This window comes from Quercus robur, chromosome 11 (genome assembly GCF_932294415.1).
Source record: "Quercus robur chromosome 11, dhQueRobu3.1, whole genome shotgun sequence".
Taxonomy (NCBI): domain Eukaryota; kingdom Viridiplantae; phylum Streptophyta; class Magnoliopsida; order Fagales; family Fagaceae; genus Quercus; species Quercus robur.
In genome coordinates, this window is record NC_065544.1 from 24175278 (window position 1) to 24242284 (window position 67007).

A 67007-nucleotide genomic window follows, 5' to 3' on the forward strand; every position below is an offset into this window, starting at 1 on the left:
CCGCGTTCATCCAACCCGTTGATAAAACATTTCTTTTTTTTTTTCTTTTTTTTTCCGCGTTCATCCAACCGTTAATAAATTTTTTCCCTATTTATGTTTTTCTTAACACTTATTTCAATAGTAATGCAGAATGTGGCCGGAAATAAGTATGTGAATTTCCCTCCTTTACTCAATGGTTGAGTATAACTGTAGATAATTAAAGCTTTTATCAACACTTTTTAGTGACCGCAGATAAAAACGTGTTGAAAAAACTCAAGTTTGTTGTAGTGTGTGATAGCTATCGTGTTAGGTAGCTGGCTCTTTTTTGGATCAAATGGGTGATACAATCTCTTTTGTGTTCTTCTAAATAAATTATTAAAAAAAATAAATAAAAATAATAATAAAACCTCTTTCGTGAGGTTCAGGACCTTTTTTAATTATTTATTTATTTATTGAATATCATGAATTTTAACAATATTTTTTAAGTTCTCGTTTATGGTGACTTTAATGGTAGACTTTGACTACAGTTTTTGAAATGTAATTTGAATTTACACCACGATAAGGTTGAGTTATTTGTTTATTTAATTATATATGCATCTTCTGAGTTCAGAGTTTTAGCCAGCCTAATGAGAGAAGGATACATAATTACATTATAACTAAACACTTCCATTTCATTATTTATCATGCGAGAGACATGCTTTATAATTTTTATTTTTTTATTTTGAGGAAGTACATGGTTTATAATTGATCATACTAACCATCAAGTTTTGTTAGGAATGGGACTTTGAATCTTAAGAAATATTATTAATTGGCATAAAATATTGCATTGAATGGAAGCAATTCTGATGAAGTTGGTATTGTTTTAAGAGTAATGTTACAACTACAAACTATTTTATAATATTTTTACAAATTGTTGACATGGCCAACTTCTTACTGATTGTCATCTAGGCCCACGACTAACATCATTTTTTCATTTACCAATAATTATTCATCACATCAGCAGTTTGTAAAAAAATTAGTATCTTTAACATTACTTTTGTTTTAATTGATACTATAAAATATTTTAATTTATGACATTTGCTCTATAATAATTGTTATTTATTGTTATACCCAATAAATTAAGTCTTTTTTTTTTGTGTGTAGGTATGTCATTTTTTTTTTTTTTTTTTGGTAGGTATGGATCAAACCCTAAATAACATATATAAGTGGTATTGCTAAATTATAAGAAATATTGGTTTATTTTTTTATTTTTGAGAAGGAAATATTGGTTTAATTGGACAGTGCAATGAAACGTTTTATAAAATATGCTGAAGTGCAATACTTAGAATAATGGAAGAACATAATCCAACCATCAACGTATGTAGAAGAGTGAATAATCATTAATCAAGAAAATAAAAATAATTTTTATATCAGGATTCAGGATTGCCCTTGGACTAGAGCAATTTTGGGTTCATCTACCTGGAATCTTACAATTAAACCTCTTTCATCTTTCTTTGCAAGACTGGTTTTAAATCAATTCTACAAATGAAACTGAAGTGATTTTGGCCACAAGTTCCCCTGGAACATGTTTTTGCTCTAACGGTTTGGCAAATATGGTTTTAGCTAGAAACGAAAGGATTTTTTTGCAATATATACATCCATATCTCAATCCCAATAATATATAAGTCTCTGCATTTAGCTCTTGAATATTTCTAGCTATCTCGCCTACCCTACTAAAATTATAAAAATAAAAAAAAAATAAAATAAAAAAAATAAATCATTTCAAGAAAGTTGAGGGCGGATAAAATATGATATTGACACTCAGTTTTGGGGCATATATCCCATGATTTAAAACATGCAACAAGACTGATATATAAGTATGGTTTTGATTTAGAGGGGTGAAAAAAAACCAAACAAAACAATTTTTATTTGAAAACCGTGATAAGTCATGGGGCTACCAAAAAGGCTTGATATCAAGATAGATTTGGAAACTCAACATTAGCCATTGTAACAATGTTTTACGCGGTGGTCCTGTCCATTATCAAGATCTTATCGTTCTTTTGTAAATGACGATTTGAACTAAATGGTATTACACCAAGGGAAACATCCCTCGTGCTGTCATTTTCCAAATCAATTGTGCTTTAAAAAGAGGTTTTTAATACGTAAAAACCACAAAAGCATAGATTCATATACTAGTTTAACAGAGAAATTAAAAAAAGGAATATATATAGGTTCTTCTAGGTCGTAGTATTTATTTCAACATCCTCCATGGCCCTTTTAACAAATTTCTTGAATTAAATATTTTCTTTTTTCGCATTTTTTTCTCTTTTTCCCCTTTATATTTGTAAGAGGACAAAAGTTTGGTCCGTACCAAGCCCAAGCGGAGTATGTTTAAGTTTGGGCTCTGCCCAAACTTAATGAACATCGAGCTACTACGTAGACGGATGTGTCCCCGATGGGCATATCTGAACAAACCTCTCTATTCCCGTAGATGGAAAGTAGTGCTTTTAGGGAGTCCGCTAGCCGAACATAAGATTCAACATCTGACACAAGTTACTAGAAAATCATCCCTGTCCTTGTCCTGCGATTTGATAGGATTAAACAATGGCTTAGACCCAATAAGCCACCCAGATCCCGCAAGTAGGGGGACCCACAGGCACATGGAAGATTCGCCCATCATGACATAGCCACTCATGGGAGGGTATATAAATGGAAGAGGGGTTCAAGATGAGGGGTTGGAACCTAATTGAGGAGAGAGAAACACGAGAGAGAAGAGTGAGAATAGAATGCAGTCTTGGGGGTAAGGAAGTCCAGCTTAGACTGGGTACCTTGGCTAGCTACCTGACAGTCTCCTCAGCTAGCCAGGTTTCTAAGCAAGTGATTATCAAAACACTATTTAAACACAGCCTACTATTAGATAAACTACTTCTGAGATCTCTTATTGTGAGCTAAACCTAATTCAAAATGTTCATGCCCAATCAGCCTAAGGTTGTCAGGAAAGCACCACCACAATATTGATTTTTATCTTTTCTGCAATGCATGTTCCTTTAAGACCAAGTAAAGCTCCATATTGATATCTTTCATGCTTCTCGCCATAAAATCTGGAGGTTATTGACAAAGTTATATAACTCATGGTTGATTTCTTAAATTCTGTATGAATCTGATCCAAGGCCAAATAAGGCACGTATAAAACTTTCTTAAGAATTCCTGCATGACAAGTTTCATGTTTCTATTTTAATAATCCACTTCATGTTCATGGAATTTATTAGGTACTTACGTAAGAACGAAGCACTTACTTTTCTTCCTTTTCTTGATTTTATTAAACTATTTTGATATATATGCTGCTCGTAGAATATGTTGTGAAGAGTGTATTTATATATATATATATATATATATATAAATATATTTATATATATGTATGTGTGTGTTTCCCTTCTTGTTTTTAACAAGCGATGGAATTTTGCATTCACGATGTATTAATCTTGGAGGTAGTTCTCCTTAAAAGAGACTGGCACCAGACTAGATTATACTTTATAAGGCTATTGATAACCAATATATATCAGAATAAAGATTGTGGTTTTGCCATATTATTTAAAGAAAAATATATTAATTAAGGTATTACAAATATATTAATTGATACTCTTTTAGAAACGCCACACAAGATTTCACTCCAGCAACTTACGAAGCCATTGTGAAATCTTGATTGTCAATAGACAGAGCCTCTAACAGTACTGTTAGAGGCTCTGTCTATTGACAATCAAGATCTATCTCCAATTCCAAGGTTACATTTCTATGATATTAAAAACAAATGAGTTTTTAGGTTATGGATTACAGGCAAGTTTTAATTTGTTAAATTTAATATAAATGTAGAATTTTATGTGGCATTAAATTTTTTATTTATTTATTTTTTGGGTCAAATGTGGCAGAATTATGGAAGATTCAAATTTACGGCAGTCATTGATCAAGAAGAGTATTGTTTTGAAAATTGATGGGCTGTACTAAGCCCCATAAACTACGTACATGACTCACTTTTAACGTTAAAGTAAGTTTTCTAATATTCTTTTGCGTCAAATCTACTTTATGCAGCCGTATTATAAACATTTTATTTATATATATATATATATATATATATATTATAAACTTATAACAATAAGTTTCTTTGTTTGTAAAAGTATATAAAATCTATGTGATTTATCCGTTGACACGAAGTTTCTTTAAAGTTTTATCTCATAATATATATATATATATATATATATATTTATGAACGTTTAAATATTTGTTGAAATTAATAAAAGGTGAGTTACTTTTGTAATGACATATGTTCGTATTAAAAAAAATATTTCCATATAAAATAATTTGTGCTTTGTGTTACACTTAAAAAGTTTTGGAAGGTGAATGTCACACAATTAACAATTTACACATAAAATACACATGACTCTTAAGCGCGAAAGAGTTTCATGTTTTTTTTACAAAAAAAAGAATCATTCATTGTCATGTAAAATACAAAATTGGTTACAATTTTTTTATTAGTTTTTACATAATTTATCATAATTATTACATAATAAATAGTGTCAATAAGGAGTTTATATAAAAGTCACACACTTCATATCACAAATTATATATTGTACTTCCTTCGAAATTCCTAAATATTTATTATATATTATATATTTCCATTGGAAGAAGGGAAAAAAAAAAGTCTTCTAATTTATATATTTTTGGAAGAAAAATAGTATTTGCTTGTTAAGAGCTAGTAGCTCAATTGATTGATATTTTTTTAGTATTTTTAACTTAAACATCTAGATTTGAATTCTCCTTTCTCTTAACTATCAAATTATTTATAAAAATAAATAAATAAATAAATAATTGCTTGCGCCTTAAAGATGTAACGTATACTAAAAGTGGAAATATCATCACATGGAGTCTCTTATCCTCCACATGAAGAGTGAGAGGTGTTGAAGGAAACCCTCCGAGAACAGAGAATTCAACTCATATAACCATTAACTCATCTCCACCAAGCTTCAACTACACTAATACCATTCTCCACCTATTTTCAGAGCCATGAGCAAAGCACCTCCAGAGATGGATAGAACTACAAGTCCCATCTCTAGCAAAGCTCATCATCACCATCTCAAACACCACCACCATCGCACTCTCTCACCATTCTCTTTCTACTCTCCCAAACTCTCTATCTACATCCTAGCCACCTGTGTCATTCTCTTCATTCTCTTCAATATTCAATATTCCCTCCAAACCCCACCATCTAATTCCCCATTATCAACCTCATCATGGTCTCTCATGCATCAATGGCAGAGAGTCATCAACACCACCACAACCACCCTAGCGTCTTCCTCCACCAACTGTACCAACGAGCTCATATCCTTGGCCGACAAGCTCCGCCACTCGGTAACATTTCTCCCACTCAAAGATCTACGATACACACAAACCGCTCTTCAAGGCCACACCTGGTTCATGAGCTCTATGTATGACACTCATGAGGAATATGAGGTACAATACCAACAATTCCCTTCAGAAAACTCACATGGCAGGCTTCTGTGCCTGAAAGGACGAGACAAGCATGATGGGTCTTGGAACTCCTACGCACTCGCATGGCCAGACACTTTACCCTTTAATGCCACCCTCATGAAAGGCCTAACATTTGTGTCATACAATCATTACAACTATGACAATATCTGGCATGGTTTGTCAGCTATGGTACCCTTTGTGGCATGGCATAACAAAAACAAATGTGAAATGCCCAATAGGTGGGTTTTATACCACTGGGGTGAGCTTAGGCTCAACATGGGGTTGTGGTTAAAGACCTTAATGGAGGCCACTTTTAATGGGCCACCATACATTGAAGGATTTGAAGGAGTACTTGGTGATGATGAGCCAGTTTGCTTTGAGAAAGCTGTGGTGATGAGGCACAATGAAGGAGGGATGTCAAGGGAGAGAAGGATGGAGGTGTATGATTTGATGAGGTGCAAGGCTAGAATGCACTGTAATGTGAGCCTGGAGGGTAGGATTAATGCTGAGGTCAATGATAAAGGAGTGCCTGTGATTGGGATCACCATGTTCATGAGGACTGGTCCTAGATCCTTCAGGAATCAGACTGAAGTGATTGGGATCTTTGAGAGGGAGTGTGCTAAGGTGGACAGTTGCCGAGTTATGGTGGCTTACTCCAACAATCTCAGCTTCTGTGAGCAGGTTAGTGTATAGTTAAAATCTTTTTTTGGGTAAAGCTTAGGCACGCAAAACTCAGGTACAATTGCAGTATATTAATTGAAGCGCACAAACAGTAAATTCAAACCCATGATTGTGATGAAGCACAAACAGTATTATCTTTCTCTATAACAATTAAATTGAATACAGCTAATTACGTATTTACATTTAATTGAAAAAATCTAATGCATTCCACTTAAGAAATAGTCCCTAGATTTTACTCTCTTTTTTCATTAAAAAATATCATCTAAAAGTTTATAGTTTTTTTTTTTATACATATATGTAAGAATTCAATGCTAATGTTTTGTTAGATATGCAGATACACGTACATATATATATTATAAGGACTGAAATTGGATTGGTCCCAAAACAGGATTGGGCTCAAATCCAAGCAGCCCAAACAATAAATTTGTAGAACGTGGATGAAAGAACTAGATTTATCCTAGAAGAAAAACGATTAGATTTAATGGTTTCAGACTATAAGACACAGGTCAGATTATAAAATCTATCCTCGGAATAGCCCAAGTAGTTTGGATCATATGATTTTGTTTAATAATCAAATTGTACCAGATCCCCTTTGGCGCATCTTTCCATGTTATATATTCCAGCCTTGGTGTCGTCCCTACCACACACGTGTAGGTTAGATTCGGAGAATTTCTTCTTGTCCCATCTAGCACTTCCCAGAACCATTAACTAGTAGCTGTAAGGCTGTTCGATCACTGTTCAGGCGTCACTTCCACATTAATGCGTCTAGAGAGTTGATTGAGAGTCATTTAATGCGAAGGTAGCAGCTTTTTGGAGATATTTGTTGTCTTTCTCCTTTCTTATCCCTTATCCGACGTCTAACTCTTAGTGATGATATAACTCCGAAGTAAGTCCGTGATGATATGGCACTCAGATCGACCTCGGAAACATGCTGCCAAGAGGGCTTTTATCCTCGGACGTTTGTTGGACCTATCTCATATTGTCTCTACTCCTCTCTTCATTCCATTCTCCTTATAATCTTATCTAGACCTCCTCGGATGGTCTAATGTCCTCAGATCAGGCCATAGGCCCAGTTAACACTGTCTTAACAATACTCCCTAATTAATTGGCCCCCACATATATATATATATATATATGAAAATTTTAAAATAAGGTAGCAAGTGGAATTGATATGAAGAAAATAAGTTTAGCTAGTGGAATTAGCGTCACTGCCACCATAACACGAATGAAACCCACTCATATTAAAGTAACCACAAACAAACGGAAAACAGACTTTAATTAATCAGAGCACTCAATATTATATATTCTGAAGATCTCTGCCCATGAATTGAAAGCACCCAAATTGGCTATGAACTGCTTAATTTAAGTGTTTTTTGTTACTTGAAATCCCAAATTGTTAGATGCATGTCCAGGATGAAGTAAGATAGACAAAGGCAATCAGGTTTTTTTTTTTTTTTTTTTTTTCCTCAGAAAGCTAAAGTATCAAGTATGATAGTCTCTGCAAATTCTAGGAAAGAGGGAGACATTTATGAAAATTTTATATAGGATAAGAGAATTATTCAATTATTATTAATTAATACCCATGGCCACATGGGGTGGAAGTCATTTGCTTTGTCCAATGGCGCATATATAAATTATGTATATAACTCTAAATTTTCTTGTGCTATCATGGTTCCAGCAAAGCGTTGCACTATATCCAAAAAAGACTAATAATAATTGAAGATTTTTCATAATCATTTATGTAACTTAACTCAACCTGGTTAGTATATGAATAATATAGAACTTAGCAAACATCCACGCAATGTCTTCACAATTCAAATCCACATACAAATCCATAGTATTAAGATTATTAAATCCATGGAATTTAGAGCTTTAAAATAGATACTTGTGATGAACGAAATATAGGAAATTATAACATAATAATCCCTTTTCCCAAGGAATTATTATGTTGAGTTCATTCCATGGGGATTTTCAAATCATTCCTTCCATCCAACCACCTTAGTTGTATTAAGCCAATCATATGGTGCACAACTGCATTAAGGGTAGTATTCTTTTAGGAAAAATTAATGCTAAAGCCACAAACTAGTTTACAAATCTTTTTACTAATTGTCAATATTGTGATGTGATGAATTCAAATGAGAATTAATAAGAATTTATCACATTAATGATTTGTAAAAATGTTGTAAAATAAATTGTAGTTTGTTACATCAAACTATTTTTTAGTATTACTAATTCAACTTACCTTCTAATTGTGAACTTTTTTTTTTTTTTTTTTTTTTTTTTTTTTTGTATTTTGGTATATATTACAAATGTAGTCGGTGCATCAGTGCACGTAGTGCTACAGACACAGAAAATACACTGAATTTTTCCCATCCTCTCACAAGAATTCACATGATTTGAAAATCTGGTGCATTTTACTGGTGGCCGTGGCAATTTCCTAACTCCTGACAACAACCCTTTCTTCCTATATTAATGGCTCTATATATGAAGACTATTAGTGGCTCTAATGTATTACAATCCATTTTATTGATCCAGGTGAAGCTGATGAGCATGACAGACATTCTAGTATCCCCTCACGGTGCCCAGTTAACCAACATGTTCCTAATGGACAGAAACAGCAGTGTGATGGAGTTTTTCCCTAAAGGCTGGCTAAAACTTGCAGGCGTAGGCCAATATGTGTATCATTGGATAGCTAGCTGGTCTGGGATGAGACATCAAGGTGCATGGCGAGATCCCAATGGGGACAAATGTCCCTACCCGGAAGACGATCGCCGCTGCATGTCCATCTTCAAGAGTGGCAAAATTGGACACAATGAGACGTACTTTGGTGAGTGGGCTAGAAATGTTTTGGCTGAAGTGAAGACTAGGAAGATGGAAGAAGCCTCAAAGAAGATCAGTTCTACTGAGTGTGCTTGTAGCTGAATTGCAATCTCAAGCGCATTTCCTATTCTATATACTTATCTATTTACGTAGATTGTTCTACTTCAGGTTATAATTCCTCTTTTGTGCAGAACTGCATCTAGAATGAGATAACTTTGAAAAAAAAAAAAAAAAAAAACCATTTAACAATAAGGTCAAAATTGAATTGTTCTTTCATCATTCCGGATTTTTGTTCCATGGTCCATAACAAAGGATGTTCATGTGATTCATATTCTGTACGTGCACCTCCACCTTCCTACGAGGCAACTCTTCATTTGTAAAATTAATGAAGCACATACAGAATATGAATCACTTTTACTCCTTCTGTTTCTCTTCTACGCAGTGTTACTTCTCTTTCTATTCTTCACTGCTCACCATGGAAGACCTCACTAAAAATTGGTCTGAATTATCTCTATCTGATAGAGAACATGTTGGTTTTGACCTTCCAAAAATTCACAAATCAGGGGAATACATTATAGTAGCAAAGTTTTTAGCTTAATGCTATCTCATTGTGGAGGCAGTGGTTCGTAAGTTTCAGCAGCGATGGAGGTCAATGAATGGTTATAAAATTCGAAATCTGGGAGATCATAGGGTGCTTTTTGTTTTCGACAACAGTTCAGATGTGGAAAGGATAATCAAAAATCAGCCATGGAGTTTTGACAAACACCTTGTGGTCTTGCAAACATTTGAAGAGTTTTCAAAACTCAAAGATCTAGGTTTTGATAAAGCATTGTCTCGGGTTCAAGTTCATGATATTGCAGAAAGCATTTGGGAAACCATTGGAGAGGTCCGAAGGTCACCTAAATCCATAGATGATGATGGAGGCAACTTCATTCGGGAACGTTTCACAGTGGATATTACTCTTCCTTTATGCCGAGGTAGGGTGTTCAAGCTAGAGAATAGGGAGAAATCATGGGTTTGTTTTCAGTATGAGAGGGATGGTCGTTGGAAACACTATGACAAAAAATGCGAGCTATGGATTCGTAGCAAGAGCTCTCTAAGCACTAATAAACGACAGTTCGGTTCCTATCTCAGAGCGGCACCATATCAGACAGGTGGAAGAAGGGAAATTCTGGTGCCTGGGTACTATGATCAGGTGGCAACGACTGAGAAAGTTCCATCGGAGGAGGGAAGTCCATCGGTTGTTGCAGTGATAGGGAAATCTAATACGGTAACTGAGGATGATAAGGAGAGAATTAAGGCTGTAATTAATTCAAAAGGCTTGGTAACGACAGAAACGAGTACGGAGCAGGCAATGAAAGAAATTAATTCTCATAATATCAAAATTCCGGATTTTTCTCTCCCTAATAAAACGGAATTGATATTAATTGAGAATGAGGCTCTGTCAATGTTAACTGAAATTAATGAGGGCATTAATTCTAGCCTCATTTTAGAGTCTGATTTGGAAAAGATGGTTGATCCAAAGAAAATGGTTGAAATGGCAAGGTCACTTGAAACGGAAACTCCTTATTATCATAAAAGCTCACTTTGGGATTCTACTCTTACTAAAATTCCAAGATTGAGTTTCAAGGTTAATAAATTTCCTTCAAATCCAGCTGGTTCGGTAACGTGCTTGAGAGGAGGTAATGAAGGGAGAAGGTACGGGTCTAATACCAATTATCCTACTTACTCTGATCACATGCAAGGTGTGAAAGGTTTTATGGGTGATCAAGTGCAGGGTCCAACGTGTTTACTAAGTGAAGATGTGAAAGTGTTTCCTAACAATTTTTGTAAAATTGTTGTATTCTCACGTTAAGAGAAACGACAATAGGGTTGCTCATAATCTGGCTAGAAATGCACTATGCATACTAGATGTTCAAGTATGAATGGAAGATGTCCCATCACATATTGTTTCGATTTTACTATTGGATTTAGTTGAATTACATTAATAAAATCCATCAGTTTGCTTCTAAAAAATAATAATAATAATAATAGTTTACATTATTCTATTAACGTAATATTTACATTATAAACTAAACATATACTTATTACATAAAACACGTCCACGCAAATGTGTATAATATTGTACACTGTTTGTTTGTTTAGACCCCTAAACACTCAGATTGTTTAACTTAATTAATTAACCAAGTTAACACTTAAGTTTATTATTCAGAACTAAGTTAAACAGTAATAAATCATATTATGCAGTGCAAAAAAATAAATAAGACAGCGATATGATTACCTAGGAAAACCAATGAAACCAACAGTTTCAAGGTAAAAAACCTAAAAAGGATTTAATCTGATCTATCCTCAAGGCAAACAAATCCACTAATGGAGAATTGAAATTTTTACAAAAGATTTAACCCTAAATCTATTGCTACCTCTAGTAGTAACTTACTAACACGACCACAATGCAAGCTCTGAATCCACAGACTCCTTCTCTCTTGGATTTGCTTTGCACAAACACCCACGTTTGTGACTTTGAGATCTCACTCAAAGGTTTAGCAACACAAACTTTCCAGTTTGTGACTTCAAGACCACCATTGAAGGTTTAGATCATCAGCAGTTGTTGATCTTGTTGCAGCAATTTCAAATCTACTAGTTCTAATGGTATGAGAATGATTTCCGGTAGTGACTTTGAAAGAGGAAGGCACAATACCTTTTTAGATCTTACAAGAGCAGCTCTAAAGTCTACTAAAAACATGTCTTAAGGTTTCCTTTAAATACTATATGAAATAGATCTGAAACCCTAATCACTTAATGGGTTTAACGGGCTGATGGGCTTAATTAAAATTCTACAAACTCATGTTTCGATCGGTTGGACCTGTTCTCTCGATCGGTCGAACCTGGCAAGTTTCTGAATTCTTGTTTCAGCGGCTTCCTTTTTTCTTGTATTCTGACTTGTAGCACCTTGAGCATTGTCTAATAAATCCTGTAGACTCTAAGATCTATATCTAGACAAGTTTGTACTCACAATTTGTCAACTGTTCTAAACTTTTAGAACCTAACAATTTCCCCCTTTGGCAATCCGTGACAAAACTTACATACAATATGAAATGCTCAAATACAAGAATAGCTCTATTACAATAATATGCCTAATTACATCACAAATCTCAATCTAAGACCCCTAACCTAGAAATTGCAAGAAGAGGCAGAAGGTCTTGATCAGAATGTACCTATCTCTCCTAAACACTCAAAAGAGCACATCACCGCATGTGTGGAAATAAAGACAGATAAACAATATGAAACACAATTTAAAATTAAAAGTAAACTAACTTTCCCCCTAAGTTAGATACATATATAAAAAAATAAAAATAAAAATAAAAACACTTTTATTTTCTCCCCCTTTCAAAAACAATTTCATCTCCCCCTAAATAAAAACAGTTGAAAAAAACCTTTCCAAAATTTCATCTATTTCTCCCCCTTTTTGTCACGTATTGATAAAGACAACCCAATCAAAAGGTAGACACAAAAAAACATACACAACAGAGGTTAAGAGAAAATAGAAAACAAGGGAACACAAAACAATTTAGCTCTATAAAAAATAGAGGCAACTCCCCCTATGAACAAAGGTTTTAAAAATAGCTTTCTCCCCCTATAAAAATAGGAGAAACAAAACAAGTTTTGGGAGAAGAGTTTTGGGGAAATTTTAGGAGGTGGGGAAAACTAAAAAGACACACATAAGTTGAGGATACATATGAACACAAATATTCTCTCTTTCAATATATGCAAACTTAACATTATGTGACCCATAGACAAATGCATGCAAACACTTCAAGCACAATCAGTTAAGACCATACAATATAGATCTCAATGATATAAAAATTCAGCATGCAATGTGTTTTATAGAAAATATTTGCACATTTCTTATCCACCATATCTCAAAAAAAAATTCCAATTTTTAGTAGTTCACACATCAAAATAAATAGCATATACTAAAATGTACAGCACTCAAAAATTAATTAATCAATTTTTAAATCAAGTTGAGTACCCAATTTAGTAAAGTGTATGTGTGTTGTATGTGAAAACAATGAGAGAGGTATAATTGTAAAAATGCAAGATGAATAAAGAAAATAATGGAATCCATGTGAATCCTATCACAAATTATGCAAAAAAAAAAAATGATCGGTCAAGAAACTAAAATCTGAAAATTTTCCAGTTTCGATCGATCGAAAGGAATCGAGCATCGATCGAAAAAGCTTCCTAGGAAATTTCAATCAGTCGAGCTTCAATCGGACATCAATCGAATTAGGCAGAGAGTTTTTGCTTTAAAACCTAAATATTTTCGATCGGTCGAGTGTAATCTTCGATCAGTCAAAGCAATGAAAAATTTTAAAACTTAAAAATCTGGAAATTTTATGCAGAAAAACAACTTGAAATCAATTTTTATGACTCAATGCAAAAGCACATGATCCAAAATAGTTTTAAAAACATGATGCCTCTTAAATGCATGTATCAAAACCAATCAAGAAGTTAAAATCACATAATTTAAACTTCCAAAACACATTTTTCTTTAAATTCCCAACCAAAACCAAAAAAAATATATATGTAATATAAAATTTGCATTTCACATCAGTTCATATGCAATTAAAGATGGCCTAATTATTTAACACACAATCATATGTAAAAATTTTAGCAAAGATTTGCATGTAATGTGTGCAACTAGTAAGTGTACAAAGTACAAAAAATGTGATATGTAGATAATAATCAAACAAATTTTCAACATTATCCATCACATTGGTTTGAAAGTGACTATCACCTAAAGAGTTACATCATATAACTCCCACATTTCCTAGAAAACATGCTTGCAATCATATATAAAGCATTTTTTTTATGCTTTTTCTTTTGATGGTTTTTTTTTTTTTTTTTTTTTTGCTTTTCTATTTCATTTTCTTTTGAATTCTCTTTTGATTTTTCTTTTAATTTTCACAATCTTTTCACAATTAACACCTCGTTTAATCTTTCTATGCAAATTCTATACCTTATCGAGCACAGCTTTTATAATTTGCACACAGGTGTTCATGATTGGCGAGTAACAATGGTAAGATTGTTATTTATGCATTTCTCCTAAGATTTTATAGTCCTTACAATCAAAAGAATGTGACTTCAAAATCAAGAGTATGTGTTTAAAAACCATAAACAACTCACACAATTTAAGCACTACACAGCACAAACTAGCTAAGTGAAAAAAAAAAAAAAAAAAAAAAAATAGTTCATTAAAGCTAAACAAGGTACACAGTCATGAAATGCAAATTTCATAAGCCAACCTCTATTACATACTTGAAGATGTGTAATACCAAAAAAAATTATGACCAAAAACAAAAAACACAAAAACAATGTATGAACAGTGCTCAACTAAGCTATAAAGGATACACAAACAAGAAATATAAATTTATTAATTAACTCATAAGTACATGTACAAACTAGTACATACTTATACAAAATCAGAAATTGCTTATGCACTCAATTATGCAACACATACTTTCTATGTTTCTCTACAATGCCAAGTATGTACTAAATCAAGAGAGAGATATCATAATTCATGTAATTCTCAAGAAAAATAAAACAAGACCCAAAATAAATTATTTTTATCTTTTTGAAAATTTTCAATGCTTTTGGATTTTTTTTTTTTTTTTGAATAAACAAAACAAAATAAAAACAAGACAGCCAAAAACAGAAAGTAAACATGTCCACAAATAATTGAAAGAATTAAATTAAGGACAAGTAAACAAAACTCATATTAGCAAATCTTTTCTTACCTATATAGCACGAGTCTTTGGCTTTGTAGGTGAACAACCATGAGAAGCAAAGTGTATTTGAGGGATTACACAATTCTTCTGAGACAGATCGAAATCCTGCAATTTTCTTTCACAAGCCAACAGGCTTAAATTTTTCAAAAGCATATGAAACAATTTATTAGGACTTATGGCAAGAAAAATATCATCACATATCCTAGACTGAAACACAGAATGCTTAAATTTCAATTTATGACAGTTAGGACGAACGTGACCAGACACACCACAAAGGGACAAAAACAGATACAAATCTGTTATCAATAGCAAGTTTGGAACTAGACAAATTTTCAAGTTTAGCTTTAGACACAGCTAACTTTAATTCCAAACTTTTCATCTTTTCATCTTGAGAGGAAAGTTGATTTCTCAAAAATTCATTCTTTCTATTTGATTCATCCAATCTCACAATCAAATCCTCTTTTTCAAGATTACCAATTTTAACTCTTCCTTGAATTTCTTAGCAATTTTCATAGATTTAAATAATTCCTTACAGAAAGTTTCACAGGCATCAATAAAATCAACATAAACAATAGTGTCCTTTTTATTCAAATCATCACAAATATGAGCAAACAGACACTTAAAATTATCCATGATAGCAAGGATCAAGGATCTCACTTAAGACATTAATCCAATCAGAATGAACTCGCTCTGATACCACTTGTTTGTTTGTTTCGAACCTTGAACACTCAGATTGTTTAACCTAATTAATGGACCAAGTTAACACTTAGGTTTATTATTTAGATCTAGGTTAAAAAATAATATATCATATCATGCAGTGCAGAAAAATAAATAAGACAACCATATGATTACTTAGGAAAACCAATGAAACCGATAGTTTCAAGGTAAAAAACTTGGGGATGATTTAACCTGACCTATCCTCAAGGCAAACAAATCCACTAATAGAGAATTGAAGGTTTTACAAAAGATTTAACCCTAAATCTATTGCTACCTCCAGTAGTAACTTATTGACACAACCACATGCAAGCTCCGAATCCACAAACTCTTTCTCTCTTGTATTTGCTTTGCACAAATACCCACACTTGTGACTTTGAAATCCCACTCAAAGGTTTAGCAACACAAACTCTCCAGTTTATGACTCCAAGACCACCCTTGAAAGTTTATATCATCAGCAGTTATTGATCTTGTTATAGCAATTTCAGATCTACCGGTTCTAATAGCATAAGAATGATTTTCAGTAGTGACTTTGAAAAGGAAGGCACAATACATTTTAGATCTCACAAGAGCACCTCTAAAGTCCACTAAAAACGTGTCGTAGGGCTTTCTTTAAATACTATGTGAAATAGATCTGAAACCCTAATCACTTAATGGGCTTAACGGGCTGATGGGCTTAATTAAAATTTTGTAGACCCGTCTTTCGATCAGTCGGACCTGTTCTCTCGATCATCGAACCTAGCAAGTTTCTGAATTCTTGTTTCTGCAGCTTCCTTTTTCTTGTATTCTGACTTGCAGCATCGTGAGCATTGTCTAATAAATCCCACCTTGAGCATTGTCTAATAAATCCTATAGACTCTAAGATCTATATTTAGACAAGTTTGTACTCACGGTTTCCCAATTGTTCAAAACTTTTAAAACCTAACACACTTTTTGTAAATGTGTACAATGCATAATGATAGGTCAAGAATGTATTGACTCCTCGGGTAAATTAGCCAAGTGAATTAATTAAGTCAATTTAACATGCAATAAGCATGGTAGCACAAACAAATCACTAACTAAGTTAAATGCAGCGAAAAAGAAATTTGACACAGGTGATTTGTTTATGAATGGGGAAAACCACCGAGGCAAAACCTCACCGAGTGAATTTAAGGTCACTACTCCCGATAATCCACTATTATCAAAACAAGCAATTACAAGTAAAGGAATTCCAATACCTTATACCAACCTACAGTTGAACCCTTACCCCAATACCTAATTAGACTTGTAATGTAGCGGCAATCTCTCCTTTCAATGCACGGTTCCCAGTATGTGACTAACCAATGATGCACAGATCCCAGTACATGACTAACTCCACAGCAACCCTATGATTGTTGTAGTTGATTTGCAGCAGCTTCACATAGAAATACTAATAAGATCTTCAATGTTGGTGCAAGAGACTTTGCTTGGTTACAAAACCCAAAGGCGTACAAGAAACGTAGCAAGTTCTCCAAAAGAAAGATGAACTAGGGCAGATTGTCTCTGGTCACAATATGCATGTAACAACAAGTGCAACAACCTTATGACGGCCCTTAAAATAATCCTTATATATGTCTTGGGTTGTGAGAAAAAAAAACATAAACACATTACTTGGATATGTGTGAAAAACAGACTTGAAAATCTGAATTTTGTAATTCTCAATAGATATATCTGTCGAGCTTCAAATATTAAATCTCGATAGATACATCTGTCGAGCTTTAATGAACAACACTTCTTTACTTAATTCTTGGACAGATTTGCATGGCTTCAATACTTGGACTTGAACTCTTGTTCCTTGAAGTATTAAATACATTCTAGATCTACCCAGTTACAAGTAAAGTGTGTTTGTCAAAGGATTAGCCAATTCTATATGACTTATGTTCATAACATATTCCACATATGTCCTAACACATAATATAAACCAATAATTGTCTAATAAAAAAAAAAAGACCACTTTAACAGATGTTCTTAAGGCAACTGTTAATAGACCATAATAGGAAAGTTTTGACCCCACTTTTATGAGAAATATAAAAAGCTATCAACAACATTTATTGTTTTATCATTCTCTCAATAAAATTTTTGGTTAACATTTTCCTAAAAGAAATATACTTAGGATTGAATGCTATTGCATATGCAAGTCAAAGCAATCTTAGATACATGGTCAGAGATGATAAATGTGTTATTTACTTGTTCTTCCAAGTTTTATTGTTCCAAATACCAAGACAAAGTAAAAATAAGTACCCAAACCACACGGTGTTACTAGATTGGATTTGAAACATCATGACTAGAGATGGCAATGGGGCAGGGCAGGGCCGAAGGATGGAGTCTTCGTCCCCGCCCCACATGGTTTTGTATTGCCTCATGCCCACCCCACCCTACATGACGGGGAAAACTTTCTCACCCCATCCCCGCCCCACCCTATAAAACTCTACTTTTTGTTAATTTACCCTATAACTAGTACAATTTTTTTAATGAAACCTATTTCATTAATAAAAATATACTTGAAATTACAACTAAATTTATCCTATAAAATCAAATCAATTTTTTGAAAAAATTGAATTATATATCCAAGTGTTTAACAACACACACACACACACAAAATCTTGATATAACACAACAAAATAAGGCAGAGAACCACATTGAGTAGAATAAAATAAGCTAATATTGATATATTTTTTTAAATAGTGGGGTTTTAGGGTATGAAAAATTTACAATTATAACTCTTAGCAACGTGGAGTGGGGTGGGGGCGGGGGCGAGGTCGGGGACAGGGACGGGGAGGGGCAGGGTGGGTCTAAAAAGTCTAAACTCATTCCTGCCTTGCCCCGCCCCATGGTCTGGGCCAAAAAGGAAAAACCCGCACGAGGCGAAGTGGAGAAGGGCGGGTTAAGCAGGGCAGGGCAAAATTTTCATCCCTAAGCATGACCTAAGAATAACACATTAGCACAATTGGTACTACATAGGAGATCTAGTCAGTAACTGTGAAGTAGACAAGACTCTCATCTGGTTGCCTTCACGAAGAGGTTCTCTATCATAGGCATGTATGCTAGTGTTGTATTCTATTGGTATGTCGACTATCTTGTTGTCTGTAATTACAGCTTAGGAGATGAGCTCAAATATATACGTAGCTTGAGTAAGATAGTAATCATCTGATAATGAAAAGACTTTGAACCCAAGAAAGTAGCTAAAACAGCCCAAATCTTTTCATCTTGAAGTGTTGATCAAGGAAGTACTTAAGATCATGGATGCCTTGTGTAGACAGCCCATTTCATTTCAGCCTTTACCCAAGGTCCACAACCCTTATAAATAAGAACCTAACCGCTAGTAACAATCAATAACAACCACTAGCAGCTAGCTGCCTAACTGACTAACAACCCATGCTGATTGAGCATTGCTGACTTGGCTGCTGCAGTGATCCTAAGTTCCTGACACTTCCTCTCAAAACAAGATCTGATTGGAACTTTCATAATAAAATCAGACAATGACGACCTCCAATCTTGTTAATTGTGTTAGGTTCTAAAGTCTTAGATTTTATGTATTTAGAACTCTAATTTGTATTGTTGGCGAACCATGATCAAAACAATGTGTTTGGAAGTGTTTTAGTCTAGCTCAAAGTTGTGCATTTATGTAAAGTTGGAATTGAGTTAAAGCAGGAAAGCATTGTGCCTTTCGGCCTAGCTCGATCAATCGAAGCTCGGGCAGAATGATTTTCTGCAGATTTTTCCAACTCAGCCCTAAGTGTTTTAAAACGTTTTTTAGGGTTTCTTATTTGTCCTAAGTATAAAAGGCAAACCCTAGCCACGTTTTAGTGTTGCTCATAATTGCGGTTTGTGTAAATCTCTTGTGAGATCTAGAGGAGCTTTCCTTTACACAAACTTAGGGTTTTCAAGGAGAAAATTTATCTATGCCTTGATGATCAATTCAGTTGCTGCCATTGAAGTTTAAAGAAAACACAAGCGGGTGTGCTTGTATCTGGTGGTGAATCCAAGAAAGAAGGAATCCGTGGATTCGGAGCTTGCACGTGGTCGTGTCAGTAAGTTCTACTGGTTGGTAGCAATAAGAAGTCGAGCGTAGGGGCTTGTAAGTCTTATTGTATGAACTTCGATTCTTTCAAGATAGTGGATTCAAGTTTACCTTGAGGATAGCTAGGTCAAATCTTCCCCAGGTTTTTACCGGTTTGGTTTCCTAGGTGATCATATCTTGTGTTATTTATTTTCCGTTGCTTTGCATGATTTGATCTTTGTTATTGTGATAACCTAGAATTTTTTGATTGGACTAAGTAACAACTTGGCTAATTACCTAGGTTAAATCAATTGTTTAAAGGGGTTTAAAAACTATCAAGTGGTATCAGAGCGAGTAGCTCTTTTGTTGTTGATCTCTTGATCACTGAGCTGATCCTTGACCCCTGTTGTCATGGAACACGGACACTCTCTAGTTATTCCTCCTCACTTTGATGGGAATAATTATGCTTATTGGAAAGTAAGGATGAAAGTATTCCTGAAATCTATTGATGAGAGAGTGTGGAACTCCGTTGAATACGGATGGAAGAAGCCCACTACTCCTGTTAGTGAGTGGGAAACTTCTCAAAAAGAAGCAGCTGCGTTTAATAGTAAGGTTATGAATGCGATCTTTAACGCTGTTTCTATGGAGGAATTTAAGAGAATCTCTAATGTTGAGGTTGCTCATACTGCTTGGAATATCCTCCAGACTTTGCATGAAGGCACAAAGGCTGTCAATATCAATAAATTGCAGCAATTGACTTCTAAATTTAAAATCATTAGGATGTCTGATGATGAATCTTTTGATGAATTATATGTTAAATTGAATGGCATTGTTAATTCTACTTTTAATTTGGGTGAAATCTATGATCAACCTAAAATTGTTAGGAAGATTCTTAGGTCTTTAACTAAAGACTTTAGACCCAAGGTGACTGCCATTACTGAAAGCAAGGATGTGGACTCCATCCCTGTTGATGAACTTGTAAAATCTCTTCAATCTTATGAGTTGGATCTACCCAAAACTACCAAATCCAAATCAATGGCTCTTAAGTCAGTTGATGATGTTGAAGGTAGTGGATTTGATGATGAACTCTCTGCTACAGAGATTGCCTACCTTGCCAAGAATTTTAGAAACTTTCTCAAGAATAATAATAGAAAAGCAAGAGGCACAAACACTGCTAAACTTAGAAACTTTAGGAAGCATGATCCCACTAAGGTTAACAATAATGATAAACCTAGAAAAAAAGTAGGTCAATCTTCCAATAATTACTTGGGCTCTCAGTGTTTTGGATGTCAAGGGTATGAACACATGAAATCTGAATGTCCTATCTATTTGAAGTCTAAGGGTAAGGCTATGGCTGTAACCCTTAGTGATAGTAAAGTTTCTGATAATGAGTCTGATTGTGATGAGGATGGAAACTTCATTCCTTTCACCGCTACTGCTGTAGTCGATAAAAGCATATCTGTTGAAGAGAACCCTTCTGATGGGGAACTCTTTGAAGATGCAGATCTTCAAGAAGCCTATAATAAACTTTGTAAAGTTGCTGCAAAGGATGTTATGAATGTTGAACTTGGCCTGAAGAAAATGGAATCTCTTGAGCTTGAAAAGAAGAATCTGCTTGTTAAACTGTTTGATGCTAATGAACTTTTGAACAATGTGAAAACTGAAAATATGTTTTTGCTTGATAAAGTTAAATCTTTGGAACTTGATTTATCTATTGCTAGATCTACTAGTTATAAACTTGATCAAATGCTGAGTGTTCAAAAGTCTTCTTCTGACAAAACTGGATTAGGTTATGTTGAAAGCATCTCTGTGTCTGCTCCCCATTCCACAAAGTTTGTTCATTCATCTTCTTCTTCTGAACCTTCCGTGAGTGAGATAGTAAGTGAAACTATCAAACTCCCTGTAAGTGAGGTTGTTAAACCCTTATAAGGTTTATCATCTAGGAAGATTAGGGTTGATCTGAAAGAGTCTAAGTCTAAGAAGCCTACCCTATCTAAGGACAAGACACATGATAAGCCTGCATGGGTTTGTCACTTTTGTAAAAAGTCTGGACACATTCGTCCAAACTGTTACAAGCTGCTAAGAGAGCAAACAAACCAAAAGTATCTGTGCCTCAAGCACAAGATCCTATGGTACTTATTGGTGAATTGGTAAAGGCTTTAAACCTTTATTCCAATCCTGGAGTTGGTAATCATTCCCATGTGAATAAGAACTCCAATGCTCATGGTGCATCTAAAAGGTTTTTGATGCAAAAGACTCGAACTAACTGAGTCTTTCTGACATGGTCCTTGTGTTTCATTGCTCTACCCTTTGTGACCATTGTTCTTTGGTTTTGTTTTTGTTTTTTGTTTTTCTAGGATTTGCATTGCATAACATTCATGAATTTCATTCTAGGTGTTTTTTTTTTATAATAATAATAAAATAAAATAAATAAAATAAAAAAAAGAAAAAGGAAGCAAATTTTGTTTTGTACTATTCTTCTTGGTTTTTGAGAACAAGGTTGGTCAATTTATTTTCACATAACATGTCTTTTGTACCTTATTTAGCTTTGATGAGCTTACTTATTGCACTTTACTAGTTGAAGCTTTGTAGTGCATGTTGTGAGGGAAAGATGTTTATGGTTCTTGATTATTCTGTCTTAATCTTGAAGTTACATGTTTTTGAATGTTTGACTTGATCTTTTAGAGAAAGGCATAATAACCATCTCACCACTGTTCACTAATCAATCATGAAACACCTTAGTGCATATCATAAGATTTTGTGCTCGAGAAAGTGTAGCACATGCACAAAAAGAACATAAAGTGAAGCCTCGGTTTAAATTGCTTAATACTTAAAATTGGTGTGTACTATTAGGCTTGATGCCAAACTCACATGACTTAAAATTGGTATGTATATTATGAGGCATAAATACAAGAAACTTACATGATTGCAAGCTTATGATCTAAGAGATGTGAGAGTTATATGATGTAACTCTTTAGGTGATAATCTCTTTTAAATTCATTGTGATGAATTTTGTAGACTTTGTGATTGATTGCTATTCACATATTACCTCACATGTATCTCAAGTTTTTGCTAATTGCACACACTACACGAGTTACTCTTTGCTAAACTTTGTACATGTTATTGTGTGTGTTTATGGTCTGACCAACCAAGTTTTACAAATACTTTGAATTTTGTGCAAAATTAATTTGTTGCTTGAAAATTTGTGGAGAATGTAAGAAATTTTGTTTTGGGGAATTTGGGCTTAAAATTCTTGTTTTTGAAAATCATATCATCTCAGTCTCATGCATTATTGTTCTTAAATTTTAATGCTTTGAGTTGATTCTAAATGTCTTTTTCAAAAAACTATGTTTTTCCTCAAATTTGGTGAGCCTCTGCCCATTTCAATCGATCCATTCTGTTTTTCGATTGATCGAAAATTTTTAATTTTGTTAAGAGAGAGCCTCTGTCTATTTCGATCGATCGAAACTGTTTTTCGATCGATTGAAACTCATGAAACATGTTTTTAAAAAAGTTAGATTGGACTTTTCAAAGGCACTTTTTCAAAAAGTTTTTCAAACTTTTCTCTCTCTCCGACTTGGCTAAGGCTCCACCATCGATTTTTTGTCGTTTTCCTCCAAGATTTTTGCAAGGTTTTTGTCCTTGAAGGCCGGTAAGTCTCTTTTGCCTTTCCTTTTGCATTTTATTTCTTGTTTTCATGCATTTTTCATGCATTGTTGTGGGTATTTTCGACACTTTCTATATATTGGGGTTTTTGATGATTCAAACCTGTTTTGGTGAAATTGATCAATGGGTTTTTGTTCTAGAATGCTATAATGATGATTCTTGTAGTTTAATTTGATCAATTTTGTGGTTTTTGAAAAATTGAAATTTCTAGGGTTTGAAATTGTTCCAAATTGGGGATTTTGTCTAATTGGGTTAAATTGATGAAATTGGCTTGTCAAATTGATGTATTTGGTCATTAATTTTTGAATTCTATCATGTGTGATGATCAGTTCGTCAATAGTTTTCAAAATTTTGGGGTTTTTGTGTTAATACCTCTATGTTCAAGCCAATTTTGTGAATTTGAACTTTTTGGACTTAATTCACTGCATTAGAACATGCATCATACCATTTAAATTTGACATGCATCATATAGATTTTAATTATTTTTTTGGTGCTAACTTGCAGTCTGCCCTTGGTTTTGTGTTTTGTTCTTTTGCTCTGTGTTTTGGTCCTTATCCTAGCATCATGCCTAAGAAAACTAGAGCCAATAGGACCCCTTCCACTTCCTCTGTGTCTCCCTCTAGGGTTGAGGAGTTTAGGAATGATAAGTGCAGAGAGGCCTTTGAGAATTTGAACCGTAAGCGTAAGATTTGGGCTGAGCGAGCTATAATTTTAGATGAGCTTGATCCGGCCATTAGGGCCAATTTTGAGTCGAGAGGTTGGTTGCCTCTCTTAGAGATAGATCATCCACCCTCGACCGCCCTGATTAGAGAGTTCTTCTCGAACGTCTCTTGCCACATCTATGATTCCAGCACCCTTGTTAGGAGTTAGATACGAGGTGTTGAGTTCACCATTACTCCTCGAGTAGTGGCTGAGGCTCTTAGGGTTCTGGTTGTTCGGGAGCCTGACTATCCTTATGATGAGTCACCCTCATTAGATGTAGTCATGTCATACATCACTGGGTTATCTATCCAGTAGGGTTCTGATCTTTGGATCATGTCCGCTGAGCTTACCGAGACTGCCTATCTTTTCTTTAGGATAGCGTGTCATTCGTTATGGCCTATTTCTCACTTCCACACCATCCCTCTAAAGCGATGTGTGTTTTTGTATGCCTTTGTTTCTGGAGCGTCTATCAGTTTTCCTCACTTGTTCTTTCGTTCTTTGAACGAGGTTCATAGGAGTTCTGTCGTAGGGCATGCGCTTATTCATCCTATTTTCATTCATAGGATTTTGCTCTTTTTAGGTCTAGATGGTTTTCCGTCTGGTGAGCCTGTTCATGTTGTTGCTCCCATAGGTGCCACCTTTCTTCGTCAGAGGGCTGCTCACTTGCGAGTTGCTCCTTCCCGTCCTAGAGGTGCGTCATCTAGTGGTGTTCCCCTTCCTCCCTCTTCTATAGGTGTTGATACTGCTGAGACATCAGGTGCTGCTACTGATGATGATGTTCCTCCACCGACTGTTTCGGATAATTCAGACATTCGTCGCACGTTGAATCATGTCTTGACCGTTCAGGTGGCTCATGGACAGATTTTGGTGGACATGCTCGATGAGATCCGTGCCTTACGTGCGGAGTTGGCGCAGTTTAGACCACCTCCCTTTTGATGATGGATTCTGTTTGCCCTTTGGCATTCCATCACAAAAAGGGGGAGTACTTTGTAGAGTTTTTGCTTTCAAGGGGAGTATATGTTTTTGGTTGGAGCTTGTGGAGTTTAGATTGTATCTAGGTGCTTCACTTTGTACTTTACTTTTTTAGCTCTTGCCATGTTTTTGATGGGATATTCATGTTAGGGGGAGTTTTATGTTTTATTGGTACTTTATATGTTTCTTGTTTCAAACTGCTTATTGATTTATATTTATGAGTTATTCATTGATATATGTCTTTATTTGTGTGTTGTTTGAAATCAAAAAGTTAATTTGTTTACTTGTATTGTTTCCACACATGCAGTTATGCATTTTGTTTAGTGTTTCAGGAAATATACAGGTTGAGTCAATTGAGCTGCTGTCTACACTTACAACTGATGGATAGTAGTTAGGATTGAATTTGTTTTATGAGTATTATTTTGTAAAGGGCTTTTTATTTTGTAAACTTTGAGCTTCTAGTTGTGTTTTATCACGAATTGCCAAAGGGGGAGTTTGTTAGGTTCTAAAGTATTAGGATTTTATGTATTTAGAACTTTAATTTGTATTTTTGGCAAACCATGATCAAAACAATGTGTTTAGAAGTGTTTTAGTCTAGCTCAAAGTTGTGCATTTATGTAAAGTTGGAATCAAGTTAAAGCAGGAAAGCATTGTGCCTTTCGGCCTGGCTCGATCGATCGAAGCTCGGGCAGAATGATTTTCTGCAGATTTTTCCAACTCAGCCCTAAGTGTTTTAAAACGTTTTTTAGGATTTCTTATTTGTCCTAAGTATAAAAGGCAAACCCTAGCCACGTTTTAGTGTTGCTCATAATTTGGGGTTTTGTAAATTTCTTGTGAGATCTAGAGGAGCTTTCCTTTACACAAACTTAGGATTTTTAAGAAGAAGATTTATCTACGCCTTGATGATCAATTCAGTTGCTGTCATTGAAGTTTAAAGAAAACACAAGCGGGTGTGCTTATATCTGGTGGTGAATCCAAGAAAGAAGGAGTCCGTAGATTCGAAGCTTGCACGTGGTCGTGTCAGTAAGTTCTACTGGTTGGTAGCAATAAGAAGTCGAGCGTGGGGGCTTATAAGTCTTATTGTATGAACTTCGATTCTTTCAAGATAGTGGATTCAAGTTTACCTTGAGGATAACTAGGTCAAATCCTCCCCAGGTTTTTACCTGTTTGGTTTCCTAGGTGATCATATCTTGTGTTATTTATTTTCCGCTGTTTTGCATGATTTGATCTTTGTTATTGTGATAACCTAGACTTGTTTAATTGGACTAAGTAACAACTTGGCTAATTAGCTAGGTTAAATCAATTGTTTAAGGGGTCTAAAAACTATCAAATTGGTTCTCTAAAGCTTATTCTAAGTAGAAATATACTAGAGAAACCGAAGAACTAAAATAATAGTAGCATATATGTTTCATGACAATGGGTGTGTTTGTATAAGTTATTGAAAAACTGTGTTTTAAATTTAAAATGAATGTTTGTAAAAAAGCTATGAAAAGTTGTGATTGCAAAACAGAGTTTTGAGTTTTAAAAATATTATTTTAAACTCTCAAAACGCCTAACCAAATGAACGCAATATGTCTATTGTATGGTTAATGAGATCAATATATTAAGGTTGTGAACTGCATCTATATGAGTAGGTGAGTTAAGATGGAAGCATCTGATTATGTAGGTGCTTCATATACCATTCAAGTTTTCTATAATACCAAAGGATGCAATTGGAAATATGATTGAAATTACTTTTGGTAACTTGTCAAAAAAAACCATTCAAGTTTTCTATGCTATCAAGGGTTTTTTTTTTTTTGGTTGAAATTTTCTTACGAACAGTGGGGAAGGTGATTCGAACCCAAGTTCTTTCTAATGGAAGAATCGGAAAATTCCACTGCCCTACGAGGCCTTTGGCCTATGATTTTAATGGATGGTAAGAATGACAATGACAATGACAATTTGTTTGGAAAAACAGTCTAAAGGATGAGAAGTATAAAAACAATCTACAAGATGAAAACTATAGATACAAAGCTGAAAGCATAATTGAATTCAATCCCTCAAAATTCAATTTCTCATATAATATTTTTCCCCTTTTATGGTTTCACCCTTAATTCATACAGGACTTAGTCTAAAACATAGGTGATGCTAATAATATGATTAGCATCATATAAACATCTAATGAATTAATCGCCACGGCTGGTTCAACTAATTCCACAGGACATGCTTATGTGTACAAGGGATAGATAGTAGCATAAGCATATAATATCAGACGTAAGGGACCTAACCAGTAATCAAATGGAGGACTAAAATTTGATCCATGAGATCGATCACATAGCTGCTTATTACCGTTAAGCTAAAGTCCAGAGTACCAATCAAATGTACTACATCCATATATAATTGAAGCTCAAAATACATTTGTTGCAATTGGATTGCATCTCAAAGTCGTTATCATACAAACTAGATGAAATGGAAATAAACTGATTAAACCCCAAAACTCCTGGTCCTAGAGGGTACTATGCATGTTTTTTAATTGCATAACCTTCAACGAAGCTTTGGTTTCACTGTTGTATTCCAGATAGTATCGGATATGGCCATAGTCTTTATAGGATTTGGAGCACAAGAGGAAGCAGAATTTGTTATCACCTAAATGGAGCAAAGCAGGTGGTCCTGACTATGAACGAGAGGTGACATTGTAAGTAAAGAAGAGAGCAAAGGCCCGATTGGTATTCTCACGATAGTGAGCTACAAGGATTTGTTTTGTTTGGGCTTTCTGTAACATGAGTCCTTAATTTTTCTTTTTCTTTTACAGGCCCAGTTCTTCTTATTTTATAGACACGTACTGCCTCTTGAGTAAGAAAATTATGATAGAACTTTTTATTTGAAGAAATATGAAACTATATATCAAAATGTAGAGTTCAAATTAATTGTAACTTGAAAATAATATAAACCAAATTGACTGCTATCAAAATGTAAGGACCAAAATAATATTTTATCCTTAAAACATATAATCCAAAAAGTACTATATCCTTTGTGCAAAGCCATTGAATTTTTTGGTCCCTATTGTCCTTAAAAATTATTGGATTTCCGTGCATTGCATAATTCTTTGATTCGACCAACTCATATTCTGCACTTATTACAAATGCCACTAAATTTTCAGTGTGAGCAAGGGAGGGAGGACAAATTGCTATCAAATATCACAAACACTAACCAAATCTTGAATGGACCATTCAAAGTAGAATGGGCCCAATGAAAACAAACTAACATCTTAGTGTGTCCTTTCCTCAATTGAATAGTCAATAGTCCGCCAATGGTAGAGTGGGCCCAAAGGCCACAAACATTCTTACATTTGGGTTGGAACTTGGAATTTGAAATCTGTGATTTAATGGAACAAATCTCATTGCACCTAACACCCCAAGATAAACAAAGAAAAAAAAAAAAAAGTCTAAGAATTGTGCTTCATTATTAGATTTCTTGTCGATTCTCAAAAACAAAATAAAAATAAATAAAATTGGTTGTATATTACGGGGAAGAAAGATCATATGGTCATAGGTCAAATTATAGCTTCAATTTAAGGGATCAATGCATAATGTCTGGCCAAAGCCCAACCAACAATGGGCTAAACATGTGGACGAAGAGTGGAAGGCAACGTGGTGAGGCTCCCACCATTTCTAGACATCGACACACGCAAACAGAGTATTCTCCTCCCACACGGTGATTTGCCCCCTGCAAGTTAACATTTTCGGGACTTAAAAAGGTTTATGTGTGGCACGTGTTTTAAGAAAATTTCTTTTTAGTTAATAATAATAATAATAATAATAATAATAATAATAAATCTCTTTTCATCCTTAAATTAAAAAATATTGTATTTTTGTCAATGAAAATTTAAATTATTTTAGATTTTGTCCTAATGTTCGAGTATGAGTGTTTGCGGTGCGGTGCATTGAGGTTTTGGGCTATTTTTAACACTACATTTTACAGTGCAGCATAACCAAAACTATAACCGCACTATACCTCATTTTTATAGTCATATGTACGGTACAATGCAGTTTAGAATTTAGTCAAAACTATAATCGCACCGCATCTCATTTTTGCGGTCACATATACAGTGCGATATATAAGATGCGGTTTAAAACCGGTATATTTTTTAAATTTTGGGTTTTTCTTATCCAATCAAAAACTTATTTTTCCCTTTTTTTTGGCCAAGTTTTAAACTATTAAGCTAGTTTTTTTCTTTATTTTGGAGTAGCTTTCCTAATCAACACTTGTTCAGCTTATTAAACTTTTTTTTTGGTTGAAAACTAGGCTTATTAAACTATTAATAATATATTTAATATTAAAAAATATACTAATATATAGAGAGGGTGCAATGCAGGACGGTTTGTGCAGTTTCCTTATTATAAAATCGTAAACTGCATTATACCATGCGGTGCAATGCACTATTACTTGCGATGCGGTTATACCATTTTGCAGGCAGTTGTGGTGCAAATTTTACAATTTGTGCGGTTTGGTGAACATCCCTATCCACAAGCAATGCTAGGGATACAAAAAAATTACACAATTTTTACCACAACTGGCCACATAGCGAGTTGTGAGTGGTGAAAGTATGGACCCACCATTTAATCTCTACCATTCACAATTCACCACATGACAAGTTGTGACAATAGTTATAGAATTTTTTTTATGTCCCTAGCATTCTCCTATGTACACTTGCCAACGGATTTAATGATATTATAGGGACAAAAATAAAACCTAAAGTGTATATATATATATATATATATATATTTTGTCCTTTAGAAATATAATCTATATTCAATTCTTGTCCATAAAATATGCATATTATTGGTAGTATTTCGACATTAGTATAGGTAATATCAAAAAATTTATAATCATCGTCACAATTCACAAGTCACAACTATGTTAACAGGATTATAATCTATAAAGCCGCAAAACAACAGGTAGTTAGCTCGAGAGGGTAAAAGTTGTCTTGAAAATTGAACTGAGGTGGGGAAGGGTCCTAGTCATAGAGGGAGCTGAGCAATCAAACATGTGAGGCTCATGAGTTGGAACGTGTCCATCATGTGCATTCTTGCAAGCCTCGCATGCCAGTTTTGAGCAATTTTCAACTTTACTCTTAACTTAAAGGACATTTTGATGGTCTTCCTAGTCTCGAAGCTAAACAGATTAGCTATTGTTCGAAATTTATGAAATTATATTTCTAACGATACTAAGTTTGCTTCAATTGAAGGTCTAGATCAAAAGTTTTGGCCTTGGGGAATCTGGTACCTCCCAAACTTTTCGAGTTTCCGTCTTACTCTAGTAGGTGCACGTACATTAAGGCTTTCATGAGTATGCAATTGGGAGATCCAAACGTGGATGGACATATTTTGGCAAAAACCTCATATTTGTGCTTTGGTTTGAGAAAAACATATTTTGTTTTGGGAATTTACGGGTACATGAAAGTGTCGATTTCCACGCATTTCAAGGTTTGTTACACACGATTATACGTGGTTTTTTTTTTTTTTTTTAGCCCATAGTAGTTCCTGAAAATCTACATGACTTCTATGATAGCACTAATGTCTTGTTTTGAAGCTTTTATATATATATATATATATATATATAATTAAAAATAAATAAATAAAACCATAAGACCATCTGCAAACATTAGGTGAGATTTGTGGGCTACCTCCATGCCCTTAATCTTGCCTTGAGAGATTTGTGGGCTTTTTTTTCCTTTTTTTGTTTCTTTTTTCTTTTCTTTTTTTTTTAATGGGGAGAGATTTGGGGGCTAGCTCTTGCTACTTCCATGCCCTTAATCTTGCCTTGAGATTCCAGGTTAATGATTAAACTAGAGAGAACATCAATAACAAGGATAAAATAGAAAAAAGCAATGGGATTACCTTGTCTAAGACCTTGGAAGTGTAAAGTCTATATTTTTAAGTTGGCAACCATGAACAAATGTAACCTATAGAACTTAGTTTGTCTAGTTGTTTATTATTGAAATAATCTTTGAAACAAGACAAATGAAGTTCTAAACAAGGTGAAGACTTAAGAAATCAAAAAATTGAACTGCTGAAGACTACATTTCAATTACAGGCTGACAGGTTAGAATCCAATTACCTTGACCAATCAAGATTCATGCAAATTGTAGATTCTGGTTTTCTTCTTAGCAGTTTGATCTAAAGTTTTAATGGATCTTAAGCACATATAAATACAAACCATAGAGCATGTTTTTGCATATTCAAGGGGCAGTGTTTTGTACAAAGATTTGAAGATTTTCCATACCCTTTTGAAGCTACAGCTAAAGACCATGTGTAAATAACAAATCCAGTCATAAAGCAAAGTTGCTGCATTCAATCAACCACAATTGCTGATCTAGATAAAACCTTTGAGTGAAGATCTCAAAGTCACAAATAGGAGAATTTGTGTGCAACAGTTTCACAGTAAAAGAGTTTGGATTTGGAGCTGCATGTAGTCACGTGGGTAATTACTACATGAAATAGCAGTAGATTTAGAGTTACGTCTATTCTATAAACTTCCATTCTATTTCCAGGTGTTTCTTATTATGAAACCACAGTTTCATAAGTTTTCCTGCGTCATCATTTTTGGTGTCTGATGAAGTAAAAATCGTCAATCAAGTAGACTCATCCAAATGAGCCAACAACCTTGTCCCTGTACCTGAAAATGTTGCACAAAGTCCTCTTTAGGTGGTCACCGGTGTGGTGTCTGCCATAGAGTCTCCAATGATAAAGTCAGTGTATAAAAGCTTCAAGAAAGTATCAGAGACCAAAGCTATGGCGTATTTTTGTATTTAGGATTGTGTGTGTACCTTGTTTTGGTTCTAAAGAGTGTTTATATACGGTTTCACAACATCTAGCCGTTATGGCCTTTAATGTGGCTTTAATGCCTCTTTTGGTAACGCCTTTAGGCTCAGTAATGTAGGCTTTGATGAGCCTTTAACGGTCTATACAGCTGGTTTTGTAACCGTCCGAGGCATTGAATACTTCCTTAAATGGCTTGTCTCCATTCGTTAGTGATATGGAGTGGTGGATGAAGATGTCTAATGATTTCGTCTAAGCCAAGAGGTTCGTTGGTCCCATCAACTGCCCCCCCAGGTTCTGTGGTCGTCCTTACGTGTCATGACGACCACCAAAAGGTGAAGGGTTTCTTGCTCAAACATGACTCTTGGGGTTTCATTCCACTTTTAATGCGTAGTGGTGGTGCCAAACATGTCGTGGCCACGTGGCGTGTTCTGAATGGGGGATTTAATGCTCTACTTCGTGTGACTCTTGGTTTTCCCGCTAATTTTCAGTTTTCTGTGCTTAGTTTTTAAACTTCCATCATTTTCTATTTCTACTCCACTTTTCACTTTCTTTCGCCATTGCTGTTCTGCGCTTTCTCTTCTCCGAGCTACTATTCTCCCTGCAATTTCCTGCATTTTGCCCTTCTTGGGGTTGCGTTTTTGAGATAAGGCTTCTTATTCATTTTTTTCACACTTCGTAGAGTAGATAATTTGTATGAGTTTCTGATTTTCTCCTTTTTCTTTCTTCTTTCTGTGTTTTTGGTTTCTTTAGGATCTCCTCTTTTTGCTTTTTGAGTTCCATGGTTAGTAGTTCCAAAGTTAGGACACTTTACCCTTCAGTTTTAGTCCTTTTTGCGCATTTAGGGGCTTTGCTAAGAATTTCTCACACTTTCTGTCCTTTAGTTGAGGGTTTTACGTGTGGGGAAAAATGTTTAAATCTGGTATTAGCTGATCTGTTCCCTTTACTTCGTCAATCCGTCAATTGATTTGAGGATCTGGTGGGTGATCAGAGGGTGATGTCGGAGGTAAGATCCAATAAGTTAGAGACGGGGTTGTCATCTAACGACGACCCTGTGAAGGAAGATACTACGGCCTCTACTTTGAGAGTGGTTAAGGCTTTTTCTACTCTAGAGGAGGAGTGTGGCTTGGACGCTGAGACCCTTTCCAGATTTAGGGATAGGTTTCAGTCTCCTGAAAGGGTTAGGATTCATCTTCCTCGCAAAAAGGAATGAGCTTGCCATTTTTTGCCGGGAAATGTGTGTTTTTATGAGGCTGTTTTCTAGAGCGGCCTTAGATTCCCCATCCACCGCTTTATCATGGGGCTCCTAAATCACTTCAATATTGCTCTTAGGCAACTTATGCCCAACTCGTGGAGGATCATAGTTTGTTGTATGGAGATTTGGCTGGCGTCTACAGAGGGGGATATGATTAGGGTGGACGAATTTGCATATTTGTACCGTCTAAAAGAGTCTAAGGAATACGGGTACTACGAGCTGGTGCCTTGGGACAGGAAGGCTAGGATCATTACTGACCTACCCTTGTCCTTCAGATATTGGAAATCCCGATTCCCTAGGTTACTCCGTCAATGGAGAGCCCTGAGTCTAAGTGCGTCATTTCTCTGCAAGTCCCTTCGTTGTCCTTTATATACTCCCACTTCTGTGTTCTTCTTTCCTTTTGATCGTCACTAACTTTCTTGTTCGTTGTGTGTAGTTAAGAAGCATCCAAGGCTCAAAAGCAGGTATAAGGACCGCGTGGAGGCAGCTATGAAGTACGCAAAGACAATAGACAACTTTGACAACCCGGTGGATCCGCAAACTTTGGCTTGTCACTGTCTTGGTCCAAAGCCTTCCGCCTTTGTTCTTCGAGCTACAGCAATTGAAGAGAAGAGTGAGTGTTATCATACCTTGTTGTCCTTCCCTTCTCCCTTTTTTTTTTCTTTTTTTCAAGTGCTTCTCTTCTTTTCTTCTGTAGAGATGACAACCAAATTTAATCAAGATATGTATGTCAAAATGAGGGCCAAGAAGAATGAGCCCCTTTCCCACCTCGGGAAGAGAGTGGTGCATGTGGTGGAGAAAGGGGTCTCTGTCACTCCTGCTGCCTCCACCCCTGACCCTCCATCCCTGATGTGACGAGGACTGCTTCCCCAGCAACCTCAGTTGAGGAGATCACCCCACGCCCAAAGAAACAACGTATGGCCAACAAGGGGATGGAGAAAGCTGACTCCTGCTCATCCAGCTGTGTTTGAAACGATGCTGGCCTTGCGCTAACAAGGGCACAAGATGCCTTTACTGCTGAAGATCTTAAGGTCTTTCCTAGCATGCCTTCTAACGAAGGGCATAAGCTTGTCTAGGTAATGTACTTGTGCACTTTCACCTTTTCCTTTCTCTTCTTTTGTATTGTTCTAAAAATTGGGCCTTCTTTTCAGGTACTGGGGGAAAGCATTCATATTACTTCAGAGTTCTTGAGCCATGAGGCAAAGGTCGCATCAGTGGGGTCCAGGGTGGAGGCTCTGGAGGCAGAGAATTCTAAACTGAAGAAGGACCTCATTTCTGCCATGGACGAGGCCAATACCGTCAAGGAAAAGGTCAAGGTCTTGGGGGACAACCTCAGAGCTGAGAGGCAGCTGACTCTGGAGAAGGATGAGCAATTCCAAGCCGTGAAGGAGAGGATAAAGACCATTGCTGCCAAGTCCGTCGAGGCTTTCCAGCAAACTAAGGAGTACAACACTGTGCTCTTCAGTTGGTACTACAAAGGCTTTGAGTTCCTTTAACGATACCTAGTCAAGCATCCTTTCAGAGTGGACCTGGAAAACTTGGACATGGAGGGGGTAGACTACGAGATGGCAGCGAACGAGGCTTCTCAGTCTACTGTTGCTGCTCCTACGAGTGATGCTCCAGGAAATGCTCCAGTGCCCCCTTCTGTTGGTGATGACGAGGTTACTGCTTAAACCTATTTATCACATCTAAGTATATGTTTCGTGTTTTGTTTTTTTTTATTTTTGGTGCCCAGTATGTTTTTGGGCTTTTTATTCCAGTTTCAGAACAATATTTTTATTCTAATTCCAGAACAATGTTTCTTGCCCAGTGTTTTTGGGATTTTTCTTCAGGCAGAATGTATTTATACTTACCGTTTGTCTTTATGCTTTGATTGATTTGTTCTTTATTTTGCCTGCTTGTGACTTGTGTTTTTATCAAAACCCTCCTCTATTTATCCTTGTTTGTGGGGGGCTTGGTCAATTTTAGTGAGTTATGTCCGTCCAAGTGGACTCTCATCACTTAGCTAACTTTTAGGCGACTTACACCCATTTAAGGGATTGTCATTTTGCTTCGTCAATAACTTACATCTGTCTAGGTAGAATCTTATTACTTAGACAAATTTTTAGGCGATTTACACCCATTTAAGGGATTTTATTGTTTGGCTTCATCGGTAACTTACATCCATCTAGGCGGAATCTTGTTACTTAGACAAATTTTTAGGAAACTTACACCTATTTAAGGGATTTTGTTCGTTTGACTTCGTCAATAACTTACATCCGTCTAGATGGAATCTTGTTACTTAGCCAATTTTTGGTGACTTACACCCATTTAAGGGATTTTGTCATTCAGCTTCGTCAGTAACTTACATCCATCTAGGCGGAATCTTGTTACTTAGCCAATTTTGGTGACTTACACCCATTTAAGGGATCTTGTCATTCAGCTTCATCAGTAACTTACATCCGTCTAAGCGGAATCTTGTTATTTAGCCAATTTTTGGTAACTTACACCCATTTAAGGGATCTTGTCATTTGGCTTCGTCAGTAACTTACATCCGTCTAGGCGAAATTTTATTACTTAGCCAATTTTTTAGGTTTTAGGCTTCTGGATTTTTTTTTTTTTTTTTTTTTTGCATGACATTAGACCATTGGTTGAATAGTTCTTTTATTGCTTTACTTCAAATATAAGTACAATTGTTCGTTACATGTATTGATGGTACTTCTTCAAATGCTTGATGTTCCATGGTTATGGAATCTTCTTCCCGTCCAAGGTCTCCCGGTGATAGTTGCCTTGTCTAGAGTAATGGGTGACCCTGTAAGGCCCTTCTCAAGTTGGGCCAAGTTTCCCTTGGGCCGGATCTTTGGTTGCTGGGGTGACTTTGCGTAGGACGAGATCCCCTATGTCGAGTCGTCTGAGCTTCACTCTCTTGTTGTAGTACTCGGCCATCTTTTGCTAATACTTCGCCATCCTGTGAGAAGCTCCGTCTCTAACTTCGTCCAAGCAATCCAAATTGACTTTCAATTGATCATCATTGTTATCTTCGTGGAAGACCTCTCGTCTGACGCTAGTGATTCCCACTTCGACTGGGATTACTACCTCAATGCCATAGGTGAGTCTAAAGGGGGTTTCTCATGTCGAGGTTCTTGCTGTAATCTTGTACGCCCACAAGACATTGGGTAATTCCTCCAGCCAAGCACCTTTAGCATCTTCCAAACAAGCTTTGATGATCTTAAGAAGTGTCCGGTTCATCACTTCCATTTGTTCGTTCGCTTGTGGGTGTCATAGGGATGAGAATTGGTTCTTATCCTTAGGCCTGAACAAAAGTCCCTGAAGCCTTGGTTGTCGAACTGCCACCCATTGTCTGATACAATCATCTGTGGTATCCCGAATCTACAAATTATGTTCTTCTATACAAAGTTCTAGATCTTTGCCTTCGTGATGGTTAATAATACTTCTACTTCAACCCATTTTGTGAAATAGTCAATAGAGACTAGTAAAAATTTTACCTGTCTCTTACCTTGGGGTAATGGGCCGATGATGTCAATCCTCCACTATGCAAACGGCCATAGGAAGGCTATCGGTGTCAATCTTTCTGCTAGGAGGTGCTGAACATTTCCAACCTTTGGAATTTGTCGCATCTCTTGACAAACTCCCTTGCATCCATCTACAAAGTAGGCCAGAAGTAACTTGTTTTGATAACTTTGCCTACCAAGGATCTTGGGCCTGCATGGTCTCCATAAATTCCTTCATGGATCTCTTCCAGAATGTATTGGGCCTCCTCCTCGTCAACGCACTTCAGGTAGGGCATGGAGAAGCCTCTCTTGTACAGGGTGTCATTCAAGATCATGAACCTAGCTGCTCTTTTCTTGACTCTCCTAGCCTCCTCGACATCCTGTGGAAGCCGTCCATCCTAGAGGAAGGATAGGATTGAGGTCATCCAGTTGCTTACGCTCTAGATTACGAAGGTGGAGACTTCTTCAATGTTAGGGCATTTTTGGACCTCCATCTTCAAGTTCATACTCGTTGGTCCCGCTTCTGATGAAGCCTGCTTTGCAAGCTCGTCTGCCACTATATTTTGGCTTCTGGGGATCTAAGTGAATTCCACCCGATCGAATTCCTATGCTAAATGCTTTGTCAGCCTGAGATATTTTTGCATTCTTTTCTCATTTGCCCCACTACTAGCTTTGAATCGCTCTAGAGGAGCAAGTTTTTGGCTCCTAATGCCTTTCCAACCCTCAACCCCGTCAGTATTCCTTCATACTCAGCTTCATTGTTAGTGGTCGAAAACTTTAGCTGAACTCCGTATTTAAGCGTCTTTCCTTCTGGGGTGATGATAACGACCCCTACTCCGCCTCTTTTTCAGGCTAACAAGCCGTCAGTTTAAACCGTCCATCCTTTTGCTTTGTCAGGTGCCTCATCCTCGTTTGGGATGGTGAATTCGGGGACGAAGTCTACTAATGCCTACGCCTTAATAGCTGTCCTGGGGTGGTACTCAATGTCGAACTGGCTAAGTTTGATTGCTCACTGGACTATCCTTCCTGCAGCCTTAGGCTTGTTCATAGACTTTTTAATGGTTGGTCCATTATTACCAAGATGAAGTTCGCCTGGAAGTAGGGACGCAACTTGCGTGCGACTACAGTCAATGCAAATGCAACCTTCTCAATCTGTGGGTACTTGGCTTCTGCCCCTTAGAAGGCTTGACTGACGTAGTAAACTGGGAGTTACATTTTGTCTTCTTCCCGAATCAAGGCTGTACTCACAACGATAGTTGACACTGCTAAATATAAATACAAGTTTTCTCCCTCTTTGGACGGACTCAAGAGGGGTGGATTGCTCAGGTAGTGCTTGAGTTCCTGGAAAGTTTCTCACATTCGTCGGTCCAGGTGAAGGCCTGCTTCAGTGTCTTGAAAAAGGGCAAGCATTTATCCGTTGCTTTAGAGATGAACCTGTTGAGTGCTGCTATTCTTCCTATGAGCTTTTGGACTTCCTTCATGGTCTTGGGCGACGTCATGTCAAGTATGGCTCACACCTTCTCTGAGTTTGCTTCTATCCCTCTTTGAGACACCATGAACCCAAAGAACTTCCTTGACGCTACCCCAAAGGCACACTTACTGGGGTTCAACTTCATTTGGTATTGCCTGAGTATGGTGAATGTCTCTTGGAGATTATCCAAGTGAGCAAACTCTTCCTTGCTCTTGACTAGCATACCATCCACGTGTACTTCCATATTCCTTCTGATTTGCTTGTTGAACATTTTGTTTACTAACCTCTGGTAGGTGCTCCTGCGTTCTTCAGTCTGAAGGGCATTACCTTGTAACAGTAGAGCCCTTGGCTCATGATGAAGGAAGTTTTCTCTTGATTCTGCCATTTTTATTTAATTGTACCCCGAAAATGCATACATGAACGTCAATAGCTTACGTCCTACTGTGGAATCCACCAACTAATCTATCTTTGGCAGAGGGAAACTGTCCTTCGGGCAGGCCTTGTTTAAATCCATGAAATCTATGTACATCCTCCATTTCCCATTTGCTTTCTTTATCAGAACGACATTGGCGAGCCAATCTGGGTAGTAGACCTCCCAGATAAAGTCAGCTGCTAACAGTTTGCTAACCTCGTCTATGATAGCTTGGTTCCATTCTAGAGCAAAGACTTGTCGTCTTTGCTGGACGGGCTTTTTATCAGGGTCCACGTTTAGCCTATGTTGGATGACCTTTATGGATATGCTTGGCATGTCCTCGTGGCTCCATTCGAAGACGTCCAGGTTCTCTTTGAGGAATTGGACTAGTCTCATCCTCATCTCGGAACTCAAGGTCGTCCCTATACCGGTCATCTTTGTTGGTTCTCCGTCTACCAACTCCACCATCTCCAGGGCTTCCACTCTCTCTTCTTCTTTCTCCTCGATCATCCATGTATGGTTTTCCTTTGCAACTAACACCGCTTGGTAGCACTCCCTGGTCAACACTTGATCTCCTTTTACCTCGCCTACACCATTTTCTGTTGAGAATTTTACCTTCAAGCTATAAGTGGACATGGCTGCCTTCCAACGATTGAACGTGAGCCTCTCGATGATCACATTGTAAAAGGAGGGATAGTCTACTACCAGGAAGTCCAGCTGACGAGTCAGTTGTTTCAGGTAAGCCCCTACTGTGATCGTCAGTGTCACTATGCCTTTGGGATACACTCTGTCTCCACTAAAGCTGACAAGTGGGGAGTCAAAGGGACACAGCCTTTGGGGGGCCACCTTTAACTATTAAAAAACAGAAAGGTAGATGATGTCTGCAAAGTTGCCGTTGTCTACAAGGATTATCTTAGTATTGAACCCTTCTATCATAAGCATGATAACTAGGGGATCATCATACGGCTATCTCATTCCTCTGGCATCTTCTTCAAAGAACAAGATATCCATGTCCATCCTTTTTTGCTTCAGGGGTAGTATTATATGGATGCTGTTCACTTGCCTCTGGTATGACTTCTTAAGGGATCTGAACAACCCCCCTGTTGATGGTCCTCCTGTGATCGTCTTTATTTCCCTTATTGCACTCTGTTGACAATGTGACTTGTGGTCTTTGTCTCTTGGAGAGGTTTCGGGCTTCTCCTTGCTATCGTCACTGGGCCTACTGGAATCTCCCTTCTTCACAAATTTTTGCAACTTCCCTCTTCGTATGAGTTTCTCTATCTGCTCCTTCAAGTCTCTGCAGTCTTCTATGTAATGGCCATGATCTTTATGGAAACAGCAGTATTTCCTCTTGTCACAAACATTGTGTGACGAGTGTAGCGGCCTTGGCCACTTGAGGTAGTGCTCATCTTTAATCTGTGCAGAATTTTATCAACAGACATAACTAAAGGAGTGAATCTTACCATCCGAGGGGTTTTATCGTCTTTTCTTTTGTTCCTATCAGCATTTTGACAATCTGTCCGCTCCCTTTTTCGTCCTCTTCGATCGTCGCCCATTCTTTCCTTCTCATTGGGCTTTTCTATCTCTTTGATTGCTGCTAGGGCGTCCTCAACGTTTATGTACTTCTCTGCCTTCAAGAGCATTTCTGCCATCGTCCGTGGGGGATTCTTCTCGAGTGAGACCACGAACTCCCTAGACTTCAACCCGGCTTTAAAGGCTGTCAGCTACACTTTGTCATCCGCTTCGTCCACCTCTAAAATCTCTCAGGTGAAGCGCTTCACGTATGACCTCAGGGTCTCCTTTTCTCCTTGTTTAATTGAAAGCAGGTGGTTTGCCAGCCTTTTTGGGCATTGTCCTCCGACGAAGTGGCATAAGAAGGAGCTGCTCAATTGCTCAAAGTCATCGATAGACGAAATTGGTAACTTCGTGAACCACTCCTTCACAACTCCTTTGAGGGTAGTGGGGAAAAAGCGGCATAATATCTCGTCGGGGGGCTGCTGAAGACCCAAAGTTGTCTTGAAGGTGTTAAGGTGATCTGAAGGATCCTTTAGCTCGTTAAACGGCTCGAGCTATGGTAGGCAAAACTTCGAGGGCATTGGGCACTCCAGGACTGTCGTGGTGAAGGGTGAATCTGTCCTTCTAACCATACGGTCTAAGCTTCAATCGGTTTTTTCCTTGATTGCACTCCTCAACTCATCCATCTCCTTTCTCATCTCCCTGAGAAGGTTCGAGCTCGGTTCTTACGGAGTGGTAGGTCGTCAATGTTCGTCCCTTCTTTGGCTTTCCCCATCGTCATCCTAGTTGGTCCTAGACCAATTCTCCTTTTGCTGCAACCGTAATCTCATTTCTTGGTTTTTTCGGGTAAGCTCTTCCATGCTGGCTGTGAGTGTTTTGATTTGCAGAGCTAATGCTGCAGAATCTTGGGGAGTGTTGGGCTCCATCTGGACTTGTGAGTTGAATGAAACTACGTTCTCGAACCTAGGTACGAAAATATCATCCCCACAGACGCCGCCAAATTAATGAAGCAGAAATCGTCAGTTAAGTAGAGTTGTCCAGATAAGCCAGCAACCTCGTCCTTGTACCTGAAAATGTTGCACAAAGTCGTCTTTAAGTGGTCACCAGTGTGGTGCCTGCCACAGAGTCTTTGATGATAAAGTCAGCGTATAGAAACTTTAAGAAAATATCAGAGATCAAAGCAACGGCGTATTTTTGTATTTAGGATTGTGTGTGTACCTTGTTTTGGTTGTGAAGAGTGTTTATATATGGTTTCATAACATCTAGTCGTTGTGGCCTTTAATGTGGCTTTAATGCCTCTTTTGGTAACACCTTTAGGCTTAGTAATGTAGGTTTTGATAAGCCTCAAACGGTCTATACAGCTAGTCTTGTAACCGTCCAAGGTATTGAATACTTTCTTAAATGGCTTGTCTCCATTCGTCAGTGATGTGGAGTGGTGGATGGAGATGTCTAATGAGTTCATCTAAGCCAAAGGGTTCATTGGTCCCATCAGTGTCCATATGAACTGTACTTGTTTGATGTTTTAATCATTTTAATTTTGATAATAATTAATTAATTAGTTAAAATTCGATTAATTTTGTGATAACTAGTGTCTAAAATCCTAACTGGAAGGTTTGAAGAAACCCATTGGACGACCATTAGTAAGAGAAACCAAAACATTTTAGCACATGTAGAATGTAGTTCCATTCAACCTTAATGTAAACCTTCTTCATATCAATCTTAATGGCTGCATGGCCCACTTCACCTCTTTCCTTTTCAAAGAGTGGATAATTTTATGAGTAATCATCGCGTTGTCTTGAATTTCTCTAAAAGGGACAAAAGCACCTTGCTAGGGAGTAATAATTTCTAGGAGGATTTTCTTTAGTCTATTAGCTAGTAGCTTGGATATAACCTTATAGGTCACATTACAAAGGCTAATGGGGCGAATGTACCATAGCAGCACCTTTGGGTTTGGGAATGAGGGTCAAGAACGTATGGTTAACTTCCATCAACAGTCTTCCTAGAAGCTGAAAAGGCTTTGGACAACACCTATAAGAGCAACACAAATAATATCCAAATAGTGATTATAGAAACCAATAGGGAAGATATTTGGCCCAAGAACTTGGGAATAACCCAATTAACTTAATAACACATCTTTTATCTCAAAAACCTCAAGAAGTGAACAAAGGAAGGTATTATCTTCGGGTGTAATAGTCATGCAAGGAATAAGCTTTTTCATTTCTAGGATGTCAATGTAAACACCAGGATCTGCTATGAAAAGAGACTTAAAAAGTTAAAAAGCTCAAGAAAGCACTCTAATAACTCAATTTTCTCCTGTGAACTATTTGCGTTAATGGATTAGTTCAATCCAAAACTTGAGATAGGGGGTGTATTTCAAAAAAAAGATTCATAAGTGATTGTTAATGGAGTTAAAGTTACTAAATTATGAGGAGTTGATATCAATTTATGCCTAATTGCTCATAGTTCCTCTAATCATATCTTCTAAATGTTCAATTACTCTTTTACTCGCAAATGCAATGTAGGAATAGTGTTCGACAATAATGATATCGCCTAACATACCAAAACTGGTTGTCACTCCACCAGTAGTAGGAGATGTAAGGATTGATACATAGAATAACTTTTTCTTTGATTGATAATCATATAAAGCGGAAGCTATTTTAGCCATTTGCATCAAGTTTAAAGAAAAGTCAAGATAAGCCTAACTGAACCAGAGTCCATGAACCTAGAACTACTACTAACAAAGAAAGAGAGACTACTAATTATCTTACAACTCTGCATATTTCGAAATCCATTACCTGCCTAATCTAATTCTACTACTTGAAGTCAAAATATATTTGATTTCATCATACATATTTGTTTGGTTAGGTTAGGTCGGTAGAAATGATCTTTCCCTCGTGTTCAGCTATAGCGAGAGCCCTTGAATCTAGAGCCACTTGGCATTCCAACCCAGTTCCAACAATACACTTGTCGGATAGGGAAAGTGGAATGATTGTTACAATATCGGGTAATCTCGTCATATATTTGATCCTGCCCAGATATGTTTTCAAGTGAGATAATTTTCTCTTTAACATAGCTGAATCTCTTTTAAAAAGACGATTGAGTCTCCCTATCTTTTGTTCCGTTCTCAAGTCCCTGAACTTATGAAGTATTGTTTCCGTAGTATACCAATTCGTTAACATACCACCTAGGGCTGTCCAGAATGATCCGAGACTCAACCCACCCAAAGAAACCGACTGGATCCGATCCAACTCCGGCTGACCCGATTACTTCAGCGATTGACAACAGATCTTCAGCACCAGAAACTGATTCCGGCGGGTCAATTTTAGTTTTCCTCCCCTAAAACCCGAAAACCCCAAACCGATCGAAGAAACGCAAAGTCCGGCGAAAATTTCCAATTTCTGGCCAATTTTTCCAGATTCCACCAAAAAAACCCAGATTTCGGCCAAAGTTTTCTAGATTCTAATGATATTTAACTTAGATCTAGTGAGATTTTGATCGAATCTGGCCAAATCTCATCAAATCTAGTGAGATTTTTGCCAGATCTAGCGAAATCTCTTAAAATCAGGTGAGATTTTCACCGGATCTAGCGAAATCTCTTAGAATCTGATGAGATTTTCGTCGAATCTAAGTTTTTCTTACCGTCTTCTCAAATCTGTGACTCCGACCGACTCACCCGCCACCCGTTGATGGTCTGATTCGCTCAATCTGATTACTTCAGAGGTCGATGGTGGGTTCAATGTTTTGCCATCCGATTCTGGCAAGTCGGTTCTGGGTTTGGCACAAACCCGACCGAGACCGACCCGTGGACAGCCCTAATACCACCTAGCCATTTTTTATTAATATAATGACAACGAGCCCTTATTGCAGCCTATGCTACTGAATCGACTGCTTTATTTTTGGTACCACTCCCTTAGCCCTTTCATCTATCGATAATAGAGATTTAATTAAACTCCCTTTAAGGAGTACTATTGAGCTTCTTATGGTAACTACCCCTTTCCGGTAAGGTAAAGCTTACCTCCCCCCCTTCCCTAAGAGGTCCCTTCCACTCGAATCTCACCATTGGTATAGGTATGGTGAACTGCGAAAAAGCTTGTGTTAAGCAAAGGGGGGCCCTTCTTCGCCCTCCACCTAAGCTGCGCAGGAAAGTCCCAAAGCCAATCTCAGGGAACAGTGAAGTTTCATAGGGTCTTTTTGTCCAGGTGCAAATAGTCTGTATTTTCACAGACATGTCTATTTCACTAAGTCTCTCTCCAAGACAGTGTCTAGATCGTTATGCCTTTCGTCAATAATTCCATTCGTCGATATGGCGAAGCAAGGAAAGCGGCTAGAAAGACAAAGCGCTACTGATGACTAGCCTTAATAGGCACCATGCTTTCACCCAATGTAGAAAATTCCCCACTGCTGCCTCCAGTAGGAGTTTAGGTCATGTCTCAATTCCAGTGTGGCTGATCATCCTCTTGAACCATGAGAAAGTCAATCAAATTCTTTCTTTTACTAATTCATTGGGCCACTCTCATCAAAAAATTTATTTACCACTACTTTATCTTGACTCCTCTTCTACACACACAGTTCATCAGGATTTTGATCAACTATAATATGTATAGTGCACAAAAACTTCAACACAGAATATTTATGTACAAAGCAATCAGAGAAGAGATCAATTAGAATTTGTATAGTTTTGGGTTTCTGCATTTTGATAAAATTTGTAATAGGTAAGTTTTAATTGGTTTTAACTGATATGCCACCATGTAATGTATAAGAAAGTTCAACAAAGAATGTTTTTTTTATAATACATCTAATTGATATGCATTAACAAAAAAAGAAGGAGGCGAAAACATCATTTTGATCCCTACATTTTAGGATCACAATCAATTTGGTCCTTACATTTTTGTAGCAATTAATTTGGTCCCTATTATTTTTAATTTATAGTTAATTTGGTGTGCTGCTAATTCACTAATGGAAATGCATACGTGACAAACAGTGTGCACTATTGCACACTTTAACCTTACGTGGCAACTAAAATAATAATATAATATTACATGCCACATCATCTAGAAAATTTTTGATTTATTAGCTTTAAAGGGGGAAAAAAATTAGATCTAGGAAGAACATGAACCGAGAGAAATCCAACCCAAATCCACTTTCAGCATATTCTTTAAGCAAATTCAAAAATAAAATCAAACAAAAAATCAAATGGTTAAAAAGTAATTGCGGCCCTATAAAGCTTCTTGATGAGGGCCATAGGCTTGCGTTTCAAACCCCTTTGAAACAATATAGATTAGACCCATTTGATTACTTTACATTCTCATATATCCTTCTGGAGCTTGACATGCTCATCAGTATAGATGTCGATAAGAGCATCCAAATCGACTCCTCTGAAGCTGAACTTCTTGAATGTCCTCTTCTTAGACTGTCCCACTGCTGCCATAGCCACATCGGTCTCAACGTCCACCTAAAACAAACTCGCATAGAGAGAGAGAGAGAGAGAGAGAGAGAGAGAGAGAGGGGAACTAGTGGTGGGATTTGCTAAAAGAATTTGTTGTTTATGTTTGCTTTTTGTGTCCTTTGCTGAACGTAATTGTGACCCAGGAATTGAAAAATGGACTTTTGGATTTCATATATGCTATTGATTGATTGATTTGGTGTTGAATGATGAGAGATTTGTGCTTGAAGAGCTGAGATTTGTGGATTTGGGTTTGATTTTTCTGGGTTCATGTTCCTCCCGTAACTAAATTTTTTTTTCCTTAAAAAATGATAAATCAAAATTTCCCAATGTCGATGATGTGGCATTTAATATTATTATTTAGTTACCACGTAAGCTTAAAGTGTGCCAACAGTACACACTGTTTGCCACATAGGCGTTTTTCGTTAGTAAGTTAACGATAAAGACCAAATTGAATGTAAATTGAAAATAACAATGACCAAATTGATTGTTACAAAAATGTAGGGATCAAATTAACTGTACCTCAAAATGTAGGGATCAAATTAACTGTACCTCAAAATGTAGGGACCAAAATGGTATTTTCCCCAAAGAAGTAAAAATAGAGAAATTAATAACAGATTTTAGATATTATTTAATTAGAATATATTAGAAAAAAATACAATGTAATTTAATTAGAATTTAGTTTTTTTTTTTTTTTTTTGGAGAAACAATTAGAATTTAGTTAATATTGAGTTACTGTAGTGACTTCTAAAATACAAAGGGCTATGATTGGTGGTTAATAATTGTGATGTACCACACCAATGATATACAATATAAAAACTCTAGTGTTTTGTGTAACGGCTATCTTTTCTGAAGACTACATGATGAGCAGGTGCCACTGGATCAAGAAATGGGAACCATACATGTGTCTTTCTGAAAATGCTCTCCCATCTTCCTTATCCCCATCACCGTTTGGTAGATTCGTCTTTGTGTTATAGTAGTGGCTTATCCTAATATTCTTCTGTTTCAACTCTCACTTAAAGCCACATGTGTCAATTAGTTAACTGTTAATGTCTCCTTGTCACATTTTAAAAGTATGACAACCAATCAGAATGAGACTATGAGAGAGGTTTCTTCGCCTGGTAAAGCTAATAAGAAATTTGGGGTTGAAAGTTGGAATCCCACTGCACTAAAATAATTGGTGTTATGGCGTGATGATAAATTAAAATTTTATCAAACTGAAAAATAAAAATAGAAAAAGAGAAGGTTATCTTTCCTTGTATACAAACTTCTACAAAAATAATAACAAAGAATAGGTTGGTCCAATAACCAGTACATTATATGAAATTTCAAATACTATGAGAGAAATATAGAGAGAAGGTTATCTTTCCTTATATAATCGAAACGCCATTGGGATTCCAGAGGCGACTTTACCATGGTGTTCATGGGAATAGCCTGATTGCCAAAAATTAAATTTATATTTGAAAAAAAAAAAAAAACATTTATATACATAACTCTACCTATTTTGTCTACCCTAACAAAAAAATACTAAATACCTTGACTTGAAAATCTTAAGAATTTGGGTTTAGCAAAAATAAGAGTAATACTAGGAATACAACAAAATATCACAATAACTTCACAACATTCATCATGGCTTTTGAGTGGAATTGTGGTGTGCTTTTGTGTTAGAACATCTTTCTCTCTTCCTTTGTGTGTGTGTGTGTTTGTTTCTAAAAAAATAAAAATTAAAAATTAATACAACATTCCTAAATTAGCATGCCAACTCACAAATGGGCCCACAAAAAACTTTAATTTAATTTTGTTTTCTTTTAATAATTTAATTTAAATTTTTTTAGTATGCTAATTTAGGAATGTTGCAAAATTCTTGTGTCATTTTGTTGAATCCCTAGCATTAATCACAAAATTAATCTTGGTCCACTAAACATAATCCTTAAACCCTAAATAAAAAGTTAAAAGCCCAAATAACAACAATAAAAAAATGGCCCAAATAACAGTAAAAATAGACCAATATCAACAAGATTATGCTAAACAACAACAAATGAACAAAATATTCAACAAAAAGTTCATTAAAATAAAAAATAAAAATAAAAACTCTTAATCAATCGGACTCATAACTAGTTCAACCCATTGCATAAAAAATATTCATAATTTCATTTTTCCAAAAAAAAAAGAAAATGGTACCAAGAGACATAATGTGGCCGTGAGTTCTCTTTGGTAGTGCCAAAAGCTCTACTCTCCTCGGCTTTGCAGTCACAACAGCTTTGCACTCCTCGACAACTCGGTTTGCAATTGCAACATGTATTATATGTTTGCTCTATCTCTCTCTCCATTTTTCTCTTATCTATAATTATTTCATACTCTGTCTCACTTTGTTCCTCTCATCTCAACATTTTATTTTTCACAAAATCTCTTATCAGTCTCGTTTTTCCTTTTAATTTTGTTAGTAGAAGGAATTGTAAAACTTCATGTATTTTTATGGTAATAACATTATTTTTGATGGCTTATATTTGTGGTTAACCATATACTTCTCAACAAAAGGAACCCAAAAAAAAAAAAAGGCCGCCTTATATGTATAGGTTTTTTCTCCATTGTCATATGATGCATTGTGAGTATATTAAAATTATGTACATAATTTTTCTTTATAAGAAATTATATTAAAGTTTTAAGAAGATTTTTTTTTTTGGAGAATCTAATTTTAAGAATTATGTATATGTAACTCGTCAATAATCCGTATAATGTACATAAAATTTTATCAAATTAATATTCATAAATGATACATATTTTAATGTATATCAACTAATAAAAAGCCCAATGAGAAAGTTTGAACAAAAGATATGATGTGAAAATACCAAATGTAATTTAATGGAACTTGTTCAGTTTTGGAATTTAATATTTTCGTAAAATAGTGAGTTCTAATTAGTTTTAACTTTCATGTAATAAAAACCAAATTAAAAATATGCATTATAATTATGGTGTGAAAAGCTATGAGTTTTCAATAACTTATATATAACAACACAAGAAATAGTGAAACCCTAAAGATTTGCCTTCTACAAACTGTGATGGCATTAAGTGAACATCCACTCATTTAGTGTTTATATTTCCTTTTTTTTTTCTCTCTCTCTCTCTTTTTTATTCCATCTTATGCCATGTGATGCGTTAGGAGTACACTAAAATTATTAATATTAACTTTATAACCAAAGCTTCAAGAAAGTATTCTAACAAAATCCTATTACTATTATGAAAACAAATTTATGCTTCTTGCTATTTTCTGCTCCTGATAAAATAAAGACATTGAATCAAACAAAACATGTACATGAAATTAGAGGATGGTGGGCTCATGAACAGCTAGAGAGGCATGGGATAGATAAATAAAATATCACAAGTATCTCCAAACAGTAAAAGGATCCTACACTTTGGGGGAGCACTTCAAATTTCAATGAGAAAAGAAACAAATCAACAGCCTTATTAAAGGGCCACTGCTTATCCATGGTGGAGGACATGCTCATTATTTGTATCAGTGCAATTGAGAAACCGCTAAACATAGCAAATTTCAACCATTTTACTAACAAAAATGGACCTACCAATCAGGCCCCAATAAAATGAATTTTTCTACTTCATTAATTAAAGGAAGAAGAAGAAGCGTTGAACACCCAATTGCATGACTACAAGAAAGACGACACTCTTAAATACAATAGGGACCCATGTACCAAACTTTATTGAATTGAGAGGCATGTGCATTCGTACGATTTATTATTAACACAAAATCATCCCTATTAACCCAATCAGAATTCAGAAGTTATTGCAATCAGATTATACATTTATTGTTCATCATATGGTCAACTACTGGTCATGATGTGCCCTAATTTTATTTATTTATTTTCCAATTCATATTGAAAGTGACCATGATGGAAAGTAATTCTTTAGTTGGTTGCGTTTATTTTATTTACTAAATATTTATTAGTTTAACAATTTCATTTTTTCTTCCGTTTAAGTCAAAAAAAAAAAATCCTTTTTAAGAAAAAATTAAACATGGGCTATTAACACTCCTACCAAATCCAATAATTATGACAACGAGAGATGAGAATATGCAACACCACCACATATGATAGTTATGAAAATAAATATGGAATTGGTTGTGATCCTAAAATAACTCCATGTTATAAGGTTCCTCTAACATATGTGATGGGTTCACGGCAGCACATCTTATTTATATTTTAAAGGGTATTACTTACACTTGTTACCGAAAATAATGTTGAAAAGATTAAGTATTATGAGTCACCTAATTAAAGAAGTATAAAATAATAAATAAATAAATAAATCTTAAAACTTCATGAGAAAAATACTCTTAATGGACTCACATGAAATAATATTCTTTCACTAAATTGGCTCCACTTTATTTCAATTAAAAAAATAGGAATAAAAAACCTTTAATATATATATATATATATAAATATATATATATATATAGAGAGAGAGAGAGAGAGAGAGAGAGAGAGAGAGTTTTCGGTTCAAGTAGTGAAAATGGGCCCAATTTGATGAATATTAACTACCAATTTTAAAACCTTCTATAAAATTAGTGCTCATTTGGAAGAGTTGAATTTCATTGACTTATTGGACTTAAAAACAAAAATTAAATAAAAAGTACAATTGTACCTAAAAGAAATTTTTTGAAAGGAAAATTGTACTTAAAGATAAAATGCTAAACTAATAAGTACTTTTTTTTTTTTTTTTTTTTGAGAAGATGTACTAATAAGTACTTACATAAGCCTTTGTAGTGTATTCTTCATAATAAAATAACTAAATTTTACGTTGGTTGTGAATCTATCGCAACTTTCTCCTTTTCCAAGATTGAGACTAGTTATGAACACAATATATGACACAAAGCACAATTATATAAGGTCGCAAATGAATCGAGTCGTTCACTCAATAAAAAGCTCGTTCATATTTGTTTATTTATAAATAAGTTAAACTTAAGTTTTAATTTCAAACTTATTTAATAAACAAGCTGAACCTAAAAAGAAAATAAATAAAAATGTTCATGAACAAGTTTGTGTATAATATGGCTCAATAAAAAACAAGTCGAGCTTAGGTTGGTTTACAGGTTTAGTAATAAGTTTCATATGGTCTTGAATAATAAACTCATATCTTACTAAGTTTTTAATTAATTGGGAGTTGAGATCACTCTTCCAAACCAAATAGACTTGATAATATGCTTAGTATGAGTTTGATAATTGTATTGGATCTTGGTCTCAAGAGCTTGATATTGAGCTCAAGCTTAGCTTGACTAATGAATCAAGCCAAACTAAACTAGGCTCAAACTTTTGTTCTTTTTGATAAGTTCAAACTCAAATATTGTTTACAGACTCAATTCAAGGTCAAACTAAACTTGAATATTCAATACTCGACAAAGTTCAACTGATTTACAACCCTAAGGCGGAGTTAAGTACTTATGTAAGCTTGAGTATTATAAAACAAAGCCATTAACCATTCATTACAAGGTGACTATAAATCTTTATTTTAATTTAAGTTTACGTGAGGCATTGATGAATTTGATGGCATGTGACTCTTTGAGAGGAACTTCACTGTAGTATGTAGAGAAGCCACGTCCACATCCCACTAAAACCATGGTCCCAGAACAGTGACAATTTGGAAGGATTTTATTTGTTACGGGGGAAAAAAATAAATAGATTTAAAACTAATAATAATAATAAATAAAAACACCTGCTACGTAAATAACCTTTTTATTCTTTCTCGTCAAAGAGGAATATTTTGGGATTGCAATAAATTCCTTATATAGAATGAAAAGATCTAACTGTCAAAAAAAAAAAAAAAAAAAAAAAAAAAAAAAGAAAGAAAAGATCTAGAAAGAAAAATTAGCAGAAAGAAAGTCAGAAAAATGAAACTGAATATCCCATGCTTTAAGCATAGTGAAAAGTATCTGAAATCCAAAGCTAAAATTAAAGAAATGCAAAACTCAAATGATCCAAGCACAGTGTTACTATGCCCATTACTTCACAGGCTGTGAGTGGCCATGAAAATCAGTTACTAAGCCGACATTTGAAGATAATTCCCAGCATCCCATGTGGGAATTTTCCTTTTATACTTGTTAGTCCTGTGTCTTTCTGGTTGTTAACTGCCTCTTTCTTGTGCTCAGTTTCTCTCTGTTTTGCCTCTAAATTAGAGGCACTTTTTCGAGAAGATACTACCAAAGTTTCCTGGCTATTTGGTTTCATCATGTGGGAGGAGTCAGAGACTGAGTCAGTTAGAGGCCGAGACTATGGAAATGGAGTTCTTAGTTCAAGCAAGCATGGCGTCAAGACTGACGGGTTTGAGCTAAGGGGCCAGTCTTGGTATGTATGATAAAGTACAAAGCATCTTAGTACTGGTAGATAAATGCTTTATTAGAACTATTAGCGTAGTCCAGAGCATGTCAGGTTCAGTAAGTTAACTTTTGTTCAGTACAAATGCAAAATAGTATCTTGCTATAATTTTTTTTATAATTTAATTCATCCAAAATGGTGTTTGTACGGTTTAAATCTAATACAGCTATGAATTTTTCCTTTATTCATGCTAGTATGTATCTGGTTTTTTAGAAAAATCTGCAGAACTGAGACTTTGTAAACTTCTGAAGCATGTGGTGTGTTTGTTTTGTATGCAGGTATGTTGCAACTGATGTTCCAAGTGACCTTCTAGTTCAAGTTGGGGGTGTTAATTTCCACCTGCATAAGGTAGTTAAATTTCTGCCAAACACAAATGGTTGAATAATAATTCTTGTGGCTCCAGAATTCAAAGTTAATTACTATTAACTTATGTATTGATTTCATGGCTTTTTCTCTCTCTCTTCTTGTGCAAGTATCCCTTGCTTTCTCGGAGTGGAAAGATGAACAGACTCATATATGAATCACGCGACCCGGAGTTGAATATGATAGCTCTAGATGACCAACCCGGTGGACCTGAGGCTTTTGAGTTAGCAGCAAAATTCTGCTATGGAATTGCTGTTGATCTGACAGCAGCCAATATTTCTGGCCTAAGATGTGCTGCAGAGTATCTTGAAATGACAGAGGACTTGGAAGAAGGAAATCTTATATTCAAAACTGAAGCATTTCTAAGCTATGTAGTATTATCCTCATGGAGGGACTCTATAGTGGTGCTAAAAAGCTGTGAGAAGCTCTCACCATGGGCAGAGAACCTTCAAATTGTCCGAAGATGCAGTGAGTCCATTGCTTGGAAAGCTTGTGCCAATCCAAAAGGAATAAGATGGGCGTACACTGGAAAACTCCCAAAAGCTTCCAGCCCAAAGTGGAATGACATGAAGGACTCCAGTCCCAGTAAAAATCAGCATGTTCCTCCCGATTGGTGGTTTGAAGATGTTTCAATCCTTAGGATTGATCACTTTGTCAGGGTCATCACTGCAATTAAGGTAAAGGGAATGAGATTTGAACTGATTGGAGCTTCAATAACGCATTATGCAGCTAAATGGCTTCCAGGTTTGATAAGTGATGGGACAGGGCCAGGAGATGAAGGAAGCAATATCAGCAACAGTAATACTAGTGGCAGCAGCAATAGCTGGAAGGGAGGACTTCATATGATTGTTGCAGGAACCAAAGATGATCTTCCACCTGTTCAGGCCAAAGAACAGCGAATGATCATTGAGAGCCTCATCAGCATAATTCCACCACCGAAGGATAGTGTCTCATGCAGCTTCCTACTTCGGCTCTTGAGAATGGCAAACATGTTGAAAGTGGCTCCAGCTTTGGTAACTGAATTGGAGAAACGAGTGGGAATGCAATTTGAACAGGCTACATTGGCAGATCTTCTTATTCCTTCTTACAATAAAAGTGAGACAATGTATGATGTGGATCTTGTCCACAGGCTTTTGGAGCATTTTCTAATTCAAGAGCAGACAGAAAGTTCAAGTCCCAGCAGTCAATCTTTTTCTGATAAACACATGTATGAAGGTAGTCAAAGGGGTTCTACTCCAAATGCTAAGATGAGAGTTTCAAGGCTTGTTGACAGTTATCTTACAGAGGTGTCCAGAGATAGAAGCCTTTCCCTAACAAAGTTTCAGGTACTCGCAGAAGCTTTGCCTGAATCTGCAAGGACCTGTGATGATGGACTTTACAGAGCAATTGATTCTTACCTCAAGGTAATTCCTTACTCCTAAAGTTACGATGTCTAGTTTAAAAAATTGCTCAATATAGACTGTACCTCATACATTAATCTAGTGAATATATGGAACTCCTTTGTAGTAGTGCCCGCTAGCTTATGTCTACTTATTAGCATACTTGATTAATTTAAGCAGTTTAGTTGTAAGAATCAAGATTTTTACTGCTTTAAATCAGAGGAACTCTACAATTCATTTGCATATTTTATACGCAAGCATCATGTTACAAATATGAGCATGCACTCATGCCTGTCTACCAGAAATTCAGAATTATAATGGAAATTTTTAATATCCACATATATTATAAATATGTGGATGGTAAATGGGAAAACTTCAGTCGGATCAAAAACAGGAAACGTTCAGAGGAATGCAAGAAACCATAATCTGAGCCAAACTATTGCCATGTGAAAAACTTTGTCCTCCAGTAAATCAAAATAGAATGTAGGCAGTACTCATTCTACAATCATAGTGTCATATATAAACAGACATGCTTATTCTATAATAATATCATATATATGCTCAATCATGATGCAAGTAATGTTATGCTTTTGTTTGTAAAATCCATGTTATGAGATCCATAAACATGTATAGTAAACAAAATCTCATGATTTGACTGGATTAAAAGAGAAAAGTAATAATAACAAACAATGTTATTTGCCTTTGGTTTGGAGAAATGAAAAATATATTCTTGAAAAAGTATGAATATTTATGTGCTTCAGCCCCATGATGAGAGTATTGGAGTTCCATGTACCCTGCAAATTCTCTTTATTTGAATTCTTATCCATCTAGCAAAATAACAGGCCCATCCAACACTTTCTGAGCATGAAAGGAAGCGACTTTGCCGTGTGATGGATTGCCAGAAGCTCTCAATTGATGCATGCATGCATGCTGCCCAAAATGAACGCCTTCCATTAAGAGTTGTTGTGCAAGTCCTCTTCTCTGAGCAGGTAAAGATAAGCAATGCACTAGCCAACAGCTCCCTGAAAGAAACTAGTGAATCTCTCTACCAGCCAATAATTTCAAACCGGAAAACACTACTTGAAGGAACACCACAATCATTCCAGGAAGGATGGACAGCCGCTAAAAAGGACATTAACACCCTCAAGTTTGAGCTGGAAAGTGTTAAAGCTAAGTACCTTGAGCTGCAGAATGACATGGAGAATCTGCAGAGACAGTTTGATAAAATGTTAAAGCAGAAACAGACATCAGCATGGAGCAGTGGGTGGAAGAAACTGAGCAAACTTACAAAGACGACTACTTTAGAAAACCAGGAAATTGGGCCTCAGCTCTCAACTGCAGCAGAACAGACTAGAAAGACTCCTAGAAGGTGGAGAAATTCAATATCCTGATAGATTAGAAGGTTGCAGTTGCCAAAAGATATATCTTTCATTTTGATTTTATGTTCCAAAATTTCATTTCCTTTTTTTCTTTTTTTTTGTTCCCTCTTATTTTTGGGAGTCAATGGAGTCTTCAATTACACAGAATCTGCTTTGGAAAAGTACGTGAATCACAGCATGTCACCAAATTGTGTGTATTTTGAGTGTCTTGCAGTATTTTACCACTGTTGATATGAACTATTTTTGTGTCAATTGTGGAACGGTTTTAATAGGGGAAGCTAGAGTTGAAATACCTTGGTTGAAAAGCACAGTGGCATCCAAATTTACATAGTTTCACATACTTCATATGATTGATTAAATTACTGCCTGCCACAGTGGGAACCATATTGAAAATAGAAAGGAAAGATAACAGATATAAAATTACGACCAATGTCCCTGTCATACAATGAGCAGAACTCATGAAAGCTTGTCAATGTGCTTCAAAAAGGGACATTGTTGCCAACTGAGATTGTGGGCGGTTAAGTGAGTCCCACCATTACAGAGCACATGCAGGGACTGAAGTTTTTAAAATTCATTCATCTTCCAGAGTTAACTGACTTCATATCATGCACTTTGTTGATAGCAAATGACCAGATACTAAACCCTTTAGAGATGGTTAGACCCACTCATGGCCCAAAACCATAGAATGCACTTACCAAAGGAAAAGCTCATATCAAGTGAGGATGACCTTGTGAGTTGTGACATTTGTTACCTTCCAAAATTACATCAAGGTTCCAATGATATGAGTAGAACAGTCCTTGCTGGGACACATAGGCTCTTTTGCTCTGCGATATTCTAACTGTTGAAATGTAGACAATTCGAGTTCCTAATGGCAATGAGAGATTTCCATGTAAACTTTGCTTAATAGGCTCATTATGTTGTTCTGATCTTCTGCTGTACAAAAAGATTATGTTGTTTTGATCTTCTGCTTTACAAAAAGATTCAATGAATGACCGTTTTAGAATCCAACTCCAGTTCTATGGGGCCACACATGGAAGATGATAAGTACATAATAATGAGTCATGTCAAATACAGAAAGGACAAAACATGATAAGAATTCCACTTTAAATAATATATCATCTTCCATGGAAAGAGGGATTTCTGATGTGATATGTCCAGGTAAAAGGCTCAAGTTGTAGGTACTTAAAATGTCTGAGACTGGAAATATGGTAGATTATTTGCCACACATTCATTTATGTAACAGTTTTAAATAGTCATGAAAAATCCAGCCTGTGCATTCCACTGTTGAACAAAAACTATAAGTATGCTTAAATTTGGGGCTAGCAGATGCACACTTATAGAAAAGATGATACAAGCCATCCACATGTTACAGAAAATTTTAGCATGATCAATCAATTTCATACCTACATCCCTGGGCAACGCCAACCAAAATGCATGCACGTTTAAGCCCCAAAGTCATCTTTCAATCCCAAAATCTACCAAACTACTCATGTGATGACCACTTTGGGCCAAATCCCTCACCTGGATTAAAGCCTCCACATCCCTAACACTAATGCCTGTATATGAGGCTTCAAATACAATTCATTATTTACAACTTTTCACTATGGGATGATAGTAATTTCTTTATCTCTTTGTTTTCCAATGTGCGATCATAGTTACATGTTTACCTCTCTCCTTTCTAATCTGGAATTTATTGGAGTTTGAGACAGTTGATAGCTAAATTTCAAGGTTACCAGTTACTGCAGGCACTATTGAGGTGTAGTTTTGAAGAATTGCATGTAATGATGCAATGGTAAGTAGCCACCAATGTCAACACATGAATGGCACCTTTTAAAAGGGGTAAGAGTAACGGCCTAAACACTTGCTGTTATGATGATCGCAACAAATCAAGTAACTGAAAGAATATTTATTGTTAGTTTCCTTCTTAACGCTACTCTTCTAGGATCACAATTTTTGTCACAACTTTAACGTGACAGATTGTGAGTGACTATTTATCACTTTCATATAAACCTACCACTTTATCTCCACCATTCACAGTTAGCCACATCAAAGTTGTGGTACAAAAGTTGTGTCCACAGATTTTCTCTATTAAAAGGATAGCTTTGGTGTCTAATACTAATTATTTTTCAATTGGTTCTTGATAAGCAACTTCGTTCTCTTGAAAAACAAGCCCCAAATAAACTTCGGTAAACACTAGCCAATGAGAACTCTAGGCCTTCCTATAATAAGATATTGGCCATGCTTCTAAAAGGCTACACAACACTCTTTACTTGGCACTGGCCCAATATGCCCTGCCCTTCATCGCAATTGGCAAACCCATAATTAAACCCAACTTACCAATATGCTTTGCATAAAACTACTAAAACTTCACTTCTGTGCCCATATTTTGATTGAAAATTTTGTTTCAAGCATTAGTGCACCGCATTAAAGTCTTTACTATGACGAATGAAAAATGGGGCATAATAGTTTTTAAGTCAACGTTACTGCAATTGAATCGTCATATGGTAGTTTCATCAAACAGCTATAAAACAAGGACCCATTGTATAAGTATGTAACTATTTGAGCATGTATAAAAAGAGTATTTCAGATATAAGCATGATGAAACTAAACAGGTACAACATCATTACCCAATACGTATTAGGGACCAACAAAATTAGTTGAGTAAAACAGATGTTACACATGGAAGATAAAATAAATAAACAATATATATGGAGAACGCAAGAAGAACATAAAGAAATGGAGAAAAATCAAACCTGAACATCCAATACTAGACCAATTTTCATCGCTTCCACCGAAAATAAGGATCAAACAAAAGGCAGGTATGGTCGTTGGATTGGTAACAACGCAACGTCGTCTCTTCCTTTTTTTCTTAAAGCTTTTTTTAATCCAAAATATTCCCCTCCTTTCCCTAAAGATGTCCAAGCCAACCCATTGTATGTGAAAGGCAGAATATATATATATATATATGTGCGCGCAAAAGCAACCATCAATACTTACAAGAAGAAAAATCCAATTTTGGCTTCAAAACACACTTAGGAAAGCTTCCAGGTTCAATTTCAATATTGATAAAGCAAAGTTTATATGGAGCTCATCTATGACTTCTACTATATATATAAAATTATTATGCAATTATGTCAAAAAAGAAAAACATTCTCCAACACAAAGGAAATTGAAACAAAGAATGAATATGAGAAGCAAAAAATTAGACAAGGCATTTAGGCTTACTTGCTTAGATTTATATACATTTTTTTTTCTATTTTCCTTTATTTTTGTTATCCATGTTTAGACTTCATACTAACCTTTCATCTTTCCTCTCTTTTTATTTTCCTAAACATGTCCAAATCAATCCACTCATTATGAAAGTAATAGAAAATCACACCCGAGAGCCTCTTAGAGGCGACTCACGAGAACCTCTTCATACCCAATATACAATACATTCCTATCATATAAATATACATTCCTATCACATAAATATGAATCTCATATATAGTCATCACTAACAAAAGTATAGAAATAGAACCCTCCTTATATAAGGAGGAGGAATATATAATACACCAAGTGTACTACATAATCAAAAAGCCTAGGGACCCAACTTTAAAAAACTTCTTTAGTTGTCAATTAGTGACTAGAGTGCTTTAAGTGATAAACTCATGTGTAAATGATGACGCCAGTGGCAGTTCCAGGAATATTTTCCATGGTGGTTATTATTAACCAAAATTTAATAAAAAGATAACTTTATATATTGACCAAAATACACACATAAATACATAAAGTCTTACAATTTTATTCTACAAATTTTCTAATTTTGAAATCTTTGCATGATGGTCTCATTATCAATGTTACAAGTTACATCTCTTTCAAAATTTTAGTTAGATAATAGATTTATTTGGATTTTTCTTTTTGTTTGTAATCACTTTTCTTTTTTCTTTTTTTGAGAAAAGTTGTTTGTAATGACTTAATATATTGTTAAGGGAGCCAAAATTTAAAGGCAAAGTTTGATTATAAACTTCGTTACATGTAGCCTAAGAATACAACTCGCACTAAACAAATTAACATAATTACATATTTTGAAAATTTAATTGTTGAACTGTATGTTTTTTATGTTCTTAAATCATATATCAAATTTTATGTTAATCGGATGTTATTTACTATTTGATTCATAAACTTAAATTTTAATGTAATTTTAGACTACAAGAACTCAAAATATAAAGATTTGTTTGATGACATTGCTATTGATCTTTGATCTTTTTGAAATTTTGCAAATGTGGGGGATATAAAAAGAATATGTAATTCAATGATGAATTTGTCATAATTCACATCTAATAAAAAAATATTGAGTGGAGTTGTAGTCTTAGTCTACAATCAAGTTTGTTGCCAAATTTTGCCCAAAAATTAATTATGTTGACCCTAAAAAATTTTACAGTGGTCACAAATATTTTCTAAGGATAATAAAATCATAAAATTTTAAAATTTATATCTAAAAATTAAATTTTTGCCAAGTTAAAGTAGTCCTATGACCACACTGAACTCATGTGGAACTGCCAATGGATGACACCCAAGAAAATTGTGATAAAGTGTGTGCCCAAGTGTCTTGTCCTAGAAGAACTCAAAATAATCTCATAGTTATTCTAGGACCACAACCTTTATCACACTTTTTCTCACTGCCAGCCTATATGATGAACTGCAATTGATTGTTTTTTTCTTTTACATGAACTCACAATTTTTTCTTCCTTACTCACAATTTAGCCTCAAAGTCCTCTTTCAATCCCAAAATCCACCAAACTACTCAAGTGATGACCACTTTGGGCCAAATCCCTCACCTGGATTAAAGCCTCCACACCCCTAACACTAATGTCTGTATATAAGGCTTCAGATACAATTCATTTACATCTCTCCTTTCTAATCTGGAATTTAATAATTTATTAGAGCTTGAGAGTTGATGATAGCTAAATTTCAAGGTGACCAGTTACTGCAGGCACTTTTGAGGTGTAGTTTTGAAGAATTGCATGTGATGATGCAATGGTAAGTAGCCATCAATGTCAACACAAGAATGGCACTTTATAAAAGGGGTAAGAGGAATGGCCTAAACACTTGCTGTTATGATGATGGCAACAAATCAAGTTGCTAAATGAATATTTATTGTTAGTTTCCTTCTTAACACTACTTTTCTAGGACCACAACTTTTGTTACAAGTCTAACATGACAGACTATAAGTCACTTTCTCATAGACCCACCATTTTTTCTCCATCATTCACTGTCATTCACATCAAAGTTGTGGCACAAGTTGTGTCCACATATTTTCTCTCTTAAAAGGATAGTTCTGGTGTCTAATACTAATAATTTTTCTTTTTTTCTGTGTGTGTGTGTGTGTGTGTGTGTGTGTGTGGATAGGATAGGATTTCAATTGGTTCTTGATAAGCAACTTCATTCTCTAGAGAGGAAAAAAAAAAAAAAAAAAAGCCCCAAATAAGCTTCGATAAACACCAGCCCATGAAGAACTCTAGGCCTTCCTATAATAAGATATTGGCCATGCTTCTAAAAGGCTACACAACACTCTCCACTTGGCACTAGCCCAATATACCTTGCCATTATGGGTGACCAGTGTGTGATTTTAGGAAGGTTTGGGCAATTTTGTAATTTTTGCATGGCCCTAATGGTATTTTCGTAATTTAGTTTGAATCTGGGTGGTCAGTGGTTTTGTTCTTTGGACTCGAAAATTTGGGCTTGAGTTTATGAAGTAGTATTGGAATGTTCCAGGTTGGATCAATGTGGGTTTTAAGTTTTTAATATTCGAATGGGTTTTATTTGATTATCAGATTAAGCCTGTGTAGCTAGACTGCTGGAGTTTGGTTGTGTTTGAAGTTTGAAGCTGGGCTTAGTTGAATGTGTTTGTGGCTTCAAGGGTTCGGTCTAGGCCTTAGTGCCTAAAACTGGTTGAAGAGAATTTGGGTATGTACATATGGTCATATCACAACTCACATGTGAGTCACATGATGTGACATGTGACTTTGAGGAAATAAGAGAGTAGAAGAGAGGATTTTAGGAATGAATGATGGGAATTTCTGAGAAAATGAGGTCTCTCCCTAGTGTGAGGTGAGGCCTGCATATATAGGGCGTGGGAGAGGAGGAGGTGGGGTTCCTCAAAAGGCAATGAAATCCGAGTTCTTTGTATTAATCCAATTCCATAACAATATGATAGTCACCCAATAATCAATGATCTCAAAATTAAAATTTGACACGCTCAGAGTCTGTTCAAGGTATTATGGGGTCTAAAGCGACTACTTTAAATGAGATCTATTCTTATACTTTGAATATTAATAGAATATTTATTTAACTTTTTTTTTTGGGGGGCTAAAACATGAGTGTATTTGTGTTTGTGTTTGTGGTAAACATTGAAAATGCAGACATATTCATGCCATCACCTGATTATAATTTTATCAAATGGCGGGAAGTAGGTAATGGTTTGGGTTTGCAACAACTGGAGGCATTGTTGAAGATGGTACGGACCTACCAAGAAAGAAGAGGCTAAGCTCTCTAGCTATGTTGGAGACATTAATGAACTGCAGTCTGTAGAGAAGTTTTTCAAAGCAATTCTTAGAATACCATTCGCCTTTCTACGAGCTGAAATCTATGAATATTGCACCAAAAAATCTTTAGAATTTGATTTATGGTCATATGTGTCATGCTTTCTTAACTCAAAATCACAAACATCATCAACATATGACATCATGCACCACATCACAATTGAATTAAATTGTGGCATGGCATGTGTCCACATATTTTCTCTCTTAAAATGATAGTTCTAGTGCCTAATACTAATTATTTTTCAATTGGTTTTTTTTTTTGGATTTCAATTTTTTTTTAGAAACGATAGGATATCAATTGGTTTTATTTATTTATTTTTAAGAATGATTTCAATTGCTTCTTGATAAGCAACTTCGTTCTCTAAAAAAAAAAAAAAAAAAAAAAAAAAAAAAAAAAAAAAAACTTCGATAAACACTAGCCCATAAAGAATTCTAGGCCTTCCTATAATAAGATATTGGTCATGCTTCTAAAAGGCTACACAACACTCTCCACTTGGCACTGGCCCAATATACCCTGCCCATTATCGCAATTGTCAAACCCATAATTCACCCAACTTACCAATATGATTTGCATAAAACAAATAAAACTTCACTTCTGTGCCCGTATTTTGTTTGAAAATTTTGTCTCAAGCATTAGCACCACATGTGTCATTTAGCAACCCAATTTGACTGTTTGGAATACCAAACATTAACAATCAGCTGAAAGTGCACTACAGGTTTTAAAAATGATTACCAAAAAAGCTATACCATATATGGTTTTGTCAATGTACAAAACTCTCACTTTTTTGTAAGTTTAAAAGAGGTGATTGGTAGTCTTACCCCCTTTTTTTTAGATGCCGATTCCTAGACTTAAAGTCTATGATGAATGAAAAATGGGGCATAATAGTTTTGAAATCAACATTACTGCAATTGAATCGTTGATATGGTACTTTCATCAAATAGCTATAAAACAAGGATCTATTGTATAAGTATTTAACTATGTAAGCATGTATAAAAAGAGTATATCAGATATAAGCATGATGAAGCTAAACAGGTCTAACATCATTACCCAATACATATCAGGGACCAACAAAATTAGCTTAGTAAAACAGATGTTACACATGGAAGACAAAATAAATAAACAATATGGAGAACACAAGAAGAACATAAAGAAATGGAGAATGATCAAACCTGAACACCCAAACCAGGCCACTTTTCATCGTTTCCACTGAAAAAAAGGATCAAACAAAAGGCAGGTATGATCGTTGGATTGGTAACAATGCAACATCGTCTCAGCTCTCTTTTTTTAAAGCTTTTTTTAATCCAAAATTTTCCCCTCCTTTCCCTAAACATGTCCAAACCAACCCATTGTATATGAAAAGCAATATATATATATATATATATATAAAATAAAAAACATACATGTAAACAGATTTGCAAAAATAATCATCAATACTTACAACAAGAAGAATTCAATTTTGGCTTCAAAACATACCTAGGGAAGCTTTCAAGCTCAATTTCAATATTGATAAAGCAAAGTTTATATGGAGCTCATCCATGACTTCTACTATATATAGAATTATTATGCAATTGTGCCAGAAAAGAAAAACATTCTCTGACACAATTGAAAGTGAAATAAATAAAGAACATTAGAAGCAAGAAATTAGACAAGACACTTATACTTGCTTACTTAGATTTATATATATATATATATATATATATTTTTTTTTGGTTATCCATGTCTTTCATACTAACATTTCATCTTTCCTTTCTTTTTCTTTTTCATTATTTTCCTAAACATGTCCAAATCAACCCCTTATTTATGAAAGTAATAGAAAATCACTGGGCTCTCTTGGATTTGGCTAAAGCTGCAGGAATTACAAATCTTATTATTGAGTGTGATGCCTTAGAAGCTGTCAGTTTCTAACATGCTCTTTAATTCTATTCTGAATGAATGCAGGAATTCACTTCAAACTTTCCACAAAGTCAAGATCCAGCACTACTATAGGGAGGCAAATAAAGCTGCGGACCATCTTGCTAAAGTTGGCTGCCATTAATCCACCTCCTTTGTCTTATGTTTCTCCTCCTAATAATGTACCTAATAATGTATCTACTATCTTAAGCTTTGACAATTCTCTTGCTTGTACTACCACCCACAGAGTTCAGGTTAACTCTATTATCTAATGCATGTGTTTTATCCTTTTAAACCCCACCCCCCTCCCCTCCCAAAAAAAAAAAAAAAAAAAAAAAAAAAATCAAACGGGCAAAAACAAATTTGCAAAAGCAACTATCAATATTTACAACAAGAAGAATCCAATTTTGGCTTCAAAACACACCTAGGGAAGCTTCCAAGTTCAATTTCAATATTGATAAAACAAAGTTTATATGGAGCTCATCTATGACTTCTACTATATATATAATTATTATGTAATTATGCCAGAAGAGAAAAACATTCTCCAACACAATTGAAAGTGAAACAAAGAAAGAACATTAAAAGTAAGAAATTAGACAAGACATTATGCTTTCTTGCTTAGATTTATATACTTTTTTTTTTCTCTTTTTCTTTATTTTTGTTATCCATGTCTAGGCTTCATACTAACATTTCATCTTTCCTTTCTTTTTCTTTTTCTTTTTCATTATTTTCCTAAACATGTCCAAATCAACCCTTTATTTATGAAAGTAACAGAAAATCACTGGGCTCTCTTGGATTTGGCTAAAGCTGCAGGAATTACAAATCTTATTATTGAGTGTGATGCCTTAGAAGCTGTCAAGCTTCTATCAAACAACTCAGTTTCTAACATGCTCTTTAATTCTATTCTGAATGAATGTAGGAATTCACTTCAAACTTTCCACGAAGTCAAGATCCAGCACTGCTCTAGGGAGGCAAATAAAGCTGCGGACCATCTTGCTAAAGTTGGCTACCATTAATCCACCTCCTTTGTCTTATGTTTCTCCTCCTAATAATGTATCTACTATCTTAAGCTTTGACAATTCTCTTGCTTGTACTACCACCCACAGAGTTCAGGTTAACTCTATTATCTAATGCATGTGTTTTATCCTTTTAACCCAAAAAAAAAAGAAAAAAAAATTCACACAGGCAATAACAAATTTGCAAAAGCAACCATCAATACTTACAACAAGAAGAATCCAATTTTAGCTTTAAAACACACCTAGGGAAACTTCCGAATTAGTGCCAATTTCAATTTTACTAAAACAAAGTTCATGTAGAGTTCATCTATGACTTTTACTACGCATAGAATTATTATGCTATTGCATCAAAAAGGAAAAAATTTCTCGAACACAAAAGAAAGTGAAACAATGAAAGAACATGACAAGCAAGCAAGTAGAAGTAAACAAAATAATTTGTGCTTTCTTGATTAGATTTATTTACCATTCTTTTACTTTTCTTTTATCTTTTTTAAATGCATGTCTAGACTTCATATTGACATTTCCTCTTTCTTTTTCTAAATAGATCCACACTAACATTTTATTTTCTAATTAATTTATGAAATTTCCTTACATATCTTTATAATTTAAGTTTCTTAACAACTACTCTAAAAAATTCCTAGAATCACCGTTGCCAAGAGAGAACGGAAGTCTCTAGCAACAAGGAGGTTTGCTTGCATCATGGGCCCATGAGATCGTTGCGGTTGGCCGGTTGCCTCTATGAGCAATGTAACGAGATGATATAGTCACACCTCAATTTTTCTGTACATAATCAAATATTTTAGGGACCCACACTTAAACAATTTTGTTAGGTGTCAATTAGTGATTAGAGTGCTTTAAGTGGTCAACCTATGCCTAAATATTGCACCCCAGCTAATTGTGACAGTGCGTGCCCAAGCGTCTTGTCCTAGAAGAACTCAAATAATTTCATAATAATTCTAAGACCACAACCTTTACCACACTTTTTCTTACAACTACCTTATGTAATGAATTGTGACTATTTTTTTTTTTTTTTTCCTTTTACATAGATTTACCATTTTTTTTTCTCCATTACTTGTAGAAAAGTTGCGGGCCCTAAATGTTCTCTAATTTCACAAGACCCAAGTGACTTCCATTCAAGAGGTACATAACACCACAAGTTTTTTTGAAGTTTACAGAAGTTACATACGAGGGCACGTACATAGGACAATGGGCACAACAAAACATGTAACAAAATAAAGTCCGTGCTTGCCATCCATACCAAGATAACTCCATCCCCATTTCCCACCACCATCACTGCAACATTCACACTCCAATTATTTTCACACTCAAAACACACAACTGACAAACCTATAATAGCATCAACAGAAAACAATCCAAATCCACTCAAAGAAGTCCTCACAAAGACAAAACTCGTGTAATGGACTCAAGCTACAACTGTGATGTACACCACAATGACTTTCACCTCCCCTCATGTAAAACAAGGTAACCTTTTAGTACATGATTTGATTGAGGAAGGGCCCCAAATATACATGATGGAACACTCTCCAAGCACTCATCCACACCCAGCAACTTTCTTCATGCTTTTGGAATTTTTATACCAACATCATGCGTGAGAGGTAAAGGGAGAGGACAAAAGCATAAAATCAAGAAGAAAAGATGGATTCAAAGTGGGACCCTTTAATTACCAAACGCGCATGCTCTTAATCCATGGGAGGTTCTCAACAATTAGGAAAAAAGGGTCCTCATTTACAGCACAGCCCACCACTACATCCCCCATGCGTTCAAATCTTTGTGACTTTCTTTAATCTTTAATGCCCCAAAAGCTAAAAGATAATTATTTCTGGTCAACCAAAGAAAAGCCTCATTTTTCTTCATCCCAGCAAACCAAAGTGCATTCCCATACCATTACAAGTTTCCTTTATTGGCCCATTATATACAACAGCTATTCTGGAAAAGATGAAAAAGGACCCCACAATACCAAAGCCCACTATACTTATTTCAAACTCATCAATTATTCAAGCCAAGAAACCTAAGGTAACCACCTTTTTCACCCTTCTTTCAACTCTTTATCGAACATGTTACAAGATGGTGCAACCTATTGATGGCTCACCCCTAGAGATTTGGCTTTGAGCTTCAAAATCTTCAGGTAATCTATAGCTTCATCAATAACCAGCAATGGGTCCTTTCCCTCTGCACCAGGAATTATGCCCTCAAGAATTCTCAATGTCTGACGGACCCTATCCCTTTTAAAACACATTTTACCCAAAATAGATCCTGCTTCCTCACCTTGGTTCTGGCCAATGGCATAGCCTGATTCCGCATCACTATCATACTCGAGAGATCTGTCCAGATTTACTGAGCTAGCAGTGTCAACAGGCGATGACTGTTTGTATCCACCATTGAGCAATTTCTGCCTTTTGATTGGGCCTTCCAAGCCAGCATCTTCCTCTGTTATGAATTCATCATATTCATGTTTCTCATAACTCGGAGAATGGCCTGTACTTGCTACTTCATCATCTTCACTATCATCCTCATCATCATAATCGTCATCAGAATAAAGCAAGGCATTAATTTCTTCTGTATCCTCATGGAACTCACTTTCATCACGAGTTATCTTATTCTCACCAGACTCTTCATGCAAAAAGTACTTGCTTGGATCAATTCGACCCCTTCCATGCACTTGCTCTTTCTCATCCACATTATAACAACAAATTGGTGTAGTGGCAGTAGTTGGATTCTGAACAGGGGGAAAACCAGAATTATAAATTAGTCTTGTTTGATTTCC

The 67007-nt window shown here is 35.7% G+C and overlaps 3 protein-coding genes across 4 annotated transcripts in view; 2 read left to right on the forward strand and 1 right to left on the reverse strand.

The window, feature by feature from the left end:
* The first annotated feature begins 4906 nt into the window (after positions 1 to 4906).
* On the forward strand, positions 4907 to 9441 carry LOC126707183 (uncharacterized). Its single transcript, XM_050406778.1, has 2 exons — positions 4907 to 6162; positions 8698 to 9441. Exons 1-2 carry the CDS (start codon positions 5017 to 5019, stop codon positions 9082 to 9084), a joined length of 1533 nt encoding a protein of 510 aa, XP_050262735.1. The 5' UTR covers positions 4907 to 5016; the 3' UTR covers positions 9085 to 9441.
* A 41611-nt stretch (positions 9442 to 51052) lies between these two features.
* Positions 51053 to 54928, forward strand: LOC126705577 (root phototropism protein 3). Of its 2 annotated transcripts, XM_050404650.1 has the most exons (5): positions 51053 to 51251; positions 51385 to 51580; positions 51889 to 51958; positions 52084 to 53376; positions 54195 to 54928. In XM_050404650.1, exons 1-5 carry the CDS (start codon positions 51209 to 51211, stop codon positions 54741 to 54743), a joined length of 2151 nt encoding a protein of 716 aa, XP_050260607.1. In that variant the 5' UTR covers positions 51053 to 51208; the 3' UTR covers positions 54744 to 54928. The 2 variants fall into 2 exon arrangements, with proteins under 2 accessions (XP_050260607.1, XP_050260606.1); XM_050404649.1 differs by having other exon boundaries at positions 51056 to 51580.
* Positions 54929 to 65321: 10393 nt separating this feature from the next.
* The window catches only part of LOC126707645 (transcription factor bHLH143-like), a 4345-nt gene continuing 2659 nt past the window's right edge, over positions 65322 to 67007 (reverse strand). The window contains exon 4 of the mRNA XM_050407400.1: positions 65322 to 67007. This exon is cut by the window's right edge and continues 400 nt beyond it. Coding sequence (XP_050263357.1) covers positions 66318 to 67007 — 690 coding nt within the window. The 3' untranslated portion in view covers positions 65322 to 66317.

Excerpts from the sequence above, each read along its gene's own strand:
- LOC126707183 (XM_050406778.1), top strand. The coding sequence starts at position 5,017 with ATGAGCAAAGCACCTCCAGAGATGGATAGAACTACAAGTCCCATCTCT. Across the intron at positions 6,163-8,697 it reads ATCTCAGCTTCTGTGAGCAG|GTGAAGCTGATGAGCATGAC; the intron begins GTTAGTGTATAG and ends TTATTGATCCAG.
- LOC126705577 (XM_050404649.1), top strand. The coding sequence starts at position 51,231 with ATGCCCATTACTTCACAGGCTGTGAGTGGCCATGAAAATCAGTTACTA. Across the intron at positions 51,581-51,888 it reads GAGCTAAGGGGCCAGTCTTG|GTATGTTGCAACTGATGTTC; the intron begins GTATGTATGATA and ends TTTTGTATGCAG. Across the intron at positions 53,377-54,194 it reads CAATTGATTCTTACCTCAAG|GCCCATCCAACACTTTCTGA; the intron begins GTAATTCCTTAC and ends GCAAAATAACAG.